Here is a 72,089-nt window from a genome sequence, read left to right on the forward strand (position 1 = left end):
TTGGCAGGAAGAATAGAAACACAGGAGGCAATTCTCCCATGCCGCTGCCCTGATTTTCTCCCACAGCGGGACGGGAGATTTTCATGTTGGCCTATTTGCAGGATTCACGAAAGCGTTCCCGCCCTGATAGCGTCCCCCAACCCAGGTTTTTTGGCACTGATGGAATCGCGCTGAAAATCAACGTAACGCATGCGTTTATATACCTTAGCATCTAATTAGTAGGTCCGCAACAACAATCTCCTCCCTCATTAGCATCTCCTAGCTCTCTGGCGTGATGTCACTCTAGAGCAATTTACACTAGGTATATAAAAGTCAAGAGTCGACGTGGGGGCAGCGTTGGACAGGAGTAAGGAGCTAAGTTTTATGGAGCTGCATCCCCCGGAGTGCTGGGGAGGTTGGAGGCAGGGCCTGGAGATTTTCTGCTTGCTGTGGGAGTTTCCTGGAGATCTACAGGTGCTGTGCCTTGGCCCTGTGGGGTGGAGTGAGGCCCTTAACGGAGTGCCGGCCAGGCTGCTCTCTGCAGCCACTGTGCTGTTTCTTTGTTCTGGCTGTGAGGTGTGGTGAGGGACTGGACTGAGTGCTGGGGTTTCAGGGAGTTTTCTTTGGGGGGTGGGTGCGTGGAGTACGCAATGTGCTGCTTGAGGGCTCATCAGTTCAAACAGCTGGTGCTCCAAGCAAGGGTGCTCAGGTTAACATAGACACTCATACTGCATGTACTCTGCAGTGAATGGGAGCACATATTATGATAATTAGGAGTCTGTCCTGCCCCATGTCCCTGACCTGCAACACACGCCTGGACAGCAATGCTGCAGTTGCACTCATGGCAATGGCTCAAGGGGGCGCAATGGCCATGCCCACACACCAATCTGCATACTCTGAGGCCCATGCTGCCACCCGGTCCGTAGTAGAGCAGGGCATAGCAGGGCGGCACGGTAGCACAGTGGTTAGCACTGCTGCTTCACAGCTCCAGGGTCCCGGGTTCGATTCCCGGCTCGGATCACTGTCTGTGTGGAGTTTGCACATTCTCCTCGTGTCTGCGTGGGTTTCCTCCGGGTGCTCCGGTTTCCTCCCACAGTCCAAAGATGTGCGGGTCAGGTTGATTGGCCAGGTTCAAAATTGTCCCTTAGAGTCCTGAGATGCGTAGGTTAGAGGGATTAGCGGGCAAATATGTGGGGGTAGGGCCTTGGTGGGATTGTGGTCGGTGCAGACTCGATGGGCCAAATGGCCCCCTTCTGCACTGTAGGGTTTCTATGATTTCTATGATTCTATAGGCCTGCTCAGGATGCGGTTCCATGCCTAGACCACTCTGGGGTGCCCTGCAGTATGACCCTATGTGTGCCTCATGCATCCTAATTGTGTGCTGTGTCCTGCACAACATTACACAGCAGTGGGGAGACCAGTTGGAGGAGGAGGAAGAGTGGCAACAGGCTATCCTGCCATATGAGGAGCTGGAGGATGGAGGGCATGTGGTGGCAGGTGTCCGGCAGGGCAGCGAGGGAGACCTTGGTAACAGCCCACTTCACATAGCTGGTGCTGTGCAGTGTGGGGACTGCTCCGAACACATTTCCACCACATCCCAGGAGCCACTGCAGCCATCAAACCCCCCCCAGGACCCACAAGATCCTTCCCCACCCTCTCTCATCCTACCCCGCTCCCCTCCCCTTCCACCCTTCCTCATCCCACCTCTTTGACCCCGAGAAATATCACAACTGGTTAATGGGCCTGGGCTGGCACCGGTAGTGAGTCTTTGGTGAAGACTGGAGGATGATGACGACGCGCTGTAAGGCACTGGAATCCTGCCATTCAAGTTTGACTACCTGTTCTCTGAATGCACAGTGCCACCTTGCCCACGTAGCAGGAAGAGTTGGGAACACAAGCGTGTGGGGCAATGGGTCAGGGGCGCCCTGGGGTGGGGGGGGGGGGGGGGCGTGTGGAGGAGGGGTTGGGTGGCATGACAGAGAGTCCTATTTGACTAAGGGTCCGGTGAATGGTGGGGAAAGTAAGGCAGGCAGTCTATAACATTTGGCCGAGTATCACGCAGCACAGCAGTCTGCGCCTCAATGCATGGGATTGGGGTAACATTCAGCTGTGTGGGGGGAGAATCAGAGACAGATTAGCCACAGCTGTGAGGTGAAAATAATAGTTTATTGTGCTCTTAGCATTTAACAAAACATAACTGTGACTCCTGGTGAACTTCACCTGTGCCCTCTTAGTGAACCTACAACTTTCTAATCTTGTGTGGCCCACTGTTTCGTCTGGGTGCTCCCCCAGGATGCACATCGGAGGTGGAGGTGTCCAGCTGAGATCCATGCTCCGTTGCCGGTGATGCTCTTGGCGGCTGTCCCCTGAGTGGCTGAGACCTGGAGGGCCCCGGCTGACTTGCAGATGACACTGTCTCTGTGCCGCTCTGTTCATCCAACTAGCCCGTGAGATGCCCTGGTGTGAGGAAGGGGGGAATCGGAAGGTCTTGGGATGTCCGGCGTCTCCTGGGTGGAAGGCCCCGGCATGGGCTCCAGCCCTTCCTCCTCCCTCGGGGTGCCCAAAGGCCACGGGGCACTCCATGGGGCGCCAGGGTAGCTGGACTGAGGTCCACAAACTCTGGCGTCACCTGACTCTGCCAGTCCTAGAGGCCCAGATGCATCTGCCACATGGTCTGTGATCCCTCAGTCCTGGCCCTCTGAGACTGGGCCAAGCTCTGGAGCCCCTCTGTTACAGCATTCTGTGAGCAAGCCAGGCTCTGCAGCCCTCAGCATTAGCCTTCTGAGACTGGACTAAATTGTCGAGGCTCACAGCCATGGCCTGCTGTGTCTCCTGAATGCCAGTGAGAGTCCCAGCCATGTCCACCAGTGTCTCCAACATGCCCCTGACACCCATGGCTACGGACTGATGTGCCTCCTGGATACCGGCGACACTCTCAGCCGTGGCCCGCTGTGTCTCTGCCATGCTCCACTGTGTCTCTAGGATAGCCTGGACACTGTCAACCATGAGGCCTCATCCCTGACCCAGACTTTCCATTGCGGATGTCATCCTTGCAGTGTTGGCCTGGTTCCCACGCTGTGCCGGCACCATCCACTGCAACAGCACTCTGTTTGACTCCTCTATACAGCCTAGCAGCATGGTTGCTGACAACCCATCCACAATTCCCCGGGTTTTCTGATGGATCTCTACCAGCTTAAGGATGAACGAACCCTGAGGTTTGGGGCCAGCTGATTCCTCGCCTCCAGCAGACTTCTGTGTGCCCGAGCCCTTGGATGTGCCTGCCTCCACCCGATGTGCATCAATAGCTGTGATGCGTTCACCAGTAAGTGACCCAGAAACCTCAGCGCTAACATAGAGTGGCATGGTGGCACAGTAGTTAGCACTGCGGCCTCACAGCGCCAAGGACCCAAGTTTGATTCCCGGCTTGAGCCACTGTCTGTGCGGAGTCTGCACATTCTCCCCATGTCTGCGTGGGTTTCCTCCGGGTGCTCCAGTTTCCAAAGTTGTGCAGGTTAGGAGGATTGGAAATGCTAAATTGCCCCTTAGTGTCAGAGGGGCTAGCTAGGGTAAATACATAGGGTTCTGGGGATAGGGCCTGGGTGGGATTGTAGTCAGTGCACACTCGATGGGCTGAATGGTCTCCTTTTGCACTGTAGGGATTCTATGATTCTATGACCCACCATCATGATAATCTCTGTGTTGATGGTTTGTGTGCTCGATGCCTGTGCCGAATCGCTCGTGCTGTCCTCGGAGGAATCTTCACGGCCTCCCTCTGAGGTGTTGTACGGGGTGTCCTCGGGAGTTTCTTCATGAACAGCAGGGGGGGTGTCGACACCCAAAGGGCCTGGTTCATCAGGGTCCAGGTCTGTAACAAAAACACACATTAGGGGTAGGAGGGAAGGCGGCACAGCATCGCACTTATTTCAGAGTAGACTTAGGAAGAGGGTTAAGCTGATGCTCACTTGCATGCCAGACGCTGACCTGGCTTTCAGTCACCATTCTGGGTGTTGATTCAGCTCCAGAGCATGCTGCTTGCAGACTAATAGGTGCCGCAGCTCAGGCACACCACCACCAGTCTGTGCCCTCTCTCACCGGTTGTGTGCGTTTTTCTCCTGTGAGGACATAAGGGGGATTGAAAGCATGAATATATTGAAGTGCATGGGGTGCAATGTGTGCCTGAATTTTGGAGCTTATGTTGGCCATTTTGGAGAAAAGAGGGTGCTGATTGGGTTTGGTTTGATTTGATTTGATTTATTATTGTCACATGTATTAGTATACAGAGAAAAGTATTGTTTCTTGCGCGCTATACAGACAGAGCATACCGTTCATAAAGAAGGAAACAAGAGAGTGCAGAATGTAGTGTTACAGTCATAGCTAGGATGCAGAGAAAGATCAACTTAATGCAAGGTAGGTCCATTCAAAAGTCTGGCGGCAGCAGAGAAGAAACTGTTCTTGAGTCGTTTGGTACGTGACCTCATACTTTTGTATCTTTTTACCGGTGGAAGAAGGTGGAAGAGAGAATGTCTAGGGTATGTGGGGTCCTTAGTTATAGTGGCTGCTTTGCCAAGGCAGCAGGAAGTGTAGACAGAGTCAATGGATGAGAGGGTGGTTTGTGTGATGGATTGGGCTACATTCTCGATCTTTTGTAGTTTCTTGCGGTCTTGGGCAGAGCAGGAGCCATACCAAGCTGTGATACAACCAGAAAGAACGCTTTCTATGGTGCATCTGTAAAAGTTGGTGAGAGTCGTAGCTGACATGCCAAATTTCCTTAGTCTTCTGAGAAAGTAGAGGCGTTGGTGGGCTTTCTTAACTATAGTGTTGGCATGAGGGGACCAGGACAGGTTGTTGATGATCTGGACACCTAAAAACATGAAGTTCTCGACCCCTTCTACTTCGTCCCTATTGATGTAGACAAGGGCATGTTCTCCTCTATGCTGCCTGAAGTTGATGATAACCTCCTTCGTTTTGTTGACATTGAGGGAGAGATTATTGTTGCCGCACCAGTTCACCAGATTCTCTATCTCATTCCTGTACTTTGCCTCGTCATTGTTTGAGGTCCGACCCACTACGGTGGTGTCGTCAGCAAACTTGAAAATCGAGTTGGAGGGGAACTTGGCCACACAGTCATAGGTGTGTAAAGAGTATAGTAGGGGGCTGAGAACACAGCCTTGTGGGGCACTGGTGTTGAGGATGATTGTGGAAGAGGTGTTGTTACCTATCCTTACTGATTGTGGTCTGTGAGTTAGGAAGTTCAGGATCCAGTCACAGAGGGAGAAGCCAAGGGAGTTTGGAGATGCGTTTCGTGGGAATAATGGTGTTGAAAGCTGAGCTGTATAAATAGGAGTCTGACATAGATGTCCTTGTTATCTAGGTGTTCCAGGGTTGAGTGCAGGGCCAGGGAGATGGCACCTGCTGGGGACCTGTTGCAGCGGTAGACAAACTATAGTGGATCCAGGCAGTCCAGGAGGCTGGAATTGATTTGAGCCATGACTAGCCTTTCGAAGCACTTCAAAATGATGGATGTCAGAGCCACCGGACGATAGTCATTAAGGCACACTGCTTGGCTTTTCTTAGGTACCGGGATGATGATCATCTTCTTGAAGCAGATAGAGACCTCAGATTGTTGTAAAGAGAGCTTGAAGATGTCTGCGAATACCCCCGCCAGCTGATCCGCGCAGGATTTGAGTGCTCATCCTGGTACCCAATCCGGGCCAGTTGCTTTCCGTGGGTTGACCTTCAAGCTGCTCTGACATCTGCAGTGATGACCCCAGATACAGATTCATTCAGGGTTTCCAGGGTGGAGGACATGCTCTCGCTGACCTCTTGCTCAAAACAGGCACAGAATGCATTGAGCTCATCAGGGAGGGGTGCGTTGGAGCTGGTGATTTTACATGCCTTCATCTTGTAGCCTGTTATGTCTTGCAGACCTTGCCATAGTCAGTGGAGGTCAATGTGGCTAGCCTGGGACTCTAGCTTGGTCTGGTACTGGGTATTGGGGAGGGGGCGGGGGGGGGGGGGGTTGGATGCAGTTTGGTTGGAGGGGGGTGCCGTTGTTGGATGCCCTTCAGGTGTCTGAGCATGATTTGACATTGTAAGCACAGCACATGTGCAGGTTTCAGAATGGGCTGCACACTCACCCTTGCTGCCCGAAGGAGGTCGTTCAGTTTCTTCTGACACGGTTGCCCGGACCGAGGTGTCAAGGTCCTGGCATTAACAGCAGCTGCCACCTTCCCCCACAATGCCTTTGTGGCGTGGCCCCTTGGACAACACCCCTGAGTGGGGAACAGCAGCTGGTGCCTCTCTTCACTGCGTCCATCAGGCAGGCCTGGTCAGCCTGGAAAAACCTCGAGGCAGGTGTCTTTCCAACCATCTTCCTGGCACGATTGGCTGTGTGCTCATTATTGTAGTTTACAGACCAGGTGCAGTCAGTTTGGGCCAGTCATGGGCCATTAGTAAAAATTCCTTGTGAGAAATGTAAAGGGAACCTGGTTTCAATAAAGGGTGAGCCATCTCCCAGAGTGCTGATTGGTTCTCATTCAACAAGGTACTTTGTCTAGGGGATGCAGTGCTCAAGGCTCTCATTCAACAAGGGGGAATGCCCTCAGGCAGGGGGGTGCAAGGCAACGCAGCGCTATTTGTGTGCAAGGCAGCAGTGAGGCTCATATGTGTGAAGTGGCGGGGGAGAGATGGGGAGGCCAGCCATGTCCGGGTCACTGGGAGATGGGGAGACCAGCGATGTCTGGGTCATGAAGGGATGGGGAAGCCAGGAGTCAAGCAATGTCCGGGTCAGTGGGAGATGGGGAAGCCAGCAATGCCCAGGTCACTGGGGGATGGGAGGTCAGGAGGCCAGTGATGTCTGGGTCAGTGGGAGATCACAACACCAGGTTAAAGTCCACCAGGTTTATTTGGTAGCAAAAGCCACTGGCTTTCGGAGCGCTGTCCCTCCGTCAGGTGAGTGGGAGTTCTGTTCACAAACAGGTGTTAACCTGGTGTTGTGAGACTTCTTTACCCCAGTCCAACGCCGGCATCTCCACATCAGTGGGAGATCAGGAGGCCAGTGATGCCCAGGTCAATGGGTGATGGGGAGGCCAGCAATGTCCGGGTCACTAGGGGATGGGGAGGCCAGAAGGCCAGTGATGTCCAGGTCAATGGGGGATGAGGAGACTAGCGACATCTGTGGGGGATGGGGGCAGGGAAGACGCCAGCAATGTCCGTGGGAGATGGGAGCTGTGGGAGTCCAGCGATGTCGGTGGGGGGGCGGGGGCGGTGGGGGTAGTGAGAGGCCAGCAATGCCCTTGGGGGATGGGGGAGGTGAGAGGCCAGTGATGTCCATGGGGGTGTGGGATGCAGGGCCAATGATGTCTGTGAGGGATGGGGGGAGTCGTGAGAGGCCAGCAGTGTCCTTGGGGGATGAAGGGGGGTGGGGGGGGGGGGGGGCGGTGAGAGGCCAGGGATGTCCGTGGCAGATGGGGAGGTGGCGTGAGAAGCCAATGATGTCTGTGGGGAGTGGGGTGAGGGGCCAATGATGTCTGTGGGGAGTGGGGTGAGGGGCCAATGATGTCTGTGGGGGATGGGGGGAATGAGAGGCCAGTGATGTCCATGGGGGTGGTGGGGGGGGGGGGGGGGGTGAGAGGCCAGTGATGTCCATGGGGGATGGGGGGGTGGGGTGAGACACTAGTGATGTCTGTGGAGGATGGAGGGGTGGGGTGAGAAGCCAGGATGTCCGTGGGGGGGGGGGGGGGGGGGGGGGGGGCGGTGGAGGGGAGGCGGGGGGAGGGCAGGGGGGCTGGTGGCGGTGAGAGGCCAGCAATGTCTGTGGGTGGGGGTAGAGGCCAGCGATATGTGTGGGTGGGGGGAGAGGCCAGCGATGTGTGTGGGTGGGGGGAGAGGCCAGCGATGTGTGTGGGTGGGGGGAGAGGCCAGCGATGTGTGTGGGTGGGCAGAGAGGCCAGCGATGTGTGTGGGTGGGGGGAGAGGCCAGCGATGTGTGTGGGTGGGGGGAGAGGCCAGCGATGTGTGTGGGTGGGGGGAGGCGCCAGCGATGTCTGTGGGTCGGGGGTGAGGCCAGCGATGTCTGTGGGTCGGGGGTGAGGCCAGCGATGTCTGTGGGAGGTTAAGGCCAGCGATCTCAATGCTGGAAGGTCTTTTTAGATGTGAGCATGCACAGGGTCCCACTCATCGGGCCGATTTCAGCCTCTTCAGCAGGAATAAGTCCTGCCCCCTGGTTTTTAATAGTAATCATGCTTCTACAGTGCACAGAGTGTGGGAGATTCATTTCAGGAAACTCGCTGTAAAAAAACAGCATGATTTACTCCAGTTTTCACGCGAATTTGACACTTAGAATTCCGGCCACAGTTTCCTGCTGTCAGGGGCCTCCCTTCATTTTTGAATAAGGGTGTTACATTTGCTATTTTATAATCCACTGGGACCTTTCTAGAATCTATGAGGTTTTGAAAGATCATAATCGAAGTATCTACTTACTCTGTGGCCACTATTTAAATGGAGATTAAATTGCAGAACTCACTGGGCAGAGGGATCTGAATGTTCTGGTGTATGAATTTAAAAAGTAAGTATGCAGATACAATAAGTGATTCAGAATGCAAATGGAATATTGTAGGGGAACATTTATTGCAAGTGGAATGGAATATTAAAGTGGGTAAGTTTTACTGTAGCTGTACAGGTTATGTTCAGACCACATCTGGAGTATTGTGTACAGTTTTGGTCTCCATATTTGCAAAAGGACATAATAGCATTCGAAGCAGTTCAGAGAACATTAATTTGACTCATTCCTGGGAGAAAGGGCTTATCTTATGAAAAGCGCAAAATACTGCGGATGCTGGATGATGCACTATCAATTATGATACGAGGACTCCAGCGAGTGAGTGAAATAACAGGCTTTTAATCGCAAAGAACTGGAGCACACCCTTGTAGCTAACCTGGCCCAGACTGAGGCAAAGAGGAGGAACCATCACCTTTATACCTCGCTCAGGTGGAAAGGGAGGAGTCTCAGGTGGAAAGGGAGGAATCTCAGGTGGAAAGGGAGGAGTCTCGGGTCAGGTGCAGCAGGGGTGTGTCCAGGCATACACATGTAATTACAGTGGGTCACCACATTCATCGCCTCTTTAAAAAAAGAGTCCGGCGGGGGTGAGGTGGAGGAACAATATATACAGAGGCATGAAGATATATATACAAGAGTCGCGAAACTGAAGTAAGGCGTCGTCCCCTCACAGGTTCAGCCTGTCGGGCGGCTTGATCAGTCGCTGTGACCGCCGTAGTACCTGTTGAGGTGTTGTTTCTGATGGCAAGGTGGAACCGCTCGAGTCCGCCGTCGTCCCTTCTGGTCGGGTCCTGTGTGGTGACTCCGGGGGCTCAGGCGAGCTGCATACAGGGGACAAAGACGTAAGTGGACCTGGTGCTGCCTGAACAGCCGAGGGGTCTAGGGATGTGGGGTGGGGAGTCATGGTGGGCTCCGGGGCACCTGCAGGTGCCAGGTCCCGGATAGAGACCGTGTCCTCCCACCCATCGTGGTATGCCACGCAGGCATATTTGGGGTTGGCCCCCAATAAAGCCCCTCTAACCTACACTATTCCAATATCATTCATATATGTTTATCCAATAACCATTTGAATTCTCTTAATGTTGACGAGTCCACTACTGCTGCAGGCAGGGCATTCCACGCCCTTACTACTCTCTGAGTAACGAACCTACCTCTAACATCTGTCCTATATCTCTCACCTCTCAATTTAGAGCTATGTCCCCTCGTGCTAGCCATCACCATCCGAGGAAAAAGGCTCTCACTATCCACCCTATCTAATCCTCTGATCATCTTGTATGCCTCTATTAAGTCACCTCTTAACCTTCTTCTCTCTAACGAAAACAACCTCAAGTCCCTCAGCCTTTCCTTATACGATCTTCCCACCATACCAGGCAACATCCTGGTAAATCTCCTCTGCACCCTTTCCAACACTTCCACATCTTTCCTATAATGCAGCGACCAGAACTGTACGCAATACTCCAAATGCGGCCGCACCAGAGTTTTGTACAGCTGCAACATGACCTCCTGGCTCCGAAACTCAATCCCTCTACCAATAAAAGCTAACACACCGTACGCCTTCTTAACAACCCTATCAACCTGGGTGCCAACTTTCAGAGATCTATGCACATGGACACCCAGATCCCTCTGTTCATCCACACTACCAAGTATCTTACCATTAGCCCAGTACTCTGTATTCCTGTTACTCCTTCCAAAGTGAATCACCTCACACTTTTCCGCATTAAACTCCATTTGCCACCTCTCAGCCCGGCTCTGCAGCTTATCTATGTCCCTCTGTAACCTGCCACTTCCCTCCGCACTGTCTACAACTCCACCGACTTTAGTGTCATCCGCAAATTTACTAATCCAACCTTCCACACCCTCATCCAGGTCATTAATAAAAATGACAAACAGCAGTGGTCCCAAAACAGATCCTTGCGGTACACCACTAGTAACTGAACTCCAGGATGAATATTTCCCATCATCGGGGAGGACTTCTTGCCAGCCGGTGACTGGAAGGCCTTTAGACCGTAGCGCTAGTAAAACGGCCTTCCAGACTGTCGCGTTCTCCCTCTCTACCTGCCCGTTACCTCTGGGGTTATAGCTGGTAGTCCTACTCGAGGCTATGCCTTTAGAGAGCAGGTACTGACGCAGCTCATCACTCATGAAGGAGGATCCCCGGTCGCTTCCCCAGACCGCAAAAATAGCACTTCGGACCTGCAACAGCTGCAGCAGTCGAGTCGTTGGTGGGGCGCTGTGTGGCATAAGTCTGTGGCCCTCCTAGGTACTGGGGTGGTAGTGGCCGTGAGGCCCACGATGTCACCGCGTGGTCGGGTGCATACGCCTCAAGGTTACTGGAGGCCACTTCTAGGGATTCAGCGAGTGTCACAGTTTTTGGTAGATCTAGCCCACCTTGCTCTAGCAGTCGCTGCCGAATGTAGTTGGATGTGATGCTCGTAACGTAGGCATCGTGGATTAAGTCCTCCGTGTACTGCGCGGCGGATACAGCCTTGCAGTTACAGGCCCTGCCGAGTACTCGTAGTTTGCGGAGAAACTGTGCGCTTGATTCTCCCGGCCGCTGTCTTCGGGTAGCCAGAAGGTGCCTGGCGTAGACTTCATTTGTCCGTTTACTGTACTGGCTCTTTAGCAGCTCTAGCGCGTCCCTGTACGTCTCTGCGTCACTGATGGTGGCATAAACCACGTCGCTTACCCGGGCGTGGAGCACGTGCAGCTTGTCTGAATCGGACTGGACGGCAGCGGAGGCTTTGAGGAAGGCTTCAAAGCACCTCAGCCAGTGATTGAAGCTGTTGGCAGCTCCCACAGCTTGCGGATCCAAGTTTAATTTATCGGGCTTTAGAAGTTGCTCCATCCTGTTTTTTTTCTTTGCGATTAAAATTGATGCACTATCAATTAGGATACGAGGACTCCAGCGAGTGAGTGAAATAACAGGCTTTTAATTGCAAAGAACTGGAGCACACCCTTGTAGCTAACCTGGCCCAGACTGAGGCAAGGAGGAGGAAGCATCACCTTTATACCTCGCTCAGGTGGAAAGGGAGGAGTCTCAGGTGGAAAGGGAGGAGTCTCGGGCCAGGTGCAGCAGGGGTGTGTCCAGGCATACACATGTAATTACAGTGGGTCACCACACTGGAATCTGAAACAAAAACAAAAGAATTGCTGGAAAATCTCAGCAGGTCTGATAGCTCTGACGAAGGGTCATCGAGACTCGAAACGTTGGCTCTACCTTATCTTACGAAGAAAGGTTGAATGGTTTGGGCCTATACCCATTGGAGTTTAGTAGAATGAGAGGTGATCTTATTGAAACATAAAATCCTGATAGGGTGGATATCGGGAGGGTGGATATCGGGAGGATGTTTTCTTTCGTGGGGAGACGAGAGCTAGGGGACACAGTTTAGGAATAAGATTTCCACCCTTTTAAGGTGGAAATGAGGATATTATTTTTCTCTCAGAGGGTCGTTAGTTTTTAGAACTCTCTTCCCCAGAAGGCAGTGGAGGCTGAGTCATTGAACTTATTCAAGCCTAAGTTAGATAAGTTTTTGATGGACAAGGAGGCAAGGGTTATCAGGGAACAGATAGAAAGCAGACTAGACATCACAAACAGATTAACCATGAGCCGATCAAATGATGGAGCAGGCCCTATGGGCCGAATGACCAACTCATGCTCCTAAGTCCTATGTACCTGTGAACTTTGAGGGAGTGGAAACCTTTTCTGGTTGCGGCATACACCTGAATTTACAAATGGTGCTCGCAACTTGACATATGTGCAGTCAATGGTATCCAATATGGAAGCCTGCTATCCTGGCAAATCCATGTGCTTGATCCACCTGATCTTCTCTGACAAAAGAAAATGTTATACATTCAGACCTCTTTGGATATTGAGCCTCAGTGACACCCTTCATTCAACACCGGATAGCAAACTGACAGATGTTCAAATGTTACCTGCTTCAGTCTGGAAGAAACCCAATGCAAGAAAAAATCTGATCGTCACCTTCATAGCTATTGGCAATTCTGTCCTTTTCCTGCTCTGCAGCTGCAGTTTTGCTTGCAACAGTTAGCAGATTTCTGTGAGCACTGTTGTCAGGGTCGTTAGTAGGTTTCACAAAGAAGTTTAGAAGCTTGCAAGGTTCAACACCATGGAGGATGGATTTTCACCCCAACTTTCCGTGTGCAGGTTTTCCGGAGTGATATCAAAATGTCATGAGAGTTGAAAAGTGCGATTCACACTGGCGTAATCAAGGGGTGTGATTTTCAAGATACTTTGCTAGCAGAGTTGTACAAATCATGTTGAGGAAGGTCGAGAAGCTGATTTTAATACATTTCATTATTAGGCACTCTCACAGGATTTTCACCCGTCCTAGAATATTCACAGGGCACCAGAGTGGCATCATGCTGGCGTTATTTACACAGCTCTATAAAAGTGTGAACCTTGCGCCCTTAGCTCCAAGGGGGATTTTGGAAGTGAGCACTCAGGAGTACATCACCCTACAGGATGCTCAAGGCTGTGGAGGCACCAGAGAGGACGCAGGGGAGGCAGATAAGTGTAAAACGGGGCCAGGGGTGAGGGGTTTAGTCATGCGATCTCGGTGGGAAGGGGTCTCTTGCAACTCTCACCTTCCACTTCCACAAGATGTCCCTGCCTCAAAGGGGTCTGGTGGCTGGCTTGCAGGCTGTGCATCCTATGTCCTCCCTGCTTAGCTGCTTTTCCATTCTACACAGAGTGAGTCCTCTACCTTTGTGTGAGCTTGAGGTTGGGCCACATGAGAGGAATGCAGAAGGTCAGCACTGGTTTCCACTCTTGAGCTTTGGTGTGAAGGCTGTCTCCTAGGGCACAGTGGGAGTCTTAGTTCCTACCACATGAGGCTTGAAGTCCCCCCAACATCAGGGAGGGTGGCTACAGTGTGTTTTGAACCCCACACTCAGTCAAAAGTATGACCCCAAAAGGGCTTAAATGCATGGAACCTCAAATTCACTTCTCAGGGAAGTTTGACTGTCAGGAATAAGTTTTGGTGTGCATGGCCATGGCTGATGGAAGGCAATTCAACTCTACAGCCCTCGTAACCTGGGAGAATAAGGGTGTGACACACTAATTGCTGTCCTTTCAAGTTTCAGCTGTGCTTCGTCAGCCATAAGACAAAGCTAGTTGTCAGAACAATAATCTCACCCTTCCTTGACTTGTTAATCTGACCAATTAAATCTCCAGATCAAAACATCAGTGCCAGTCCCTTAACCCTTAACCCTTTGGAAGCATAGGTCCCAAGCATTGAGGTGCAGAGCCCACATAAGCTTCAATATGAAACAGATTACATTGATGTGAACCCCTATGCAAGGTGTGCTGGTGATGTCTATCACCACTCACCCCATTCAATGTTATGACGTGGGCCATCTTTGAGGTACCCTGTCAGGATGCAGATGCTGGTCTCATGTATCCACCCAAATGCCTTTTTACATAATGCCATGTTTTGAGGGTGGAGTGGAATTTGGCGGTTAGAGGCCACTGAGACTCTGGAGAGTCCATGTGCTTCATCCTGATGGAATTGAGAGGGAGCCATGTGGGAATGTGGCTATAGTCTCAGAGGGGAGGGTGTGAGAGATAGCAGAGAGGCACTCACTAAGTGGGAAGCGCTTGGGTGGAAATCCCAGAGGTATTGAGGGATGAGGGTCAGGGCTCTGTCAGAAATTCTGATAGTTCACTGTGGTGTTCTCTTTTCAGTGCATGATTCTGGAGAATCATGGAGCCAGGTAAGTTGGCATTTCTACTCATCAGGATAGAGCAGCAGCAGAGACATGCCACTGCACGTAGCTGAGACCAACACCCTGCAGAGGCTGAGCCCATAGCTGTAGTGGGAGCAGCACCACAGATGCTAGAGTTTCGTAGCAGACATTATCAGCAAAGGCTCTTCCTCCTCCCCAGCCAGCTCAATTGCTCTCTCCTGAAAGAGTTCTGAGCACTGGCATGACTCTGCAACACTGCGCTTGTTCACACCTGTTACGGTGGAGTTTGTTCTGCAATAACACAGATGGGGAGAGTGTAGGTGGAATTCCTGCCAGTTCAGATAGTGATGAGGTGTGGCATGCCTGGGACTGGAATGGAAGCTGGAGTGTGAGGAGCATAGCAGCTAATAGGGGGGGGGGGGGACATGGGGAATGTGGGGGGTAAATGGGCCTTGTGATAGGTGTTGGCAAACCAGGAGGTCATTAGGTGAAAGATAACTTGGAGGTATGAGGGGGTTATGCAGGTGTCCAGTGGGAGACTGGAGGAGGCACACTTATCCTGGCCATGTGAAGATCATTCATCTTTTTGGGGCACTGCTGCCCTGCCCTTTTCTGTAGTGAGCTGGCACTAAGCTGCCACAGTCTCCCAGGCAAGGCTGGTCATCTTGCTGGAAGAATGTCTCTATGACCATGGATAGAGACCATCCCACCTCTGCTGCGCATTATCCAAATGTTTGGTCAGGGCTCCCTCCGAAAAATGTTGGTGTTGGTTTCCTGGCAGCCATCCCCTCTAATTGATCTGGAACAAGTTCTGGGGAGATATTCATATGGAGTCCCCACTGATTGCAGAGATTAAGTTGATCTGGGATGAGTGATTCAGAGGAAGGCTGCCACAAGCGCGGTGTGAATCATGTCGGAAAAACAATTAGTTAATCAGGTGCAAAATTCCATGAGAAATCCCGCCACACCATTTTCTCACCAGAACCAATGTTGCCAAATTCTTGTAAGATTTCCGCCACTCCCCACCCCCTCCACCACCAAGGGTAGAATACTCCAGCCTTTCCCACCAGTGGGATTGTTCAGATCTCCTGAAGTCGACTCCTGCCATGATAAGCAAAGAATGTAAATCGCCGTCAACTTTGGCAGGACCAGAAGATCCCGCTGGTGGCGAATGGCGAGCTACCTTCACCATGGGAAATCCAGCTCCAGAATTCCACCCTAAGTGTTTATTGGTAATACATAACTGGCACATGTGTACAAAGTATAGCCTAGACTAGGAGCTAACATAATGCTGACTTCTACGAGACTCTTTTCACATCCAGTCCACTATCATGTGACTTTCCACATCATAATGTGTGAGATTATCCAGTCCCACATTAACCCTTAATATGTTGAACATCCTTATTACACCCCCACCCCGCCCCCCCCCCCCCCCCCCACCCAAGCCTTTACCCAAATTTTTTTCTAATACCATCTTTCATGCTACCACTTCTCCCCATTCAGGTGCTCTGGAGGCTTTGCAACTTTTCCATATTTCTCATGTTCGGAGTGGTAGTATCTCAGTTGCTTTGGGAAGACTTTGTTGATTTGGAATTGGAATTATAGTGCTTGATGTTTCAGATACTTTGGCAATTCCATCAGATTCCCTTTTTAATGCCCTTAGTGTTGAATTTATCAACCACCCATCTGCTTTGTTTGGCCACCGTGGATTTGTTTCATTCCTTCCGGAGGGAATGTTCACTCCATTTGTTCATAGGCCGGAATTTTACTACCCTGCCTGCCATGGGAATCAGAGCGTGAGGACCGGACAATGGGATGATCCGTTGACCTTGGGGGGGTTGGGGGGGGGGCGGATTTTACGTTTCTGGCACGCGCAAGGCTGAAAAATCCCACCCATAGAGGACTTGGGTTTCTGCGCCTGCTCTTCTTGAAGTTTGATGGTGGACCTACCCTATGTTTGTATGTTCTTCATGCATGAATTCAACCTGCAGTTTGGCTTCTAATGCTGAACTGTGTTCCTTTCTCTGCTCTTGTGTCTTACTGAGGTGTGCGCTTTGGTGAGTTGGTGGTCATTGCTTTCCAGCTCCAGCATTGACTTGCTCCTGTGCATTACAGCTGGAATCTGCAGCTCCATCGCAGTAGTTTTCCTAAATTTTATGACAACAACCATTGGACTCTGAGGTTGGGACTCATTATCCTGCTGCAGCTGATTTCCCTGTGCACTTTCTGCTCGAAGCATGGTGGTTATCATCTGAAGGTTTGGCTAGTCTCACCAAAGAGGAACTTTAGCCGCTGTCTGCAAAGGAATTAGACTCACCACCTCTGCAAAGAGTGAAGACAATTCAGGGCTGAAGACCTATCAGGCCTCAGCTGCTGCAGCCGGCCTCAAAGAAACGCCCCCACCTGTAATTGTGGAGGCCTGTGGCCCATATTACTCGAAGATATTACCTCCACCACCCAGATCGATCGCACCCATCTCCCCACTGATCATGACGCAGAGTGGCAGTGGGCCCACCCCCTCCATGATCAGGCTGCCTTGGCCAGACCCTGTCGCTATAGTTTTCGCCCCCAGGCCCTGCCCCCGATAGACCCACTCCTTCAAGCCCCACACCCAGGTGCACCCCATAAGCCCCACCACCTCCAGATTCTGCCCCATAGGCTCCACCCCCTTCAGGCCCCACCCCTGACACTGCCCAGTGGGAATTGTCAAGGTGTCAGGCTGGCAATGCCAAGGTGCCAGGCTGGTACTGCCCGAGGGGCACCCCCCTTTGCCCTCGACCTCTCCAGGGTGCCTCAACGGCCTCCGGTTCTACCGACGAGGGCAACACGACTGTTCCCCATTCATGGGGAGCAGGAATTTTCTACGCCGGAGAGTATCTCCCGACGAGGCCACAAAGGCGATTGTGTCCTAGGCTCACTAATGCCATGTAAAGCTTATAAAGAAATTTGAATAAATTATTCAGCCTCTTGCCGGAAATGGGCAAAAGGCTGACTGTGCAGGAAATCTGATGCTGGTAAGATCATGGGAGCTGAGAAATCAGGCGCTATCCTGATTTCTCAGCTCTCACGTGATTTTACCAGATCACTCTGCCCATCGATGTGCAGGAGGGGAAGGGGGTGGGGGGGCAGTAAAATTGCAGCCAGAGTCTTCAACCAATTTGTATAACTCATTTATCATAGAATCCCTACAGTGCAGAAGGAGGCCATTCGGCCCATCGAGTCTGCACCGACCACAATCCCACCCAGGCCCCCATATCCCTACATATTTTACCCACTAATCCCTTTAACCTACGCATCTCAGGACTCTAAGGGGCAATTTTTAGCATGGCCAATCAACCTAACCCACACATCTTTGGACTGTGGGAGGAAACCGGAGCACCCGGAGGAAACCCACACAGATACAAGGAGAATGTGCAAACTCCACACAGACAGTGACCCAAGCCGGGAATCGAACCCAGGTCCCTGGAGCTGTGAAGCAGCAGTGCTAACCACTGTGCTACCGTGCCGCCCCCTGACTTATGACAGAGTCAGGAGGTTTTGTGGAACAGTGGTAACACCCGTACCTTTGGACCGGAAGCTCTGAGTTCAAGTCCAATGCCAGATCTTGTTGGCCACGGGAGGAGCATTCATAACAGACTGATAATCAGCTCAGGAAGCCTTCCACGACTTACCCACTATTTCCCAAAGGGGAAAAAAAGTGTGTGTGAAGATACGAAAAAGACATGGTTGAGTCAATGGATTCTCTGGGCTTTTGGACTCTGGCTGAATTTTTCTTGATCCAAAATGTTATTATTTCTCAGATTAGAATAGGTGTAAAAGGACTTCATGATTTCTTCAAACTTATCTGAAGATTAATTTATTTATTGCGTTGTAATTATGTTGTCAGCAATCAGGCTTGCTAAGTATAGGAGTACATTCACTTTTTTAGCCTATTTTCTCATTCAATCTTAATGCTATCATATGTCTTAAAAATTATTTTTGTCAATGTGCCCAGTTCTGTGCCTGGTCTGGCCCTTGCATCAGCCAAAATTGAAGTGATAGAGTTGACCTACTATCCATGGTTGCTTTTTAAGTACAGCTTCATTTTTTTAAAAAGTGAAACAGGTGGCACGGTAGCACAGTGGTTAGCACTGCTGCTTCACAGCCTCAGGGTCCTGGGTTCGATTCCTGGCTCGGGTCACTGTCTGTGTGGAGTTTGCACATTCTCCTCGTGTTTGCGTGGGTTTCCTCCGGTTTCCTCCCACAGTCCAAAGATGTGCGGGTTAGGTTGATTGGCCAGGTTAAAAATTGCCCCTGAAATGCGTAGGTTAGCGGGTAAATATGTGGGGGTAGGGCCTTGGTGGGATTGTGGTTGGTGCAGACTCGATGGGCCGAATGGCCTCCTTCTGCACTGTAGGGTTTCTATGAAACTGTTTTTTGAAACTTTTTGATTCTGCAGAAATCTGCAGTTTAGGTAATTTATTGGACTTTTCAAGCATAATGAATATAATGAAGGTGAATATTCAGCTTTGGCTACTCTGGGCTTTTGGACTCTCTGGTTGAATTTTTCTTGATCCAAAATGTTATTATTTTTCAAATTAGAATAGGTGCAAAAGGACTTCATGATTTCTTCAAACTTATCTGAAAATTAATTTTTCTTTTTCATTCAAGTTCAGCTGCCATATGGTATGTTGCCAAATCTGGATGTGGAGATGCCGGCGTTGGACTGGGGTAAACACAGTAAGAAGTCTAACAACACCAGGTTAAAGTCCAACAGGTTTATTTGGTAGCAAAAGCCACGAGCTTTCGGAACAGGCTGTCCCTTCGTCAGGTGGGTGGGAATCAGAACTCCCACCCACCTGACAACTCCCACCCACCTGACAACTCCCACCCACATCCTCCCTCTGAGCAGCTTGTTCCTCTCCTCATTCTTTCATCCTGTTGCAGTTCAAGAGAGATAGCAGTGACTGCACCCAAGACTAGGGAGAAGTGTTCTGAAACCGTATGTTACACCAAACATTATAAACTTCTACGTACCACCAAATGCCTCAACTAATTCAGCAGAAGCCAGTAGAAGTCAACCAGCAACAGATCTGAAAGTAGTTGATGATCCCATTAATTAATGCTAGTGGGGGTGTCATTCCTGCTGGTGAGTGCATGCTCAGGGATGCACTTTTAAGAGAGAATGTTAGTTGGAGTGTTGAGATAGAAATGGCACCACAGAGATCAAATCAGCATTACATGCTGACTGACCCACAATTAGCTTGCTCTGCATCCTTCTGGTGCAAGGTTCCAGCATCTTACAATCATAGAATCCCTACAGTGCAGAAGGAGGCCATTCGGCTCATCGAGCCAGCACCAACAACAGTCCCACCTGGACTCTATCCCCAAAACCCCACATATTTACCCTGCTAATCCCCCTGACACGAAGGGATAATTTAGCATGGCCAATCAATCTACCCTGTGCATATTTGGACCTTCTCAAAAGACATCCCAGACCAAGAAGTGTGCGTTGTATAATATTGACTCTATTTTTGCACTGAAACAGCGCCCTTTGTGCCTAAAATATGGGAACAACACAACCCAGTTTTGCAGCGATACTCCCTGGGATCATTTGCTGATGGAAGGACTCTTAACCAGGTTCCATAGAATCATAGAAACCCTACAATACAGAAAGAGGCCATTCGGCCCATCGAGTCTACACCAACCACAATCCCACCCAGGCCCTACCCCCATTTCCCTACATATTTTACCCACTAATCCCTCTAACCTACGCATCTCAAGACACTAAGGGGCAATTTTTTTAGCATGGCCAATCAACCTAACCCGCACATCTTTGGACTGTGGGAGGAAACCGGAACACCTGGAGGAAACCCACGCAGACATGAGGAGAATGTGCAAACTCCACACAGACAGTGACGCAAGCCGGAAATCGAACCCAGGTCCCTGGAGCTGTGAATCAGCAGTGCTAACCACTGTGCTACCGTGCCGCCTGTTTTTAACCAATGAGCTGGAATGTATTGTCAGAACATCCATTTCTCATTTATTTGAAGGGAATCAATCAGAGCCTGGAGGTAATAAGATGGTTAATTGCGATTCTGCTTCTGAAGAATGATGCCAAGTGAAAGATTTGCTGAAAGGGCTTATTGTCACAAGGGAGTTGGCAACTTTAATGTCAAATCTAAAGCATCAGGATTATTGGTAACCAAGATACAGGCTACAGATAAAATTAAACTGACGCTTTGGCAGTAGGTACTAAGCTCTATTGAGAAAGTTTTAAGCCCCTTACACACAAATATGATCTCAGTTAGAACTGTGGGCTTCGTAGCTCCCTGGACTGAGAACATGAGAGTTGAAATGTCTGAATCAGTGTTCACCTTAAACCAATTTCACTGAATTCTACCACTTGATTTACTATGAGAGCAATTGAGCATCATGGGAACAAAAGGTGAAGCATCAGAAATATCATTGAACATGGAGGCATCATACAATACAATATCCAACGTCTGTTGGGGGAGTTTTCTGACACTAGCTTTAGTCTGCTTCTAAATGTCACTAATTCCTGAGTGAATGAAAGTAGCAGTCATCAAATTAAAATATATCTGTGAAGGATGATACATGATTCAGCTATGTCATGAAGAAATAGGTCACTACCTTTCGAACAAAATGTTGGCATTCTGTAAAGGGACTAAAGTCCGTTGCAGTTGGACTCTCCCCACTCGGGGCTCAGAGCCAGTCAAATTCTTCTTGAAACTGGTTAGTGTGGCGTTCGTTCAGTGGGGTTAATCTGCCCTGGGTTGAGGAGAGGTGGCGGGGTGGGGGGGGGGGGGGGGGGGGGGGGGGCGGGGGGAGGAGGTTTGGGAGGGAAAGCCCTTGCAAGAGGCTTCAATTGGGCTATGGGTGGTCAGGTCACTTGCCACCTGCCCCACAACTGGTAAAATACCAGCAGAGGTGGGAAAATGGTGGGCTTCTCTATCACACCCAAATGGATACATCACAGCCTGCTCCAAGGACGTGAAGAAAATTCCAGCCTTGGTGTTTAAAAACATCTATTATCTGGAGCAGTTGGGAACATAGACATTACAATACAATTCACATAACATCAGAGGGCCACGGAACAATGCAGCACAGAAGGAAGCCATTCAGTCCATTGAGCCAAACGAAGCTGAAGTCACTTGTTCTGCCCTGTTCCCTTTTACCAAGCTGATGTCGCCAACTCATTCTGTACTTCCCAATGTGTTCCAGCCTCCCATGATTTCCTGTTTACCAATTGTAATATTTCCTCCTTGTGCAAGTTCAAAGTTTTGATGAATATATTTTCTTTTGCCCACAGCTATTTCACATTATCCTTTAACTTATGTGAATAATTAATATAAGCCCAAAGTCCCTCTGCTTTTCTGACACAAACAATGGGCAGCCATGCATGGAACAGAAGGAGTCGCCTGGCACCATGTTTATATAGTAAGAAGTCTAACAACACCAGGTTAAAGTCCAACAGGTTTATTTGGTAGCAAAAGCAGTGGCTTTTGCTACCAAATAAACCTGTTGGACTTTAACCTGGTGTTGTTAGACTTCTTACTATGTTTACCGCAGTCCAACGCCAGCATCTCCACATCATGATTACCATGTTTATATTACAGCACTTTGCACATGATTTTGGATACTTATCAGCCATTAAGTTAATTTCTCTGAATGCACTTTACTAATCTCCTCATGGATAAAATTTGTATTTATTTTTGTTTCAGTTGCAACTTGAATAGCAACACAAACGATGCTGCCGTAAAACTGCAGAAAAGTAATGAACAATAGGTCCAGTACAAAGGAGGGACTTCAATTGTCTGAAGCCAGCTTATGCGTGCTCTCTGCCCACATAACATAGAAACAGAACAGTACAGCACACGATGTTGTGCCGAGCTTTATCTGAAACCAAGATCAAGCTATCCCACTCCCTATCATCCTGGTGTGCTCCATGTGCCTATCCAATACCCGCTTAAATGTTCCTAAAGTGTCTGACTCCACTATCACTGCAGGCAGTCCATTCCACACCCCAACCACTCTCTGCGTAAAGAACCTACCTCTGATATCCTTCCTATATCTCCCACCACGAACCCTATAGTTATGCCCACTTGTAATAGAACATAGAACATAGATAGCTCCATCCAGCCGAGGAAATAGTCTTTGAACATTCACTCTATCTATCCCCTTCATCATTTTATAAACCTCTATTAAGTCTCCCCTCAGCCTCCTCCGCTCCAGAGAGAACAGCCCTAGCTCCCTCAACCTTTCCTCATAAGACCTACCCTCCAAACCAGGCAGCATCCTGGTAAATCTCCTCTGCACTCTTTCCAGCGCTTCCACATCCTTCTTATAGTGAGGTGACCAGAACTGCACACAATATTCCAAATGTGGTCTCACCAAGGTCCTGTACAGTTGCAGCATAACCCCACGGCTCTTAAACTCCAACCCCCTGTTAATAAAAGCTAACACATTATAGGCCTTCTTCACAGCTCTATCCACTTGAGTGGCAACCTTTAGAGATCTGTGGATATGGACCCCAAGATCTCTCTATTCCTCCACAGTCTTCAGAACCCTACCTTTGACCCTGTAATCCACATTTAAATTAGTCCTACCAAAATGAATCACCTCACATTTATCAGGGTTAAACTCCATTTGCCATTTTTCAGCCCAGCTTTGCATCCTATCTATGTCTCTTTGCAGCCTACAACAGCCCTCCACCTCATCCATTACTCCACCAATCTTGGTGTCATCAGCAAATTTACTGATCCACCCTTCAGCCCCCTCCTCTAAGTCATTCATAAAAATCACAAAGAGCAGAGGACCAATCACTGATCCCTGTGGCACTCCGCTAGCAACCTGCCTCCAATCCGAAAAATTTCCATCCACCACCACCCTCTGTCTTCGATCAGACAGCCAGTTACCTATCCAATCGGCCAACTTTCCCTCTATCCCACACCTCCTCACTTTCATCATAAGCCGACCATGGGGGACCTTATCAAACGCCTTACTAAAATCCATGTATATGACATCAACTGCCCTACCTTCATCAACACACTTAGTTACCTCCTCAAAAAATTCAATCAAATTTGTGAGGCACGACTTGCCCTTCACGAATCCATGCTGACTATCCCGGATTAATCCGCATCTTTCTAAATGGTCGTAAATCCCATCTCTAAGGACCTTTTCCATCAATTTACCAACCACCGAAGTAAGACTAACCGGTCTATAATTACCAGGGTCATTTCTATTCCCTTTCTTAAACAGAGGAACAACATTCGCCACTCTCCAGTCCTCTGGCTCCATCCCCGTGGACAGTGATCAAAGCCAAAGGCTCTGCAATCTCATCCCTTGCCTCCCAAAGAATCCTAGTATATATTTCATCAGGCCCAGGGGACTTATCGACCTTCAGTTTATTCAAAACTGCCAGGACATCCTCCCTCCAAACATCTATTTCCTCCAGCCTATTAGCCTGTAACACCTTCTCTTCCTCAAAAACATGGCCCCTCTCCTTGGTGAACACTGAAGAAAAGTATTCATTCATCACCTCACCTATCTCAAGAGATTCAAGAGAAGTAGAAGTATTCATTGAAGCTCTTCATCAAGAAAAATAACACAGTCTCTCGTCACACACTGCCATACATCACCCCATCCTCCCCCCAGAGGATGATGCGTCACACCCCCTCTCCTCCTCCCACCTCCCCCCCAGAGGATGATGCGTCACACCCCCTCTCCTCCTCCCACCCCCCCCCCCCCCCCGAGAGGATGATCCGTCACACCCCCTCTCCTCCTCCCACCCCCCCCCCCCCCCCCAGTGGATGATCCGTCACACCCCCTCTCCTCCTCCCACCCCCTCCCCAGAGGATGATCCATCACACCTCCTCTCCTCCTTCCCCCCCTCCCCCCAAAATGATCTGGGTCAGAGAGCTGCTCTCTCTGCTTTTTTCTCCCCGCCCGGGCGCGCTGCTTCAGATTTTTTTTCAAACTACGCATGCGCAGTTCAGGGCTCCGATCGGTCCGGCAGCGCTAAGCCCCGCCCACTGCGCGGTTCAGACTAGAGCCGGCAAAAAGTGTATGGGTGCGCTGGAAAGAGGATTCCGGGCTCGTATCTATTTGACGCCCAGATTCGGCACTTTGACTCAAAATGGTAAAATCAGGCCCAAAGTTTAGATTAGTCGTTATCCTGAATACGCAAGTGCTGGTCTTGTTGATAAGTTTTTTCCATTCTCACTGACAGTTGCCTTGTTTCCCCCAATTTTCCACGCCACCATCTACAGTTTTTAACTGCTTTTAACTATAGTTTCACAGCAACCCCATGGTGCTTTAGTTGAAGTGAGCATCCTTAATCATGCAGAACAAACTGAATTAAATATTTGGCCATAGCTGGAATTACAATTTAATTTCCACAACTACCAGCACCAGGGGAAAACTCCCATGTCAGACACACAATTTCCTTGCACCTGTGTCATCCAGTGTTCACGTGACCACCCAGTCTACAAAAAGGGCAAAGAAAAGGAGGAAACAAGGAGAATGATAGTATGCAGATCTTCAGGACCAGACTAGCATGCGCAAACCTGACTGTGGAGTTTGTGTCATGCAGCTCCACTTCAACAGGAAGACAGTCAATGAACAATATCATAAACATTTCAGCAACATTTGGAACCAGTATCAGGTGATGGGTACACCCGTGATAGTGATAGTGAATATTGCTGTAGCTCTATACTTTTATGTCTCTAGGTTATTCTGGACCCCATCCAGGGGCATTAACAACATTAGTCACTTTGCTGCAGATGCCTTCTTCAAGCAAGTAACAAATGCACAATTGGAGAATGGCTGACAACAGGGAAGACTGATGGATTTGCCAAAATTGCTGAATTTTCACAGTTATAGAATAATAGACAGCATTCAACTAGCCCTGCATGCTCATCAGAATTTTCCACAATTTGATGGACTTCCATTCGTTAAATGTTTAACTCACTTGTGACCACAGACAAAGTATAATGCAGGTTTGTGCCAAATTTCCTAACGGTATTGGTGATGCTTTCATCCTGCGGCAACCCTCAATAATTATTCTCTTTTGCCTAGATTACTGGGTCAGAAGTAAGAAGACAGTGTAGTGGCAGCCTTATGCGATACCTTCATAGAAATCATAGAAACCTTACAGTACAGAAACAGGCCATTCGGCCCATCGAGTCTGCACCGACCACAATCCCACCCAGGCCCTACCCCCATATCCCTACACATTTACCCGCTAATCCCTCTAGCCTACGCATCTCAGGACACTAAGGGGCAATTTTAGCATGGCCAATCAACCTAACCCGCACATCTTTGGACTGTGGGAGGAAACCGGAGCACCTGGAGGAAACCCACGCAGACACGAGGAGAATGTGCAAACTCCACACAGACAGTGATCCAAGCCGGGAATCGAACCCAGGACCCTGGAGCTGTGAAGCAGCAGTGCTAACCACTGTGCTACCGTGCTGCCCCAGCTTGATTTATAAGTTAGAATAGAACTGTGGGAGAAGTGTATGGAAGTTGCTGCAATGGGAAACAGAGTTGGGAGATTGGCTCTTTGTTTTCAAACCATAGGTACTGCAGAGTTAAGCACAGGATAATGAGAGATAAAGGCCAGAATTCTACCGTTCCGCCCACCACGGGAATCGGAGCGGGCAAGGGGCAGACAATGGGAAGGTCCGGTGACCTTGGGCAGGATTTTACAGTTTTGAAATGAGCGAGGCCATAACATCCCGCCCACAGGTTGCGTGTCTTGGCTTAGCAGACTTTGTCAGGTTACTGAACTCTGCATTGCAGCCATATCCTGGGTACAGTGGTCCTTACTATGTCAGATACTGATGCCAAGGAGATACTTGGAGTGCCTTCTGCCACTGCCAGAAAAAAGGATTTTTTTATTTTATTTATTTGGGCGGCATGGTAGCACAGTGGTTAGCACTGCTGCTTCACAGCTCCAGGGACCTGGGTTCGATTCCCGGCTTGGGTCACTGTCTGTGTGGAGTTTGCACAGTCTCCTCGTGTCTGTGTGGGTTTCCTCCGGGTGCTCCGGTTTCCTCCCACAGTCCAAAGATGTGCGGGTTAGGTTGATTAGCCATGTTAAAATTGCCCCTTAGTGTCCTGAGATGCGTGGATTAGTGGGTAAAATATGTAGGGATATGGGGGTAGGGCCTGGGTGGGATTGTGGTCGGTGCAGACTCGATGGGCCGAATGGCCTCTTTCTGTACTGTAGGGTTTCTATGATTTCTTTCTATGATTATTCTTTCACGGGATGTGGGTGTCGCAGACTGGGCCAGCCACTATTAACCATCTCTAAATGCCCTTGAGATGGTGAGCAACCTGTTTGCCACTGCAATCCTTGTGGTAAATGATGGACATACATCCTCAAGCTGATCATCTCCAGCACATACAATACTGATGGTCGGATGTGGGGTTGGTGGTTGTTAAGAGGCTGTCTCTGCCTGCCAATTTTAATTAGTGCTTGTAGATGAATGCTGTCAAAGTGCAACTGATCTTTAAGAGGTGCCTTTGAATAGCAGCAAGGATGTCCAATATTTCCACCTCCTTTAGGGGTATGGTCATTGAACAGCATGAATAGTGCTGGCAGTTCTATGATACCAATTTGACAATCCCTGTGATCCAAGCCCTTCCCATACTTGAAAACTGACCTAAAACAATTGTGACTGCTCTGAGATCCTTGAGTGATTAGGTGATATATCCACCATGGCATTAGGGGGCCCGGTCAAACCCAATTGAGTTTTTCTAAAGAGCTTAAAGTCTATTTATTAGTGTCACAAGTAGGCTTACATTAACACTGCAATGAAAATCCCCTAGTCGCCACACTCCGGTGCCTATTCGGGTACACTGAGGGAGAATTTTGCTTGGCCAATGCACCCAACCAGCACGTCTTTCGGACTGTGGAAGGAACCAGAGCATCCAGAAGAAACCCACACAGACACAGGGAGAACATGCAGACTCCACACAGATCCAAGCCGGGAATTAAACCTGAAGGTCACCGAAAGTGGCAACACAGGTGGAGAAAGTGGTCAAGAAAGCATACGGCTTGCTTGCCTTCATCGGCCACAGCATTGAGTTTAAAAATTGACAAGTCATGTTGCAACTTTATAGTACCTTGGTTAGGCCGCACTTGGAATATAGTGTTCAATTCTGGTTGCCGCACTACTAGAAGGATGTGGAGACTTTGGAGAAAAGATTTATCAGGATGTTGCCTGGCATGGAGGGTGTTAGCTATGAGGAGAGGTTTGAGAAACTTGGTCACTGGAACGACGGAAGTTGAGGGGCAACCTGATAGAAGTCTACAAGATTATAAGGGGTATGGACAGAATGGATAGTCAGAAGCTTTTTCCCAGGGTGGAAGAGTCAATTACGACAGGGCATAGGTCCAAGGTGCGAAGGGCAAGGTTTAAAGGAGATGTACGAGGCAAGTTTTTTACACAGAGGGTGGTGGGTTCCTGAAACTCGCTGCCGGGGGAGGTAGTGGAAGCAGATACGATAGTGAATTTTAAGGGATGTCAGGACAAATACATGAATAGGATGGGAATAGAGGGATATGGTTCCCAGAAAGGTAGGGGGCTTTAGTTCAAATGGGCAGCATGGTCAGGTTTGGAGGGCCAAAGTGCCTATTCCTATACTGTGTTTTTCTTTGTTCTTACCCAGGCCCCTGGTGCTGTGAGGCAGCAGTACTAACCACTGTGTCACGGTGCCACCCATAAAAGGGGAAGGGATGATGCGCAGTGAACTTTGTTGACTGATATTTGCAAAAATCTATTGATCAAAGGCTTTTGCAAATGAGTTATATTTAAAAATGAATACATGTCATGCTATAATTGAAGAACTAGCAATGAGGAATGGGTTTTGGTTATAGTCATTGTTCCACTGGAGCAAGCAGAGAGGGAGTGATTGGAGGCAGGAGTGCTGGTGAGAGATTGACTGAATTATTTATTTATTTAATTAGTCAGTTAGTGTGTGTTTTTTTTGGCCTTTACTTTTGTAGTAGTATTTTTCTTAAGTTTAAAGTGAAAACCGGAAGTGGGCTGCTAAGGAGTCTGGGAAGGGTTTTTTAAGCGCGCGAAGTAAAAAAGGTAGACTGCAGTATACAGCGGGCAGCGTCGGGAGCGGGCAGTGGAGTGTGTGGGAAGCAGAGTGTGAGCTATAAGGGCTTTGGCTCACAGAGTGTGTGGGAAGCAGAGTGTGAGCTATAAGGGCTTTGGCTCACAGGGCTTAGGCAGAAAGGGCGGGCAGGGGTGAGTTTAATTCATTTTTGCTGTTTCTACCTGGTACTGGCAAGGTATCTAGAGGGGATGGGTGTGCAGGCAGTGCTATATTCCTCTTGCACTATGTTTGAGGTGAGGGATGACGACAGTGTCCCTGCTGATTACATCTGTGGGAAGTGCACCCATCTGCAGCTCCTCCAAAACCGTGTTAGGGAACTGGAGCTGGAGTTGGATGAATTTAGGATCATTAGGGACGCAGAGGTGGCCATAGACAGAAGCTTTAGGGATACAGTTACTCCGAGGAATGAAAACAGATGGGTGACGGTGAGAGGGGCTGGGAGGAAGCAGTCCGTGCAGGGATCTCCTGTGGTCGTTCCCCTTAGCAACAAGTATTCCGCTTTGGATATGGTTGAGGGGGACGACATGCCAGTGGTGAGCCGCAGTGAGAGGATCTCCAGCACTGTGTCCATCTCTGTGGCTCGGGAGGGTAAGGGGGAGAGCGGGAGGGCAATAGTTATTGGGGACTCGTTAGTTAGAGGGATAGATAGGAAGATCTGTGGCAGCAAAAGAGACTCACGGATGGTATGTTGCCTACCGGATGCCAGGGTCCGTGACGTCGCAGACCATGTTTTCCGGATTCCTAAGGGGGAGGGGAAACAGTCACAAGTCATGGTACACATTGGTACCAACGACATAGGTAAGAGAAGGGACGGGGATTTAAAACAGGAATTTCTGGAGCTGGGCTGGAAGCTGAGAGCCAAGACAAAACATGTGGTCATCTCTGGTACGTTGCCGGTGCCACGTGATAGCGAGTTGAGGAACAGGGAGAGAGTGCAGTAAAACATGTGGTTGCAGGGATGGTGTAGGAGGGAGGGTTTCAGATACGTGGATAATTGGAACACATTCTGGGGAAGGTGGGACCTGTACAAACAGGACGGGATGCACCTGAACCAGAGGGGCACCAATATGCTGGGAGGGAAATTTGATACGGCTCTTCAGGGGGGTTTAAACTAATTTGTCAGGGGAGTGGGAAAAGGAGTTGTAGTCCGGAGGTCAGTGAGGGTGGTGAGGTATTGGGGAAGGTATCAGGGTCAAGGGTGGGTACCGGTAGACAGGAAGGTGGGTCGAAGTGTGTCTACTTTAATGCAAGGAGCATCTGGAACAAGGTAGATGAACTTGGGGCATGGATTGGTACTTGGGACTACAATGTTGTGGCCATTACGGAGACGTGGGTAGAACAAGGACAGGAATGGTTGTTGGACGTTCCGGGGTATAGATGTTTCAGTAAGTGTAGGGAAACTGGTAAAAGAGGTGGAGGAGTAGCATTGTTAATCAAGGATAGTTTAACGGCTGCGGAAAGGCACTTCGAGGGGGATCTGCACACTGAGGTAATATGGGCTGAGGTTAGAAATAGGAAAGGAGCGGTCACGTTGTTAGGAGTTTACTATAGGCCCCCAAATAGTAATAGAGATGTGGAGGAAGAAATTGCTGAGCAGATTATGGATATGTGTGGGGGTCACAGGGTAGTTGTCATGGGAGACTTTAACTTTCCAAATATTGATTGGAACCTTTGTAGGTCAGATAGTTCGGATGGGGCAGTTTTTGTGCAGTGTGTGCAGGAGGCTTTCCTGACACAATATGTGGATAGGCCGACAAGAGGTGAGGCCACATTGGATTTGGTACTGGAAAATGAACCGGGCTAAGTGTTAGATTTGGTTGTGGGAGAGCACTTTGGAGATAGTGACCACAATTCGGTGTCTTTTGTTATTGCACTGGAGAGGGATAGGGCCGTACGGCAGGGCAAGGTTTACAATTGGGGGAGAGGTAATTATGATGCGATTAGGCAAGAATTAGGGGGCATAAATTGGGAGCAGAAACTGTCAGGGAAAGGCACTAATGAAAAGTGGAACTTTTTCAAGGAACAAATACTGGGTGTCCTTGATAGATATGTCCCCGTCAGGCAGGGAGGAAATGGCCGAGTGAGGGAACCATGGTTCACAAAAGAGGTGGAATGTCTTGTGAAAAGGAAGAGGGAAGCTTATGAAGGGATGAGGAAACAAGGTTCAGATGGCTCAATTGAGGGTTACAAGTTAGCAAGGAACGAGCTGAAAAAGGGGCTTAGGAGAGCTAGACAGCCATATGAACGGAGTGGGAATGGAGGGATACAAAAGAATGGCCTAGTTTGGACCAGGGAGCGGCGCTGGCTTGGAGGGCCGAAGGGCCTGTTCCTGTGCTGTATTGTTCTTTGTTCTTTGAGGGGACATGAGAAGTCCTTGGCTGGTCAGATCAAGGAAAACCCCTAGGCTTTTTACTCTTATGTGAGGAATAAAAGAATGACCAGGGTGAGGTTCGGGCCGGTCAAGGATAGTAGTGGGAACTTGTGTATGGAGTCAGTAGAGATAGGCGAGGTGATGAATGAATACTTTTCTTCAGTGTTCACCAAGGAGAGGGGCCATGTTTTTGAGGAAGAGAAGGTGTTACAGGCTAATAGGCTGGAGGAAATAGATGTTCGGAGGGAGGATGTCCTGGCAGTTTTGAATAAACTGAAGGTCGATAAGTCCCCTGGGCCTGATGAAATATATACTAGGATTCTTTGGGAGGTAAGGGATGAGATTGCAGAGCCTTTGGCTTTGATCACTGTCCACGGGGATGGAGCCAGTGGACTGGAGAATGGCGAATGTGTTCCTCTGTTTAAGAAAGGGAATAGAAATGACCCTGGTAATTATAGACCGGTTAGTCTTACTTCGGTGGTTGGTAAATTGATGGAAATGGTCCTTTGGGATGGGATTTACGACCATTTAGAAAGATGCGGATTCATCCGGGATATTCAGCATGGATTCGTGAAGGGCAAGTCGTGCCTCACAAATTTGATTGAATTTTTTGAGGGGGTAACTAAGTGTGTTGATGAAGGTAGGGCAGTTGATGTCATATACATGGATTTTAGTAAGGCGTTTGATAAGGTCCCCCATGGTCGGCATATGATGAAAGTGAGGGGGTGTGGGATAGAGGGAAAGTTGGCCGATTGGATAGGTAACTGGCTGTCTGATCGAAGACAGAGGGTGGTGGTGGATGGAAAATTTTCGGATTGGAGGCAGGTTGCTAGCGGAGTGCCGCAGGGATCAGTGTTTGGTCCTCTGCTCTTTGTGATTTTTATGAATGACTTAGAGGAGGGGGCTGAAGGGTGGATCAGTAAATTTGCTGATGACACCAAGATTGGTGGAGTAATGGATGAGGTGGAGGGCTGTTGTAGGCTGCAAAGAGACATAGATAGGATGCAAAGCTGGGCTGAAAAATGGCAAATGGAGTTTAACCCTGATAAATGTGAGGTGATTCATTTTGGTAGGACTAATTTAAATGTGGATTACAGGGTCAAAGGTAGGGTTCTGAAGACTGTGGAGGAATAGAGAGATCTTGGGGTCCATATCCACAGATCTCTAAAGGTTGCCACTCAAGTGGATAGAGCTGTGAAGAAGGCCTATAGTGTGTTAGCTTTTATTAACAGGGGGTTGGAGTTTAAGAGCCGTGGGGTTATGCTGCAACTGTACAGGACCTTGGTGAGACCACATTTGGAATATTGTGTGCAGTTCTGGTCACCTCACTATAAGAAGGATGTGGAAGCGCTGGAAAGAGTGCAGAGGAGATTTACCAGGATGCTGCCTGGTTTGGAGGGTAGGTCTTATGAGGAAAGGTTGAGGGAGCTAGGGCTGTTCTCTCTGGAGCGGAGGAGGCTGAGGGGAGACTTAATAGAGGTTTATAAAATGATGAAGGGGATAGATAGAGTGAATGTTCAAAGACTATTTCCTCGGCTGGATGGAGCTATTAGGTGTAGGGCGGCACGGTAGCACAGTGGCTAGCACTGCTGCTTCACAGCTCCAGGGACCTGGGTTCGATTCCCAGCTTGGGTCACTGTCTGTGTGGAGTTTGCACATTCTCCTCGTGTCTGCGTGGGTTTCCTCCGGGTGCTCCGGTTTCCTCCCACAGTCCAAAGATGTGCAGGTTAGGTTGATTGGCTATGCTAAAATTGCCCTTAGTGTCCTGGGATGCGTAGGTTAGAGGGATTAGTGGGATAATATGTGGGGATATGGGGGTAGGGCCTAGGTGGGATTGTGGTCGGTGCAGACTCGTTGGGCCGAATGGCCTCTTTCTGTGCTGTAGGGTTTCTAAGAGTCTAAGATTCTAAGATATTACAAGGGGGCATAACTATAGGGTTCGTGGTGGGAGATATAGGAAGGATATCAGAGGTAGGTTCTTTACGCAGAGAGTGGTTGGGCTGCCTGCAGTGATAGTGGAGTCAGACACTTTAGGAACATTTAAGCGGGTATTGGATAGGCACATGGAGCACACCAGGATGATAGGGAGTGGGATAGCTTGATCTTGGTTTCAGATAAAGCTCGGCACAACATCGTGGGCCGAAGGGCCTGTTCTGTGCTGTACTGTTCTATGTTCTCACGAACCCTTTTGAGGTCCTCTGCTAGTTGAACTCGCCTTCCTGTCAACAGTTGAATTTTTTTGGCATTGTCATCAGCAAAACCCTCCAACACTTCTTTCACATTCTTTTCGAGGCGTCTCACTTCAGTATTTGTCAGCTGTTGTTGGAGTGTGCTTGCTGTAATAGCTAGCATTCGCTGAATGCGCCAGAACAGGATAACGTTATTGCATTCAAGCTCAGAATCTACAAAATGCCTTTGGTAATAGTGGAAACCTCTTCTGCAAAGATTACAATCATTCAGCGATTCCATTAGGAAGTGTTTTCGGTAAACTTGGTGCCAAGTATCTTTAATCAGAATGGTGTCCACATCTACATTTTTGGCCTCCAGGTTTTTACAAACTGCTGTAACTTCATTAAGCTGTATGTTCCTCAGTGATTTTTAGCAGCCGTTCCAGTTCGGTTTTGGTTTCATTTCGAACATGCTGTTCTGGAGACCGTGATTTCCAGTAGAACCACCTTTCTTGCCAATCTGGCCCCACCATATCACGAATTACAGATTCAGTATCTCGAAGACGGGTTTGCAAGGTTTTTTCCGGGAAATGGATAGTTGCATCCCACTGCTGTTTGTCAGATATGGAACGATCTTCTAAAGCATTGTGCTGGATGACTCGCAGACTGTCTTCAGCCTACTCATCCCATCTGTGACGTTTTATACTTTCATCTTGAACAGCATGTTTTAGTTTGTCAAAGATATCATCATGGTCCTTCCCTTTGTGCTCTGACATAAATCGAGCAAGTTCAATCCCCAAGGTCCCCCAAGCAACCTCTACTGCTTTGTGAGGCAACTGTTTGTCAGTCCACTGCTTGAGCTTGATGCATACAGCATCTACTGAACCATCTTGGATACAAAGGATAATGAATGGTACTCACGGTCTCTAGAAGCATGTTCGAAGTGAAACCAAAACCGAACTGGAACGGCTGCTAAACATCACTGAGGAACATACCGCTTATCTTGCTAACGGAAGGATGGTGGAGGGAGACCAGCGATTGAGGTAGGTTGGGGGGGTGCTCTGCCGAGGGGGGCCTGCCTCCCAGGGGTGTCCGATCCCGGGGGGGGGGGGGAGGGGGGGGGCGGCGGGGGGTCTGTCGGGGGGGGGCCTGCCTCCCAGGGGGTCTGATCTGGCGGGGGGGGGTCTGCCGGGGTGGTTAGCGGGGGGGGTCCGCGAAGGATGTTCGAGGAGATGAGCTTCGGAGGTTCCCCTGCAGAATCGAAATCCGCTTCGGACTTTTATTCTGCAGGTCGCTAAAAGCACAGATCCGGAACGGGCCAGAAGACAGTAAAGTTGGATTTGGCGGTAGGGTTGGGCGTGCGGTTCATTAAGTCAATTTAAATGAAATGCTGATGCATTTAAATCGTCGGGCCGCTGATTTGGGCGCGGACCGGACCCGCACCCGAATCGGGTGTCGGTAAAGCCGCGATCTGCTCAGAATCGGGTGCAGATCACGGTATAGGCCCGACACCCAACTTTACCGTGATTTCGCGCCCGTTTTCGGGTGCGAAGTTTTGGTAAAATCGGGTCCTTTGTGTCAGTTTCACAAACATTGTGTTCTCAGCCTTGGTCACAGGATGAAAATAAGACCTTTTCAATAACAACATTTCAAAGAGTAAGATACAGTGAACTATAACTGCTACATAATCTGTATGAATCAACTGAACATCATAGTGAAATTCACTGTGTCTTCTTCTGGCTGGCAAGTAATAAAAGCTTAGAAGATTTGAGTACTCACCATGCATTGTCTGGTTAATCCTCAATACAGACACAGAGCAATTAAGAGCTGCTCAATACTAGTAATAAACTCTCATTTTTGTTCGTCTTTTGTCACCAGTTATTGCAACCCAATACTTCGACATGGTGTGAGGAGTTGGCAGAATGATAAAGGGACTTTGCTGCATTGACTCGCTCATGTTTGATGAAAACGTCAGCAACAACTGGATAAAATTTGAATAGAAATACTGCATCTACTGTGGTGCTGGCCTATTAGACAAATCAAAGAATGTACAGGTGTACACTCTCTTAAACTTATGGGCCTTGAGGCAGTTGAAAAATCTGAATTTTTTTTTCAAATGAAGGAAGAGAAGGAGGACCCTGAGATATTGCTAAAAATGTTCGAGCACATCTGCATGCCAGGAAAGAACATTTTATTAGATAGGCATACATTCAATAGCATCAACCAAAAACTTAATTAATCTATTGAATTGAGCACCGCAACTCTAAAGATCCTAGCAAAAAGTTGTGAGTTTGACACCCTTGCTGATGAACTTCTGAGAGGTCGCTTCATGTGTGGGATCTGTAGAAGTGCTGGGCTCCAATGACTGGCAACCAAGGACTTAGAACAATAAAGATTTATTGAATATTCTGAGCAGATCTTACATGCTGTGTGTCTGCCTGCACTGCCAGGAGAACTCTTGAAATAGGGACATGTGACCTCTTATGTACCCGCATCATCCCAGCATCCACGTGATGTTCCGATATACTGGATCCATATTGATGTTGTCCACAAGCAGCTTCTTTGCAAGAAAAATCTAATGCTGGAATCTTCCATTAGCATCTGCATGCTAAATGAGCAGTCAGAGGGAAGCAGCAAAGAGTTGAGGCAGAAAACTGAAGTTTTTGCAGTACAAGAACATGCCGAAACTGTGGCTGCCATCACTGAGAACAGAAATGCATGCTGTGATTTTCATAAATGCTGTAACAATGCAGCACATAGAACCATTTTGTAAATGCTGCAGATCCAAGCCACAGCAGTCTGCTGAGGCCACCAGCCACATCGCAGCTGGTTACTCCTACAGGGTAGGAGTAACCAGAACACGATAAGAGTAAATGAGTTGAAGCTCAATCAGAGTAACCAAAGCACTGACCCTCCAAATACATTCTACTGTGAGGGTGTCACACCATTACGGAGAACAGTGAGATTTTCACCACGCTAAACATTGCCTGCAGCAATGCAAAACTAAAGGTAAAGATCGACTCTGAAGCAAAGTGCAAATCCCTACCCAGGAAATTGATCCATATGCTGCACCAGATCGTAACATTCAGGTGAACCTCATGGCATATAGAAACATAGAAACAAAGAAAACTACAGCACAAAACAGGCCCTTCAGCCCCACAAGTTGTGCCGAACATATCCCTACCTTTTAGGCCTACCTATAACCCTCCATCCTATTAAGTCCCATGTACTCATCCAGGAGTCTCTTAAAAGACCCTATTGAGTTTACCTCCACCACCACTGACGGCAGCCAATTCCACTCATCCACCTGTGTGAAAAACTTCCCCCTAACATTTCCCCTGTACCTACACCCCAGCACCTTAAACCTGTGTCTTCTCGTAGCAGCCATTTCCACCCTGGGAAAAAGCCTCTGAGAGTCCACCCAATCTATGCCTCTCAACATCTTATATACCTCTATTAGGTCTCCTCTCATCCTGTGTCTCTCCAAGCAGAAAAGACCGAGCTCCCTCAGCCTATCCTCATAAGGCATGCCACTCAATCCAGGCAACATCCTTGTAAATCGCCTCTGCACCCTTTCAATCTTTTCCACATCCTTCCTGTAATGAGGCGACCAGAACTGAGCACAGTACTCCAAGTGGGGTCTGACGAGGGTCTTATATAGCTGCATCATTATCCCCGGACTCCTAAACTCAATCCCTCAATTGATAAAGGCCAGCACACCATACGCCTTCTTAACCACCTCCTCCACCTGCGGGGCCAATTTTAGAGTCCTATGGACCCGGACCCCAAGGTCCTTCTGATCCTCCACAGTACTAAGAGTCTTTCCCTTTATATTGTACTCCTTCATCCCATTTGACCTACCAAAATGGACCACGACGCATTTATCTGGGTTGAAGTCCATCTGCCACTTCTCCGCCCAGTCTTGCATCCTATCTATGTCCCTCTGTAACTTCTGACATCCCTCCAGACTATCCACAACCCCACCAACCTTCGTGTCGTCGGCAAACTTACCAACCCATCCCTCCACTTCCTCATTCAGGTCATTTATGAAAATGACAAACAGCAAGGGTCCCAGAACAGATCCCTGGGGCAAACCACTGGTGACCGGACAAATATGGCGGACAAACTATCTGCACGCAAGGTTTCATGTTGTTGACTAAAACGTAAAGCCACCGTTGGATCTTCAGGACAGCATCACATTGTGGCTAATTCATCTTGGTCCAGATATATACACTCTGCAGCACCAAGCCCCAGAAATAATAGATTATGAAGACCTATTCAACTGCGATGTCATTATGAAGCTACCTGTAATATATTATATGAGCCTAGATAACTCGTACCATCTGTAGTCTGTGCTCTAAGAAGAGCACCACTGGCAACGAAGCAGAAAGTAGTTGAAAGCTGGAAGAGATGTCAAGACTGTGTGTCATAGTTCCCATAGGTGAGGCCACAGAATGGGTTTCAGCAACGGTGGCTGCAGTAAAGAAAGGCCAGGATCTGCACCAACCCAATTCATCTAAACAAGGCACTGTTAAGACCTCATCATCCTATCAAGATGGTTGAACAGGTTATATTTGATGTCCAATGCCGAGATTTTCAGCATCTTATTTGTGAAGTGAGGATTTTGGCAAATCCCGCTGGTTGAAGAATCCTCAAAACTCAGTATGTTCATGTCTCCCGTGGGCAGAGACCATATCCTCCACATGCCATATGGGATCTCCACTGGTAGTGACGTCTTCCAATGGTGCATGGAGCAACCCTTTGCAGGACAATCCTGTGAAATCATCATAGACAACCCAATCTGGGATCATACAGTGCAAGAACATGATGCACATCTTTGTTTAGTCCTCAGCAGAATCAGGACCGCATAATTAAAGCTCAACTGCTAAATGCAATTTCAGGGTCAACTAGCTTCCTTACGTGGATCACTTGCTCATAGCCGATGATGTGAAGCCAGATTTAGACAAGACAATGGCTATAGAACTTCCTAGGTATGATAAATTATCTTTCCAAGTTCATTCCTTGCTACAGTGAGATCACTGGCCCCTTCATCAGCTCCTCTACCAAGTTGTTGAATGGTATTGGCAGGAGCACCATACTGTTACGTTCAACAAACTCAAGCAGGCACTCTCAGCCACTCCAGTGCTACAATACTTCGAAGCTTGAGTATCAGCAGATGCTGCCGAGCATGGACCTGGAGCAGTCTGGATCCAGAATGGCAGACCAGTAGCCTTCGCATCAAGGCATCCCTCAGATGATAATGATGGACAATGCTCTCCTGTTAGTCTCCAGGGAGTTCGAGGACTTTGCACATATATGGGACTTTGAGCGCATTAGGAATAACCTCCACAGTCCAATGGACTGGCAGAATGGGCTTAGCAAAGCACCAGCTTGAGAAGTGTATCCAAGACCACACAGATTTCTATGCTGCACACCTCAGCCTGCGAAATGTACCAAGACAGCGCCTGCCCACATCAGAAAGTGAATTTTCTCCAGGCACAGGACCACAATCCCCATTGCCATGTGCCTTTAGCAACTGAAAGTGGAAACCAATGTGAGTGGCACCCTCAAAAAGTGGCGATGAAGTGAAAATAACCTAATGGTGTGATGATGTGTGGTGGGTTGGAATGAGTGCCATTGCATGCAGAATCGGTGGGTGCGGTTGTTGGCGTGAGGCTGGTACTCAAACTTCTTCCTCTCACTGTCTACCATGATGCTGTCTGTATCCAACACGGGGCTGTGTGATTTCAATGGACTCAGCTCCTGAGCCGCAGGTAGCAAACTTAGGAAGGTATATCACAAGTTGGGTAAAGAATATTTCTGAGGTAAAAATCCAAAGTCTCGAGACAAGTTTAAAAAATAAGCTTTGCATATGAAGTTTTATCAAATCTAAAAAAACGGACAAACATGACCACATCAAAACTGGTCCACATGACAAGGCTGCATCAGAGAAGAGATTATGGTGCAGTCAAAAAAAAAGATGAAAACAAACTGGATCTGGGAGTGGAGATAAGGGAAAAATAAGGTTGTTGCTACTGCTTCAGTTATTTAAAAGGAACTGATTGACCAGCACTGGCCATACAGTGCACAGGTTTGTCACCAAAGGTTCAGATGAAGGTAGCACTGGTAGATCCACACCACCTAGACAGTCACAAGCAGAACTGAGGAGGTTCTGGTAAAAGTGTGCCATTTGGCCAAGATCATGGCTATCGAACTCAGATTGATTGCTGTCAGATGAATCAGGAACTAAATCCTCAAAGAAAGGGAGTTGGAATTCTATCTGAAGAAGTTCAGAGCTTTAAAGTACTTTGTGATTGACATTATAGCCATATAGATTGTCCATTAAATTTGAGATCTCCCTTTGTTGCATATGCTTTTTAATGTGTAATTTATAGTTCATATTGATGGTAATTTACATGTTAAATCATGTTTAATTTATGTTGCTAATAGTTTGATTTTTTCAAGTTAAAGTTATTAAAAGGTGAAATTGTGTCCACTGTTTTTTGTTGGATCATGAAGTAAATCTGATTCTTTGAGTTTGTTGATCGCCATGGGGATCAAAACAATGTTATCTCAGCTGTTGGAACAAAGCAGCTTCCTTTTGATCTGCTTTGAACCATTTGCAAATTGAATACGTCCAACATTTATGCACTGCTGCTTCACAGCGCCAGGGACCTGGGTTCAATTCCGGCCTCGGGTCACTGTCTGTGTGGAGTTTGAACATTCTCCCTGTGTCTGCGTGGGTACCCTCCGAGTGCTCTGGTTTTCTCCCACAGTCCAAAGATGTGTGCGTTAGGTTGATTGGCCATGCTAAATTGACCATAGTTTCAGGGGAATTAGCAGGGTTACAGAAATAGAGCTTAATGGGATTGTGGGTGGTGCAGACTCAATGGACCAAATGGCCTCCTTCTGTACTTTAGGGATTCTATGATCTCCCACTTTCTATGCCTTTTATCTTTGACAAAGAGTCATCTGGATCTAAACGTCAGCTCTTTTCTTACAGATGCTGCCAGACCTGCTGGGATTTTCCAGCATTTTCTCCTTTGGCCCTATTGACTACTGTATGGCTCTCCTAATCTTCTAACTACCCAGTACCCTCCCCGACTATTCTCAACTATCTACCACCCCACACCTCCCAACACCTTGACTGCCCTCACAGCGTCCAAATTATACCCCACTCCTGACTACCCCACCGACTACCCCCCACCTCTCTGATTACCCACCTAGCCCCCCCCCCCCAGCATCCCACCTCCATGACTAGATCCAGATCCCCGCGACTGCCACACAACCAACTGACACTTCCTCACCCTCTTGACTAATTGTAAGTTGGACTACATCCCCACCTGTCAACCACTTGTCCCAATCTCCTGACTGCCCACCCAAATGCCTAACTAGCACCCCACAACCATGACTACCTCCTCCCAGCCCCCAACTGTTTTCCACCCCCAAAGTTATCTCCCAAGACCCTGAGTTCCTCCAAACCTTGACTACCACTCCAAATCCTCCTGACACTCAGACTGCATCCCAACATACCTATTACCCTCCAACCCCCACAACTGGACTCCCACCACCGACTATCCTCATCTCCTGACAACAACTCCTATCCCCGACCATTCCCCCAGCCGCCATGATCTCAACCACACCTCAACTATCACCTCAAACCCCCAACTACCCTCCTAACTCCCAACTATCCTGCCAACATCCAACTGTCCCCCAGCCCCAACTATCCCAAACACACCCTGACTAGCACGCCAACTCTCCTTCCACCCTTCCAACTACTCCCAACAGCCCTTCGACTCACCAATCAGTAAGGATAAGCAACAACAACTCCCCCATGATCATCCTCAACACTAGTGCCCACAAGGCTGTGTTCTCAGCCTTATACATCTATGATTGTGTGGACAAATTCCCCTCCAATTCAATTTTCAAGTTTGCTGACAACACCAGCTTAGTGGCGCAGATCTCAAACAATGACGAGACAGAATATAGGAATGAGATAGAGAATCTGGTGAACTGGTGCGGTGACAATAATCTCTCCCTCAATGTCAACAAAATGAAGGAAATTGTCATCAACTTCAGAATGCGTAGAGGAGAACATGCCCCTGTCTACATCAACGGGGATGAAATAGAAAGGATCGAGAGCTTCAAGTTTTTAAGAGTCCAGATCACCAACAAACTATCCTGGTCCCCCCATGCCGACACTATAGTTAAGAAAGCCCACCAACGCCTCTACTTTCTCAGAAGACGAAGGAAATTTGGCTTGTCAGTTACAATCTCACCAACATTTACAGATGCACCATAGAAAGCATTCTTTCTGGTTGTATCACAGCTTGGTATGGCTCCTGCTCTGCCCAAGACCGCAAGAAACTACAAAAGGTCGTGAATGTAGCCCAATCCATCACGCAAACCAACTTCCCATCCATTGACTCTGTCTACAGTTCCTGCTGCCTCGGCAAAGCAGCCAGCATAATTAAGGACCCCACGCACTCCGGAAGTTCTCTCTTTCATCTTCTTCCGTCGAGAAAAAGATACAAAAGTCTGAGGTCATGTACCAACCGACTCAAGAACAGCTTCTTCCCTGCTGCCGTCAGACTTATGAATGGACCTACCTTGCATTAAGTTGATCTTTCTTTACATCCTAGCTATGACTGTAACACTACATTCTGCACTCTTTCGTTTCCTTCTCTATGAACGGTATGTTTTGTCTGTATAGCGCGCAAGAAACAATACTTTTCACTGTATGCTAATACATGTGACAATAATAAATCAAATCAAATCAAAAAGCCAGTGTTAGAGGATTGGCCAGAAATGTGCAGTTACCGACCTGGGTCAGTCAAAAGGAGCGGAGTGGCATCACTCCATGGGAGTTATGGACCATTGTCTCAAGATCTGCAGGACTGACAGAGGGATTTGACAGACTGGCTGATTTAGTTAATGACTCGCAACTTGTCTCCTGACCTCCAGTCCACATTGTGTTGCTTAACACCGTACCTGTATTTCTTGTTTCTCTACTTGATAATAAATGTAATTATTTTGTAAGCTTGTTAAAACAAAAATCTTCTGCATCTGATATAATCAATTTTCTGAGGTGTTGCTATGGTATCCTAAGTGCCATTCAATAATAATGGTGAGAATTGTCTGTGTGGAGTTTGCACATTCTCCTCATGTCTGCGTGGGTTTCCTCCGGGTGCTCTGGTTTCCTCCCACACTCCAAAGATGTGCGGGTTAGGTTGATTGGCCATGCTAAAATTGCCCTTAGTGTCCTGAGATGCGTAGGTTAGAGGGATTAGTGGGTAAATATATAAGGATATGGAGGTAGGGCCTGGGTGGGATTGTGATCGGTGCAGACTCGATGGGCCGAATGGCCTCCTTCTGCACTGTAGGATTCTATGATTCTATGAATTTTCACTTGGGTGAGTTTGGGTGTGGGTCGAGGGTGGGAGTGAAGAGATTTAAGCCCTGGAAAAATGCAAGTGCGCATTAAGCCAGCTCCAACCCACTAATTTCTGCATTTAACACCAAAGTGTATATGATTGTGTCAGTGAAAACCCCTTGGGAGAAGTGTTTTGTAAATTTTAACATCTCACTCATTCAGTTACAGCAATACTGACATGGCTTTTGCAATTTAACTGTGAGCCTGAGTTTCCCTAGCTTACTGGAACTCATGATGTGGAGATGCTGGCGTTGGACTGGGGTAAACACAGTAAGAGGTTTAACAATACCAGGTTAAAGTCCAACAGGTTTATTTGGTAGCAAAAGCCACACAAGCTTTCGGAGCCCCAAGCCCCTTCTTCAGGTGAGTGGGAATTCTGTTCACAAACACGGCATATAAAGACACAAACTCAATTTACATGAATAATGGTTGGAATGCGAATACTTACAACTAATCAAGTCTTTAAGATACAAACAATGTGAGTGGAGAGAGCATCAAGACAGGCTAAAGAGATGTGTATTGTCTCCAGACAGGACAGCCAGTGAAACTCTGCAGGTCCAGGCAGGCTGTGGGGATTACAAATAGTGTGACATGAACCCAATATCCTGGTTGAGGCCATCCTCATGTGTGCGGAACTTGGCTATCAGTTTCTGCTCAGCGACTCTGCGCCGTCGTGTGTCGTGAAGGCTGCCTTGGAGAACGCTTACCCGAATATCAGAGGCCGAATGCCTGTGACCGCTGAAGTGCTCCCCAACAGGAAGAGAACAGTCTTGCCTGGTGATGCCTGGTATTGTTTCTTGCGCGCTATACAGACAAAACATACCGTTCTCCAGTGGTGTTATTAAACTTCTTACTGTGTTTACTGGAACTCACCAGTGAACACAGGAAGAGAACACAGTGGCAACTGAGTTTAAAGTTTATTAATTAGTGTTGCAAGTAGGCTTACATTAACACTGCAATGAAGTTACTGTGAAAATCTCCTTATCACCACACTTCGGTGCCTGTTTGGGTACACTAAGAGAGAATTTAGCATGGCCAATGTACCTAACCAGCACGTCTATCAGACTTAGAAATCTTAGAAATCTTAGAAACCCTACAGCACAGAAAGAGGCCATTCGGCCCATCGAGTCTGCACCGGCCACAATCCCAGTCAGACCCTACCCCCATCCCTACATATTTTACCCACTAATACCCTCTAACCTATGCATCCCAGGACACTAAGGGCAATTTTAGCATGGCCAATCAACCTAACCCGCATATCTTTTGGACTGTGGGAGGAAACCGGAGCACCCGGAGGAAACCCACGCAGACACGAGGAGAATGTGCAAACTCCACACAGACAGTGAACCAAGCTGGGAATTGAACCCAGGTCCCTGGAGCTGTGAAGCAGCAGTGCTAACCACTGTGCTACAATGCCGCCCTCTGGGAAGAAACTGGAGCACCCACACAGACATGGGGAGAATGTGCAGACTCCGCATAGACAGTGACCCAAACTGGGAATTGAACCTGGTCACTGGCACTGTGAGGCAGCAGTGCTAACTGAGGGTGCCGAAGACATGACAGGAAACTGTGACAATAATTGGAGACAATCAATTAGTCGGGTGTTAAATGAGTCTTTCACATCTGTCTTCACCCATGAGAATGAAGAGATAGTTATGGAACTCAGGGAGAGACTGAGGCTCTAGAGAAAATTATCTTAGGGAATGACAAAGTATTGGAAGTATTGGTGGGCTTATAAGTGGACAAATCTCCAGGTCTGATTAATTGTGTCCCAAGCTGTTGTGGGAGGCAAGGGAGGAAATTGCAGGGGCTCTGACCCCAATTTTTAATTCCTTCCTGGCCACTGGGATTGTCATGATGTGGAGATGCCGGCGTTGGACTGGGGTAAACAGTTGTTGCTAAAACTCTCACCGGGATTGTGCCAGAGGATGTGAGAGCAGCTAGTGTGGCCCCACTATTTAGAGACAAGCCAGAGAACTACAGACCGATGAGTCTCACATCTTTGTTTGGGAAACTACTGGGAGAAGATTCTGAAGGAGAGAATCTGGGGCGATTCTCCCAAAAAGATTCTAAGTGCTGAATTGGTAGGAAAAATGGTGTAATTCACAACTTCAGACTCTGTGCACTGCAGAGATCACAATTGCAAATATCATTCCCACAGGGGAGGGTGGGGCCTATTCATGCCAAAGAGGCTGGGATGAGTGGGAACCCGCACATGCGCACATGCATCGGTGAAAAGACTTCCCAGCATCACTGCCCTCCAATCCCCACAGACATTGAGAGCCCCCCACCTCCCCATACAGACTTCACTGGCTTCATCGCTGGCCTCCCCCCATAAAGACATTGCTGAGCACCCCCCCAACTTACAGACACCGCTGCCACATCGCTGGCCCCCCCATACAGACATGGCTGCCCGCTCACCTCATGCCCCACACACCCGGATAATGCAGGTGCCCCATCCCTCCATCCCTTGAAGATGCTGACCTCACTGCTGCCCTGCAGAGAGCTTGCACTGTGCTGCCATGCATACCCCCAGCTTGTGAGCGTTCCCTTTATTGAATGGGAGCCCTGAGTATTGCACCCCCTCCCCACCTCGGACACAGCAGCTTATTGATTAGGAGCCCTGAGTATTGCAACCCCCGTGGAGACAGCAGCTTGTTGAATGACAGCCAATCAACACCCCGAGGGATGCATGACTAAATTGATATCAGCTTCCAAAAGTTCTCACAAGGAATTGTTGCCATCTGGCCCATGACTGGCCAAAGTCACCACACCTGCACTCCCCTAATAATGATGTGGAGATGCCGGTGTTATGACAGACACACAGACACCTCCAGACACTGAAAGATGCCCTCATAAGAACAGGATATGGCGCTCGACTCATCGATCGACAGTTCCGACGCGCCACAGCAAAAAACCGCACCGACCTCCTCAGGAGACAAACACGGGACACAGCAGACAGAGTACCCTTCGTCGTCCAGTACTTCCCCAGAGCGGAGAAGCTACAACATCTTCTCTGGAGCCTTCAACATGTCATTGATGAAGATGAACATCTCGCCAAGGCCATCCCCACACCGTCACTTCTTGCCTCCAAACAACCGCACAACCTCAAACAGACTATTGTCCGCAGCAAACTACCCCGCCTTCAGGAGAACAGTGACCAAGACACCACACAACCTTGCCATAGCAACCTCTGAAAGACGTGCCGGATCATCGACACGGATGCCATCATCTCACGTGAGAACACCATCCACCAGGTACACGGTACATACACTTGCAACTCGGCCAACGTTGTCTACCTGATTCGCTGCAGGAAAGGATGTCCCGAGGCATGGTACATTGGGGAGACCATGCAGACGCTACGACAACGGATGAATGAACACCACTTGACAATCACCAGGCAAGAGTGTTCTCTTCCTGTTGGGGAACACTTCAGCGGTCACGGGCATTCGGCCTCTGATCTTCGGGTAAGCGTTTTCCAAGGCGGCCTTCATGATACACGACAACGCAGAGTCGCTGAGCAGAGACTGATAGCCAAGTTCCGCACACATGAGGATGGCCTCAACCAGGATCTTGGGTTCATGTCACACTATTTGTAACCCCCACGACTTGCCTGGGCTTGCAAAATCTCACTAACTGGAGACAATACACATCACTTTAACCTGTGCTTAACCCTCTCTCCACTCACATTGTCTGTACCTTTAAGACTTGATTACCTGTAAAGACTCGCATTCCAACCATTATTTGGTAAATTGAATTTGTGTCTTTATATGCCCTGTTTGTGAACAGAACTCCCACTCACCTGATGAAGGGGCAGCCGAAAGCTAGTGGCTTGTGCTACCAAATAAACCTGTTGGACTTTAACCTGGTGTTGTGTGACTTCTTACTGTGTTCTCCCCTAATAAGCCAGAGCCGTACATAAGCTTCAAGAATGGACACACAGCTAGTCACGCCACGAAGATGTCTTCGAAGAAAGCAGCCACAAGATTCGCCGAGGCTGACCAGGACTGCCTGCTTGATGCTGTGGAGGAGAGGCGCCAGCGGATCGTCCCCAATCAGGGCCCTCACCCAAGGTTGCAGCTACCAAGGCATTGTGGGAGGAGGTGGCAGATGCACTAAATGCCAGGAGCCTGACACCGTGGTCTGGCTAGCAGTGCAAAAAGAAACTACAATCTTCTTTGAGCAGCAAGGGTGAGTGAGCATCCCACTTGGAAACCCACACATGGCTGACACAGATCTCAAACCATGCCTAGACACCTGAAGGGCATGTAACAAGGCCCCCATCCCCCAAGAACAGCACCTAACCCCTTCCCCTCACCCCTCAACGAGCATCCTTCAGTGCTGACCCTTTTCCCCAAAACTGCCAGCACAACGTCCGAGACACAGGCACACATTTCACACCATGCACTGCAATATGTTAATGCTTGCTATCCACCTTATGTTCCCACATGAGAAAAGCATGCATAACCACTGCAAGAGGGCACAGACTGGTTGTGGTGTGCCTGACCTGCGGCAGCTGATCAGCTTCAAACAGCGTGCCATGGAGCTGGCAGGGGGTGATGGGTCATCCAGAATGGTGATGGACAGCCAGGTTGGCGTCCAGCATGCGAGTGAGCATCAGTGTAGCCCTCAACCTAGGTCCTCCTCAAAGTAAGTGCAATGCTGCGTCAAATGATTTACCTCCCTCCCCCGAATGTGTGTTCTTTATTGCAGCCCTGGACCCAGACAAACCTGGCCCTTCGGTTATTGACGCCCCTCCTGATGACGTTCAGCAAACTCCCCATGACCCCCTGGATGACACCTCGGAGAGAGGCTCTGAAGAATCCTCCGAGGACAGCACCAGTGAAGCGGCACCGGCATCTACCACACAACCGCACAACCCACCAACACAGATGGGACTTTTAGTGTTGAGGCTTCTGGTTAACTTACTGGTGAGCACATCCTAGACAACTGATGCACATCGTGTGGAGGCGGGCACATCCGAAGGCTCGGGCACACAGTGGTCTGCCGGAGATGAGAATTCAGCTGTCCCCAAGCCAGGTGCTGGGCCTCGGGATTCATTCATCCCAAGGCTGGTGTTGATGGAAGGGCTGTCAGCAGCCATGATGCGACTGCAAGGCTGTTGAGGGGAGTCAAACAGAGTGCTGTTGCAGGAGGTGGTGCCGACACAGTGTGCGAACCAGGCCAATACTGTGGAACCGCAGTGGAAAGTCTGGCTCAGGGATCTGTCCTCATGGGTGACAGGGTCCAGGCCATCCTGGAGACATAGCGGGCCACAGGTGAGAGTGTTGCTGGCATCCAGGAGGCACATCGTTCAATGGCCATGGGTGTCAGAGGCATGTGGGAGACACTGCTGGCCATGGGTGGGGCTCTTGCTGGCATTCTGGAGACACAGCAGGCCTTGGCTGTGAGCCTCGACAACTTAGCCCAATCTCAGAGGGTGAATGCTGAGGGACTCCAGAGCCTGGCACGCTCACAGAATGCTGTAGCGGAGGGGCTTCAGAGCTTGGGCCAGTCTCAGACGGCCAGGACTGAGGGATCACAGACCATGGGGCAGACGCATCTGGGCCTCCAGGACTGGCAGAGCCAGGTGATGCTGGAGCTACCTTGGCATCCCATGGGGGAGTGTCCCCAGGGCCTCTAGGCACCCCAAGGGAGGAGGAACGGCAAGAGCCCATGCCAGGGCCTTCCAGCCAGGAAATACCGGACGTCCCTAAACCTTCCAATTCCCCCCTTCCTCACACTGGGGCATCTCAGAGCCAGCGAGATGTACAGAGTGGCACAGAAACAGTGTCATCCGCCAGTCAGCCGGGGACCTCCAGGTCCCGCCTACCAGGGACGTCTGCCAAGGGCATCACAGGCAACAGGGCATGCATCGCCGCTGGAACCTCACCTCCGATGTGCATCCTGGAGCAGCACCTAGAAGAAACAGTAGGCCACACAAAGTTAGAAAGTTGTAGATTTATTAAGAGGGCACAGGTGAAGGTCACCATTAGTCAGGGTTTATGTTAAGAGCACAATAAACTTTTATTTGCACCTCACAGCTGTGACTAATGCATCTCTGATTCTCTCCCCCCGCACCCCCCTCTCCTCCCCCGCCCCCCCTCCCCCCCCCCCCCCCCCCCCCCCCACCCCCCCCCACTCCACAGAGCTGAGTGGTCCCCATTCCCATGCATAGAGGCGCTGACTATTATGCCTTGAGAGACTCAGGCATATGTTACAGAGTGCCTGCCTTACCTTCCCCGACATCCACTAGACCCTTGATGCAAATGCCCCCCCATCCCACTGATTACCCCACAATCATGTGTCCCCATGGGCAAGAGTGGCAGCGTGCATTCAGAGTACAGGTAGGAGTCAGATTTGAGTTGCACCAGGGGCAGGATCCCAGTGTGCACAACAGCAAGTCATCATCATCCTCCAGCCTTCAACCAAGACTCGCAACCATTGCCAGCCCAGGCACATTAACAGGTTTGGATGTTTCTGGGGGATAGGGTGGTGGGACGACAGAGACTGGGGAAGGGTGGTTTGAGGGCCCAGTTCAATTTGAAGGGGGAATGGCGGCTGCACTTGCTCCTGCGGTGCCGTGGATGTGTGTTGGTTGCAGTCCCCTTACTGCACAGCACCAGGTGAAGCGATTAAGGCGTCTCTTACTGCCCTTCCCTGCTGGACACCTGCCATTGCCGCCTGCCCTCTTTCCTCTGGATCCTCGTACAGCAGGACGTCCACCTTGCCACCTCGCCGCTCCTCCTCCTCCTGCTCCAGCTGGTCTCCCCACTGCTGGGCGGTGTTGTGCAGAACGCAACAAACTATGATTATGCGTGAAGCACGCACAGGGTCATACTGGAGGGCGCCCCAGAGCGGTCCAAGCAGCGGAACTGCATTTTAAGCAGGCCGATGCACCATTCTATATGGACCGGGTGGCTGGTATGTGCCTCGTTATAGAATCATAGAGGTTTACAGCATGGAAACAGGTCCTTTGGCCCAACTTGCCCATGCCGCCCTTTTTGTAAAACTCCTAAGTTAATCTCAATTGCTTGCATTTGGTCCATATCCCTCCATACCCATCTTACCCATGTAACTGTCTAAATGCTTTTTAAAAGATAAAATTGTACCCGGCTCTACTACTACCTCTGGCAGCTTGTTCCAGACACTCACCACCCTCTGTGTGAAACAATTGCCCCTCTGGACACTTTTGTGTCTCTCCCCTCTCACCTTAAACCTATGCCCTCTAGATTTAGAATCCCCTACCTTTGGGAAAAGATATCGACTGTCTAGCTGATCTATGCCCCTCATTATTTTATAGACCTCTATAAGATCACCCCTCAGCCTTCTACGCTCCAGAGAAAAAAGTTCCAGTCTATCCAGCCTCTCCCTGTAACTCAAACCATCAAGTCCCAGTAGCATCCTAGTAAATCTTTTCTGCACTCTTTCTAGTTTAATATAATTTCTATAATACGGTGACCAGAACTATACACAATATTCCAAGTGTGGCCTTACCAATATTTTGTACAACTTCAACAATACGTCCCAACTCCTGTATTCAGTGTTCTGACCAATGAAACCAAGTATGCTGAATGCCTTCTTCACCACTCTGTCCACCTGTGACTCCACTTTCAAGGAGCTATGAACATGTACCCCTAGATCTCTTTGTTCTGTAACTCTCCCCAACGCCCTACCATTAACTGAGTAAGTCCTGCCCTGGTTCAATCTACCAAAATGCATCACCTCGCATTTATCTAAATTAAACTCCATCTGCCATTCGTCAGCCCACTGGCCCAATTGATCAAGATCCTGTTGCAATCGGAGATAGCTTTCTTCACTGTCCACTATGCCACCAATCTTGGTGTCACCTGCACACTTACCAACCCTGCCTCCTATATTCTCATCCAAATCATTCATATAAATGACAAATAACAGTGGACTCAATACTGATCCCTGTGGCCTCCAGTTTGAAAAACAACCGTCGACAACCACCCTCTGGCTTCTGTCAAGGAGCCAATTTTGTATCCATTTAGATACCTCACCCTGGATCCCGTGAGATTTAACCTTATGAAACAACCTACCATGCGGTACCTTGTCAAAGGCCTTGCTAAAGTCCATGTAGACAACATTAACTGCACTGCCCTCATCTACCTTCTTGGTCACCCCTTCAAAAAATTCAAATCAAATTTGTGAGACATGATTTTCCACTCACAAAGCCATGCTAACTGTTCCTAATCAGTCCTTGCGTCTCCAAATGCCTGTAGATCCTGTCTCTCAAAATACCTTCCAACAACTTACCCATCACAGATGCGAGGCTCACTGGCCTGTAGTTCCCAGGCTTTTCCCTGCAGCCCTTTTTTAAAAAAGCACAACATTTGTCACCCTCCAATCTTCAGGCACCTCACCTGTGACTATCGTAGCGGGTCTCCGCCTCGGTCTCAGACCTCTGCACAGGTGTCATCAGACATGATCTTAGCGGGTAACCTTTGTCACCCAGTTGCCATTCCAGCAGCCTGTGCTTGTTTTCAAGGAAACCAGGGATGTCCGACTGCCTGAGGACAAAGCTGTCATGGACATTTCCTGGATGGCGTGCATCGACTTGCATGAGATGGTCACACACAATCTGCACATTCAGGGAGTGGAACCCTTTTCTGTTGACAAATGGCTGTGGTGCTTCATGTGGGGCCCACAAAGCGATGTGTGTCCTGTCCACTGCTCCCTGTACATTTGGCATCCCTGCAATGGCTGCAAAATCTACAGCCTGGGCCTCCTGCTGTGCATGCCCCACATCAAAATTGATGTACTGTCCTGCCCAGGCATACAGGGCATCTGTGACCTGCCACATACAACTGTGCACAGAGACCTAGGAGATCCCAGTGAGGTCGCCAATGACCCAGATGCAAAAACGTTCAGGGCAGCCGTCATCTTAATGTACACAGGGAGCGGGTGGCCGCCTCTCTCGGCACCCTCCGCCTTCTGTGCACCCTTTCGGGAGACTGGTCACCCATCTCCTGGCCCTCAGTGGCAGCCCCCTGCCCTCCTTCCTGAGGGGTTGGTTTTGGCTGCTCCTGTGGTGGTCTCCCCACGCCCTCCATCTCCTGAACCGCCTCCACCTCCTCATGCGCCACTATAACAGCCAGCTCCAAATCTATCAGTCCAAGGTCCATCTGCACAGTGGGGTTTGGAAAGAACAAAGAATGACAGTTTACTGTCCTTGGCTGCATAGACACAGCACCACCCCAATCTCTCACTTGGGCCAGTACCACCACTTGTGGATGCTGGCAACACTACACAATCCATTGTGTCATGGGTGATCTGATTAGATTGTGTGAAATTTCCATCATGACAAATGCTGGCACAGATTATGCAAGTCAGTGTGTAGCCAGGGACACTGGCACCCTTGAGCCATTGCCATGTGTGCAACTGCAGCATCCGTTACAGGCATGTGTTGCTGGTCAGTGTCATGGGGCAGGGATAGACTGCAAATCATCACCAGATGAGTGCCCAGTGACAGCAGATTTAATGCAGTCTATGTCTGAACCTTGACACCCTGGCCTGGAGCACCAGCTGCTTCATCTGGTTAGGCCTCAGTCAGCACTCAATGTAGTCCCTGACCACATCATTCAGCAAGACACTGCACAGTGCTGTCAAGGGGAAGGCCGAGCAGGACACTTTCAGGACCCCTCCCCCACAGAGCTACAGCAGTGCCTTCAAGGGGGAAGCTGAACTGGACTCTTTCAGGGATCCTCCCCACAGAGCTCCTCCCCCAACCCCAGATATCACTGGTCCATGGGCCAGCACCTGAAGACAGCCAGGAGGAGGCCCACCAAGCATCTTCAGGGCCTGCCTGCAACATCCCCCGCACTCCACTAGCTTCAGGTCCACAGCACTTACCCCCTCACACCAGTTCAACACTGCCACGCCAGGTTGAGACTTTTATAAACTTCCTCTGATTCGTGTCAAAGTGACATTAGGCCAAAGAGATGGGAGACGCTAACGTGGGTGGAGAATGCCGTGTCAATTGATAATAGCATGCTAAAGTATGGTAAGTGATGCAAATCAGCGGTAGGCCTGTTTTCAGCACGGTCCCAACAGCGCCATTTCTTCCGGTTGGGAGATGCATGTGGGTTGTAAATGCTCGTGGGGATCCCGTGAAATGGCTGACACATGCATCTCCCAACCTGACACGCCAAAAAATTAGCTCGTCATGATGGGAGAATCGTCCCCTCTACCTCCATTTGTGGAGCAGCTGTTCTCCTTAATTGAAGGGTCAGTTACCAGGGGGCACAAGTTAAAAGTGAGGGGTGGGAGGTTAGGGGGGATTTGAGGAAAAACGTCTTTACCCCGAGGATGGTGGCGGTCTGGAATGCGCTGCCTGGGAGGGTGGTGGAGGTGATGCTTTCAAAAGTACCTGGATGAGTTCTTGGCACGCCATAACATTCAAAGCTATGAGCCAAGTGCTGGCAAGTGGGATTGGGTAGGCAAGTCAGGGCCTCTCATGGATCAGTGAAAACTTGATGGACCTCTTCTGCACTGTAGGATTCTGTGAACAGCACAGTTCTATTCTGCTTACATGTGTGAAAGGCGTTGTTCACAGTAATTGTTCTTTGAAATTACTTTTACAATTTTGGAGGTGTGATCTACACTTTGGGGGTTTGTACATCTGCATTTTGAAGATCTATCAAATCAGCATGGGTGCCACTAGTGCTGTGTTACTTCAGTGCTCATGTGAGAACTAAAATGTTAAGCTCCGCTAGAGCACCAGGAGGAACAGCAGTTTGCTGCGGCCTGCAGCTCCACAGGAGAGAGAGGACCAGCAGAAAGGTGCAGTTCATGGAAGGTCATGCACAGAACACAGGCTCTACAAGCACAGGACATTTCAGAACACACCGGTGTCTGAGGAGACATAGGGTATCATGTCAGGCGGGCGCAAACATTTGGAGCCTTCTGAAACGAGGTCTAATGCCACTGGCCCTGGTGGACACCTTTACCAGTGGTTGTTAAAGTGAACAAAACCATCAACTTTTCTTCCCCTGAATCCTTCCAAGGCTCTGCCAAAGACATTTACAGGATCTGGTAATCAACTGCACAATCATGCACAGGACAGGTGACTTATTGTTTCTTTCGCTGGGCCAGCAATTATGTGAACTTTGCCTGCAATGATGCCAGTCACAATGAACAGGCCCTTGAGTTTGCAGTTTCGATTGGAATTCTGCTGGTACAGAGCATCATTGACTGTAGGCATGTGGCAATTAAGTCACTACCAGATCACCCAGGTGTATTTCCCATTATCACAGGCTTCCACTCCATCAATGTGCAGCAGGTGTGCAACCAATAAAGATGTCATGATGTTTTCGCTGTGCAATAGTTAAGGGTACCCATTCAAAATGTGGCTGATGACACACATGAGGAAAAGAAGTGTTACAACGAAAGCCATATGGCAACAAAATGCATCAGTGAGCAAATCACCAGCATGCTTAAGATGTGTTTCTGGTGTCTGGCCAGATCTTGAGGCGTCCTTCAGTGCACACCAGTGAGGATCTTGAGAATGTTTGTGATGCATTGTGATCCAATTGGTGATGCATTTTGGTAGATTGAACCAGGGCAGAACTTACTCAGTTAATGGTAGGGTGTTAGGGAGAGTTACAGAACAAAGAGATCAAGGGGTACATGTTCATAGCTTCTTGAAAGTGGAGTCACAGGTGGACAGAGTGGTGAAGAAGGCATTCAGCATGCTTGGTTTCATCGGTCAGAACATTGAATACAGAAGTTGGGACGTCTTGTTGAAGCTGTACAAGACATTGGTAAGGCCACACTTGGAATACTGTCTGCAATTCTGGTCACCCTATTATAGAAAGGATATTATTACACTAGAAAGAGTGTAGAAAAGATTTACGAGGATGCTACAGGGACTTGATGGATTGAGTTATAAGGAGAGGCTGGATAGACTGGAACTTTTTTTTCTGGAGCATAGGAGGCTGAGGAGTGATCTTATAGAGGTCTATAAAATAATGAGGGGCAGAGATCAGCTAGATAGTCAATATCTTTTCCCAAAGATAGGGCAGTCTAAAACTAGAGGGCATAGGTTTAAGGTGAGAGGGGAGTGATACAAAAGTGTCCAGAGGGGCAATTTTTTCACACAGAGGGTGGTGAGTGTCTGGAACAAGCTGCCAGAAGTAGTAGTAGAGGCGGGTACAATTTTATCTTTTAAAAAGCATTTAGATAGTTACATGGGTATGATGGATATAGAGGGATATGGGCCAAGTGCGGGCAATTAGGATTAGTTTAGGGGTTTTAAAAAAGAAAGCGCGACATGGACAAGTTGGGGCGAAGGGCCTATTTCCATGCTGTAAACCTCTATGACTCTATGACTCTATGTGTTAAGCTCTGCACAATATTGTAGAGCAGTGAGGTTTGGAATTGTAGGAGGAACAAGATGCAGAGATTAAAGACTCTCCAGATTATTGTCGGAAGATGAGGAGGTGGAATGTGATGCAGAAAATCACCAACAATGACATTACTGTTTTTCCAATTTTCCACCATTGTAGATGTCAGAGCAGCCTGCTCGAAGGTCAACCCACGGAAAACGACTGGCCCGAATGGAATACCCGGACGAGCACTCAGATCCTGCGCAGATCAGCTGGTGGTGGTATTCACAGACATCTTTAACCTCTCTTTACAACAATCTGAGGTCCCTATCTGCTTCAAGAAGACGACCATCATCCCGGTACCTAAGAAAAATCAAGCAGCGTGCCTTAATGACTACCAGCCGGTGGCTCTGACATCTATCATTATGAAGTGCTTCGAAAGGCTAGTCATTCCAGCCTCCCAGACCACTTGGATCCACTACAGTTTGCCTACCACTGCAACAGGTCCACAGCAGATGCCATCTCCCTGGCCCTGCACTCAATCCTGGGAACACCTAGATAACAAGGACACCAATGTCAGGCTCCTATTTATTGACTACAGCTCAGTCTGCAACACTATTATTCCCATGAAACTCATCTCCAAACTCCGTGGCCTGGGCCTCGGCACCTCCCTCTGTGACTGGATCCTGAACTTCCTAACTCACAGACCACAATCAGTAAGGATAGGCAACAATACCTCCTCCACAATCATCCTCAGCACCGGTGCCCCACAAGGCTCTGTTCTCAGCCCCCTACTATACTCCTTATACACCTATGATTATGTGGCCAAATTCCCCTCCAATTCGATTTTCAAGTTTGCTGACGACACCACCATAGTGGGTCGGATCTCAAACAATGATGAGACAGAGTACAGGAATGAGATTGAGAATCTGGTGAACTGGTGCAGTGACAATAATCTCTCCCTCAATGTCAACAAAATGAAGGAAATTGTCATCGACTTCAAGGAGCGTAGAGGAGAACATGCCCCTGTCTACATCATCTACGGGGACGAAGTAGAAAGGGTCGCAAGTCTCAAGTTTTTAGGTGTCCAGATCACCAACAATCTGTCCTGGTCCCCCCCATGCCGACACTATAGTTAAGAATGCCCACCAATGCCTTTACTTTCTCTGAAGACTAAGGAAATTTCGCATGTCAGGTATGACTCTCACCAATTTTTACAGATGCAACATGGAAAGCATTCTTTCTGGTTGTATCACAGCTTGGTATGGCTCCTGCTCTGCCCAAGACCGCAAGGCACTACAAAAGGTTGTGAATGTAACCCAATCCATCATGCAAACCAGCCTCCTATCCATTGACTCTGTCTACACTTCCCACTGCCTTGGCAAAGCAGCCAGCATAATTAAGGACCCCACGCACCCCGGACATTCTCTCTTCCACCTCCTTCCATCGGGAAAAAGATACAAAGGTCGGAGGTCACGTACGAACTGACTCAAGAACAGCTTCTTCCCTGCTGCTGTCAGACCTTTGAATGGACTTACCTTGCATTAAGTTGATCTTTCTCTACACCCTAGCTATGACTGTAACACTACATTCTGCACTCTCTCATTTCCTTCTCTATGAACAGTATGTTTTGTCCCTATAGTGTTCAAGAAACAATACTTTTCACTGTATGTTAATACATGTGACAATAATAAGTCAAATCAAATCAAATTTTCAAGGATGTCATCATTATTGCGAGGTTCATCTAATTTCCACTGATCCATCCATCTGACTGTAAAGACCATAAGATCATAAGATAAAAGAGCAGAATTAGGTCATTTGGACCATCGCGTCGGCTGCACCATTTTTCTCAACCCCATTCTCCCGCCTTTTCCCCGTAACTTTTTATCTCCTTACCAATCAAGAACCTATCTATCTCTGTCTTAAATACAGTCGATGACCTGGCTTCCACAGCCTTCTGTGTCAATGAATTCCAAAGATTCACCATCCTCTGGCTGAAGAAATTCCTCTCATCTCGGTTCTAAAGGGTCGTCCCTTTACTCTGAGGCTGTGCCCTCAAATCCTAGTCTATCCTACTAATTGAAACACCTTCCAGACGTCCATTCTATCAAGGCCTTTCAGTATTCTGTAAGTTTCAATGCGATCCCCCCTATCCTTCTAAGCTCCATCAAGTACAGACCAGCATCCTCAAACGCTCCTCATAAGTCAAGCTTTTCATTCCCAGGATCATTCTGGTGAACTTCCTCTGCATCCTCTCCAGGGCCAGCACAACTTTCCTTAGATACAGGGTCCAAAATGCTCACAATATTCCAAATGTGGTCTGACCAGAGCCTTATAAAGCCTCAGCTATACACCTGTTTTTGTATTCTAGTCCTCTCAAAATGAATGCTAACATTGCATTTGCCTTCCGAACTACCAATTCAATCTGCAAGTTAACCTTAAGAGGATCCTGAAGTAGGGCTCCCAAGTCCCTTTGGGCTTCTGATTTCTGAATTCTCTCCCCATTTAGAGAATAGTCTATGCCTCTATTCTTCCTACCAGGGTTTATAACCTCACACTTTCCCATATTGTATTCCATTTGCCACTTTTTTGCCCACTCTCCTAACCTGTCCAAGTCCTTCTGCAGCCTTCCTGCCTCCTCAATACTACCTGTCCCTCCACCTATCTTTGTATCATCTGCAAACTTAGTCGCAACGCCCTCAGTTCCTTCATCTAGATCATTGATATATAAAGTGAAAAGTTGTGGTCCCAACACTGACCCCTGCGGAACTCTCTAGTCACCAACTGTCATCCTGAAAAGGACCCTTTTATCCCCACTCTCTGCCTTCTACCACTCAGCCAATCTTCTATCCATGCTAGTATCTTGCCTCTAACGCCATGGACTCGTATCTTTTTCAGCAGCCTCCTGTGCAGCACCTTGTTAAAGGCCTTCTGGAAATCCAAGTAGATAACATCCACTGGTGTTGAAGTGGAAACTTCCCTGCTTCTTGACTGTGATAAAAAGACTCAACAAAATTTGTTTCATCAATATAACAAGCATTTATTTACGAATAACTGCATTCAGTATATGGCTGAAACTTGGGGTCAGAGAGCAATTGGTGTAACTGCTGATTCTTCCTCAAGTCCACAATTACACAGAGAAACAGTTCAGTATTTATACATAATCATTATCAGTTTTTGTGACCAGAGCATATTCAGGAATTCGATTAGTAATAGAATCGTGAGCAATATCATTAATCAGGTTTTAACTTGCTGACCTCCCAGAACTTGTCCCATTATTCATACCCTTATCTTGTCCTTTGATGGAACAAATGAAGGTCGGTGACTCCTTCCTCCCTGACCTTATCTTGTTTTATTTATTCATACAGCCTTATTAACTCTTACAGGGGTCTGGCATTTTGAAATAGCTTTGGTCAGCCATTCTTTATATTGTAACAAATAGTTGACCAATTTTCGCATCATGCCCTTACTTAGTTCGTACAACTTCACATTCCCTCCTTTTGTCATATCATGACAACTAATTAAATAGGTATATCCATGACCCGATTAACGATGCATTTACACAAGCAACCAAGCAATCCTATCCCCAGTCGCAGTAGTAGTAGTAGCATGAAGGCCTTAAAGATCCAATCAAATAATCCGTGATCCAGCCATCCTAACCAACCCGGTGGGTCATAATCATGAAATTCAGGGCCAATCTCTTGAATTTGATCAGCCTGTCTCTTAATATGGTCGGCCAGGTTGGTGATATTTTCAGAGGCATCTGGGATATAAGTACAGCATTCCTGACCTACAATGGCTCTCCTTTGTCTAACCTGCTCGAAACCTTCTCAAAGAATTCTAACAGATTTGTCTGGCATAACTTCCCCTTGATGAAACCATGCTGACTTTGCCCTATTTTACCATGCACTTCCAAGTACCCCAAAGTCTCATCCTTAATAATGGACTCTAAAATCTTACCAACAACTGAGGTCGGGCTAACCGGCCTGTAATTTCCCATCTTTTGCCTCCTTCCCTTCTTAAACAGGAGTTTACATTAGTGATTATCCAGTCCTCGCGGACCCTCCCTAACTCCAGTGATTTCTGAAAGATCACCACTAATGCCTCTGCTATCTCTTCAGCTATCTCCTTCAGCTACTATTCCCTCAGTGACACTACCAAAAACAACCTTACAAACAACCAAGCATTCCTTTCATAGTCCACCGTTGCTCGGTGCCATTTCACATCTTACTATTCATCACAAATGAGGAGGCCACATGCTAGGCAGCAATCAAAAATGGGCAAGACAGGAAAGTGGTGGAAACAAATAGTGTTGATGCGGCACAAAATGAAACAGAAACTCAACAATTTAACATTGTGAAACACATCCATGTTCATACTTGTGTGCATCTACGCACCTTTATTCTTTCTTTTCCTAGCGCTTCCATGTGGTGCAACCCATGTGGCTTCAGCAGATTGCTGACATGCTCTTGGCTGACATCCTTGGATTTTGGAGGGTCTTGTCAAAGACTGCTCTAACCGTACTTATGCAGCAGCAGACTTTGCCACAAAGCTGCACAAAGCATGTTGATAGAGGGGATGGGCTGAGCACAGAGGTGTTTGAGCAGAGTTCCTACGTCCATGTTCCTTTCACCATCATCCCTCTCAAAGCTCGGCTGCACCCCATGCAACCAATCTGGTGCACTGTGGGGATTCTATGAAATTTCCATGATCAAGAATGAAGAAGTCTGAGGTTGAGCCCTGAATTTTAATGAATAGCAGAACTAATTGAACCCTTTGCAGCAGATCAGTGGGGTGATGAATGGCCAAGGCTAGAAAAACATTCACAGTAGATACCATTCATAGTATATAGGCTATTGGTGAAGGTTGCATCAATTGCTCTCTCAATTGCTGTGTTTAATGCTCCATATAGGAGATAAAAATCATGTATTTGTGTTGTCAAATGAAGAATGTTTTATTTACACATGATCATAATTCATTCGCAGCTATCAGCAAGTCATTATGAATGAGTATTGTACGCCGTGTGGCTGTCTGATTTTAGTACTATCATCAGGAAGCTAAGAGCCCACTTCACCCCATCTCTAACAGGCAGGCATGCCAAAGGTCCACTGATTCCCAGCACCTCTTCTTCTGTACTGTGCACTCTATGCTATCCAAACGGCCACCTCTGGTTCTCTGCCTTCCCTGAAGGGAGATTATGAAGAGTGTCAATGGTGGATGGAAATGTGGAGATGTGAGGAAGTGCAAAGAGAGGGAGGGATGGGTGTACCCACAGGTAGGTTAGTGTGAGGAGTGATGTGCTGGAATAGGATTGAGAATGAAGAATGCTAGACATTTCAAGTTGAATGTAACATTATTACCTTTTCCCACATATATCCTGGGAACCCGGGTTTGAATCCTGCCACAGCATATGGGTGGCATTGTGACAGAGTGGTTAGCTTTGCTGCCTCAGTGCCAGAGACCCCGGTTCAATACAGGCCTTGAGTGACTCTGTGGAGTTTGCACGTTCTCCCTGTGTCTATGTGGGTTTCCCCCGGGTGCTCCGGTTTCCTCCCACCATCCAAAGATGTGCGGGTTAGGTTGATTGGCCATGTTAAAATTGCCCCTTAGTGTCCTGGGATGCGTAGATTAGAGGGATTAGCGGATAGAATATGTAGGGATGTGGGGGTAGGGCCTGGGTGGGATTGTGGTCGGTGCAGACTCGATGGGCCGAATTGCCTCTTTCTGTACTGTAGGGTTTCTATGATTCTATGCATTAAATTCGCTGGAATGCTCTAACAGGCATGTGACTCACCCAAACTGCCTGCAGCTGATCTACCTTAACAAGGGCGACGCCCATAAAAACCCCAAGGATGAACAGATAGGCACAGAAAGAAATGGCCTCCAGGAAGGCAGCCCTCCTATTTTCAATTGGTGATCTGGCCAGGTTGCTGGAGGTGCTGGAGACTAGGCGGGACATTCTCTTCTCCCCAACAGGATGCCACCCCAGGGGAGGGGATGGAAATGCAGCCTGGGAGAATGTGGCAGCATGCGTTAGTGCCAGGGCACTGTCTGGGGGGATCAAAAAGCAGTGCCGCAAGAAATTGAATGACTTCATCCAGGCAGCAAGGGTGAGTGTTTAACCTCATCTTGCATCTTCCCCCTAAATGACCCCCAAATCCCCGCACTCCCCTGCACCCTGCATTTTTCCAACCCCTGACCCCCAAGCACCTTCCCCCTCAAGAGTATCACAACACTTGCCCTCTGTATACCATCCCCTGATACCTTCTAGGACCTGTGCCATCAGATTTTACATGGCTCCACAGGACAAGAATGCCCAAATTTGTTGAGAGAGGGTGAAGACAGGGGGTGGTGTGCCTGAAATCCGGGTCCTCAACCCCGGGCACTGGAGCTTGCAGGAGAGGAGGGGATGCGGACCATTAGCGACAGCATCGTTGGCTGGAGCATAGAAGTGAGCACTTGCCAATCCTCCACTCATTGGAGATATCTTCACAGTATTAGTCTAGTAATCTAGTAATCTTTCTCTGAAATGTATTTGCATCTTTCCTTAAATAAGGAGACGAATGCTTTACAAAATTACTCCAGATGTGTTCTCACCAGTGTCCTATTCAACTGAAGCATTACCTTCATCCTTTTGAAAACAATTCCCCTTGCAATAAACAATAACATTCAATTAGTTTTCCTAATTAGTTGCTGTACCTGTATATGAGGCTTTTGTGATTCATGCACTAGGCCACCTCTGAATCTCAGAGCTCTGCAATTTCTCACCATTTAGATAATATGCTTATTTGCTATTCTTCCCACCAAAATGGACAATTTCACATTTACACACATTATATTCAATTTTCTAGATCTTTGCTCTTTTATTTAAGCTAGCCATGTAACTTAGTAGGCTTCATACATCTTCTTTACAATTTACTTTAGTGCCTATCTTCGAGTCATCTGCAAAGTTAGCAACCATTATCTGTCCCTTCATCTAAGTCATTTATATAAATTGTAAAGAGTGTAAGATGCTATCATCAAGAAATGTTAAAATGCAATAAATTGGGATTGAAGTGCAAAAAATCATAATCAGATTCAATAACACAAAATTAAGAGATTGTACATCACAATGATGTCACAAAAGTGTTTTTTAACTGCAGTATGCTTTCTTGTGTTTAACTTCCCACAGGAATGCAAAGTATCTCATTATTTGACCTCACGGTTGTTGCAAAGCTGTAATTATGAACTGTAAACCAACATTTAACCTCATCTTCTCAACTGAGTGATGCTCTGTGTTTAGGCAACTTCTGGGTAATCTGGGATTTGTGGCATCTCCTAGTGCCAAACCCTGGTAACAGGTTCTTCTTATTAAATTCAAACGTTTCTTTACACAATCTTTTTCTCAAAATCCTTAATTTGAAAATCCTGTTACATTCACCTCAAGCACATGGCTCACAGATGCCACTTGTTGCTCATCAGATAATGTTTTGACAACTCATGATTATAGATAAGATCCTAAAGTTCAATCTTTTGTAACATTTAAGATCAATATTAAGTAATGAGAATATGGCATAATGGCTTTTAGGATCGATTTCAGTCAGGTTGTATTCTGGTTTCAAATCCAACTCCAAAAACATCTGTCCACAAGTTCATCCAATGTAGGCGACATTAGGAAGACAGGAATTTCTGGACAAATATAGACAGCAATGCGCCTATCATAATTGCATGACATGATAATGGAATGATTGACTAATCTTAACAATTAATTTCTGATCAAATAACGTACAACATACATGATATGAAGCAGACAGCTGTGGCGGAAATCTTGTCTCTAGCAAAAGGCAATGAGCTGAAGTTGTCTCTGTATATAGAAAGCCTCTGTGACATTTTTTATGCAGCAGCATACTGCAAACTGAGAGATGTTATTCAAATCTCCCACAGCAGCCTGGAAGAAACAAAATGCTTGAAAGGTTAAGAGTCAGTCACCTTGACAACCATAATCAATGCTGTCCATGCCCCATTTTGAGTCTGCAGCAGTTGGCAATATGATGTTAGTGTACCTTTAAGAAAGTTTAAAAAGAAATGATGTCTGTAACCCACAGCTTCAGTGATGTCATTGACTGGATTGACCTTTTATTGCTACTTAAGTGGTTTAAATGGGATTGTTTGTGTTTAATCAGGGATTATTTTTATGATCCTGCATTGTTAGGAGGATGGTCATGTGTTTTTGACAGTTTTTTTCATTTTCAGTTTGAAGCTGCTGCAGGTTTGAGTTTTTAGTTTTGGAAGGGACAGCAAGCTAAAAAGTGTTTTCCCTCTCTCCCTTTGTTTTTCTGAAGGGTAAAAGTCTGCTGTTGTGAGCTGAACCAGAGACTCTCTGGTGTTTTGGGAAGCTGCCTTGTCTTCAAACTGTTCGGAGCGAATCCAGAGAACTGCAGACTTCAACCAAAGGTCTCAATTTCCATTATCACGTAAGCAGTCGACTTTGCTGTATTGAACCTGTTTTGTCTATGGCAAGGGTTTTGGTTTGATTGGAGCAGATTAGATATCTCTGTTAAGGGTTATACATTATAGTGGTTGTTTTGTTTCTTGTTTGTAATTGATATAAGTTATTGCTGGTTTTCTTTCTATGCATGTTAGCTACATTCTTAAATAAACTTGGTTTGATAATAGCTCCCCAGTGGGTCATTTGAATCATACTTGAAGTGAAACATATCATGCTTATCCTAGCCAAATTCAAGATGCAAAACTTATGATACAGGCAGCCCCCATAAAACACTTTGGAGTTTCTAACCTGAACCATAACAGCAGTTATCAGTCATGGCCTCTTTTGTGAAGATAAAACATCTCATGCATTGTTTCTCAATAAAGCTGATTACAATCCCTATAGATCTTCTGTGCAACATGAAAACTAGAAGCAAGGTTAGGCCATTTGGCCCTTCTAGCCTGTTCCGCCATTCATTTTGATCATGGCTGATCATCGAATTCAATATCCTGATCCTCCCTTGCTCCCCATATCCCTTGATCCCTTTAGTCCATAGAGCTACATCTAATTTTGTCAGACAATGTTTTGACCTCAACTACCTTCTGTGGTAGTGAACTCCACACATTCACCACCCTCTGGTGAAGAAATTTCTCCTCACCTCAGTCCTAAAAGGTTTACCCCTTATCCTCAAACTATGACCCCTATATCTGGACTCCCCCACCATTGAAATCATTGCTTCTCAATCTACCCTGTCTAACCCTTTTAGAATTTTATAAGTTTCAATGAGATCCCCTCTCACTCTTCTAAACCCCAGTGAATATAATCTTAACTGACTTAGTCTGTCCTCATATGACAGACCTGCCATCCCAGGAATCAGCCTGGTAAACCTTCACTGTACTCTCTCTATACCAGGGGTCTCCAAACTTTTCAGTATGAGGGCCACATCGTATATTTTACACATTTTCGGGGGCCAAAGAAAAAAATTAGTTTTATAAATGAACTGGCGATGATTAAGCCTGTGAGATCGAATGAAATTCACTGTTGAAACAACAGGTTTCAGAATGCAAGACATATCCACATATTTTCCGCACAATGCTTGTTGATGGATAATGCAATGCAGAAACATGGGCTTTGAGAATCCACCAACCTCACAAGCTTTTGTGATTTGTCCAACCAAACCTTTCTTCACCCCAGTCATGTTCTTTCCTCCGTCAATTGTCACGCATTGCAGTTTATTCCGCTCCAGGTTATATTCTAACACAGTTTTTTGCAATTCTTTGAAGATGTCTTCTCCAGTTACTGTGCTGTGCATGCTATGCACTGATGCTAATTCTTGTCACATTAAATTCACTGTCGACGCCACGGATGAATACTAGGAGTTGTGATGTGTCAGGTCATGCTCTGCATGTCAGGTCACATCAGTGTAGGAAGAAACAGTGTTAATGGGCTGAATTTTAACCTGTCAGGGAGCCGTCAGGTATCTATCAACTCCCACATTTAATTTGAGTACATTCATTAGCACTTGGGAACCCCCCTCAATGGGACAGTCTGACATTTACATATACTTAAATAGAGTTGTACATCTGGTTCTGTCTTTCATGTAGAGTGTATGGATTTCTCAGGTTTTCTGGAACTCAGCAGGTTAAATAAGATGAAAGGACAGTGAGGCTTACAAAGAACAGCACAGGAACAGACCCTTTGGCCCATCAAGTCTGTGCCGACAAAGTTTGAGGGAGCTGAGCAATTGACAACTAGAAATCTTTAAATACTGAGATATAATGATTGTTTCTTTGTCTAAGTAAAAGGATTTACTCACAGGACTTGTCCAGAGAGTGTGCTTTCATTGTTTCAGTAATGATTTTAAATGCTTTGGAGGTCATTTCTGCTACATTGGAAATGTTTGCCATTTCACCTGCACATCCCAAAATCAGCCTTACTGCTGCATGCTAGCTCTACCTTGAACCACTGAGGAGGAACAGGAGAACAGCACCAGTAATACCAATAGCAGCGGGAGTAACACCAATAGGAGCAGGAGCAATCTTTCCTTCATCGACCGACTGTTCCACAGGACAGAGAAGAATGAGAACAGAGCTCAAGTTCACATGAGGTGAGACACCCGACACGGCATAAAGGTAGAGGATTAGCTTTCTGGACTTTCTGAACAGACTCAGACTTTTTCGTCAATTGACTGCTGACATTTGCAGCTTGGTAAAAAAAATCTTCTTTTAAATGGACCAGTAGGGCATTGCTTTTGGTTGCAGCCAAGGTCACCAAAGCACATATTTTCTTTCTTCCGGCTCCTTCTGCTATACCAGCGTAACATCACTTGAAGGGAATTGTGTCATGTGATCCAGGCACACACAGCTTTCATATCTTCAAGCCTTATGTCTATGTTTAACTGTTCTCATGTGCCTGGTCTTAATAGATTAACTAACATGTTTACCCAATCCTTTATGAGTGATTGGTGCCTTATGTCATTGTAAAAACGCAACATGCTGATTAACGGTGATCAGACAGCTGGCTACAAGGTTTAAATACGGGTACAAAATGTAATGCTACTTGGCATGAGACAACCCGCAACATTTTGGTCAAACCACAACAAAGTTGCAGCATCAGAGAGTATTGAAAACACAGAGTACTGATTACAAAGAAAAGTTTTGGAGACACAGCTAGTGCTCAAGTAGAGAGCTGGTAAGTAGACGGATCCTTCATGGTGTGATTGCAGAGCATAGTTCGTCAGTTCTGTGAGCGGGACAGCTTGTTGAGAGAACGAGCACCGGGTTAGCACAGACGGGAAAGACTAGTTCCCATGGTATGGGCTGGACTGATAGCAAGCTATAGCAGAGAGTCAAACAAAAAAAAAACAAACATTTTCATAAATGACCTGGATGAGGAAGTGGAGGGATGGGTTGGTAAGTTTGCTGACGACACCAAGGTAGGTGGTGTTGTGGATAGTTTGGAGGGATGTCAGAAGTTGCAGCGAGACATAGATAGAATGCAAGACTGGGCGGAGAAGTGGCAGATGGACTTCAACCCGGATAAGTGTGTGGTGATCCATTTTGGCAGATCCAATGGGATGGAGCAGCAGTATAAAATGAAGGGTACCATTCTTAGCAGTGTAGAGGATCAGAAGGACCTTGGGGTCCGGGTCCATAGGACTCTTAAATCGGCCTCGCAGGTGGAGGATGCGGTCAAGAAGGCGTATGGCGTACTGGCCTTCATTAATCGAGGGATTGAGTTTAGGAGTCGGGAGATAATGCTGCAGCTTTATAGGACCCTGGTTAGACCCCACTTGGAGTACTGCGCGCAGTTCTGGTCACCTCATTACAGGAAAGATGTTGAAGCCATTGAAAGGGTGCAGAGGAGATTTACAAGGATGTTGCCTGGATTGGGGGGCATGCCTTATGAGGATAGGTTGAGGGAGCTTGGTCTCTTCTCCCTGGAGAGACGAAGGATGAGAGGTGACCTGATAGAGGTTTACAAGATGTTGAGGGGTCTGGATAGGGTGGACTCTCAGAGGCTATTTCCAAGGGCTGAAATGGTTGCTACGAGAGGACACAGGTTTAAGGTGCTGGGGGGTAGGTACAGGGGGGATGTCAGGGGTAAGTTTTTCACTCAGAGGGTGGTGGGTGAGTGGAATCGGCTGACGTCGGTGGTGGTGGAGGCAAACTCGTTGGGGTCTTTTAAGAGACTTCTGGATGAGTACATGGGATTTAATGGGATTGAGGGCTATAGATAGGCCTAGAGGTGGGGATGTGATCGGCGCAACTTGTGGGCCGAAGGGCCTGTTTGTGCTGTGGCTTTCTATGTTCTATGTTCTAGACCATCATAAAGTCATGGGTAAGTTGGTTAAGATGCTCTTTTAGAGAGTTGGTGCAGAATCAATGGTCCGAATGGCCTCCTTCTGCACTGTAGAGATTCTATGGATAAAGGATCCTGAAACGATATGATGTACCAGTTCAGGGTCAGATTAAACTTCTGTGTTCAATCGGCTGGAGTTCATTTTGACAACAGCATGTAGAATCCATAGACCAGTTCATCAGATTCAGAGAAATGGACACGTACTTTCTTCAAACACAGAGTTAGCAGACAGAACTGTTGAATTAGTGATCACATCCACTCCCTTGGAAGCTTTCCAGATCGATCTGCTAGGCAAGCACAAAATGTATAGTATTGAAAAGCTACTCAAGGATGGACGTAGGTATGAAGCAATCCTTGCAGGTTGACAACACTTTCAGGTCCTAAGTGTTACATGGTCCCTGAAATGGCGAGGAGAAGTCTACATGGGTCACCTGGTCTCAGATTTTGCTGGGGTGGCTATCTTGTTGGCCCCACATTTTTAGCCAGACATCTTGGGGGGGGGGGGCGCGGGGGGTGTTCAAAGAGCTTGTGCCAGGCTGATTGCTGCAGCCCCCCCCAGACAGACATTAAGGTGCAGCAATCAGCCTGGCACAGTGTTTGCCGGGGGGGCTGCAGCAACCAAGCTTCTTTGAAGAAATGTCCACTCATCTCAGTTCCATCACTGCAAGTGAATGTGTTGTCCTTGGAAGATTTTGATTGTACCCTTAGGGCCAGGGACCATAGGGAAGTTGAGCAACCTGATTGAGTCCTTAAACTTGGTGGATATTTGACAATATCTCCATCCTGACTCCAGAGTTTTCACTTCTATGTTGCCTGGAGTTGAATCATCTTTATATTTGTAAGGTGTTCATGTCCTGCGTTCCAGCAGCTTCTGTGCAGCAGGTGCCATGCTAAGACCACTATCTGGTGTGGTGGAACTCTTTCCATTCTGCGCTCAGATGGGGGTCTGCATACTAGCACTTTAACAAACTGCTGCTGAAAGACAAGAGGTTTCTGGAGTTGTTCCATCACTTCTGGGCTGGCAGGAAAAGGAAGCAGGGAGTCTCTCCCTTCTCATGGCTGTGGTGGTATGTGGGAAAGTCTAAGTCTTTGGTCAAGAGTACAGGACAGGATGACAAAGAGGCAGAAATCCAGGATCAAGGAGTTGGAGAAAGATGCCCTTGACTGAGAGTCACATCTCGGTCAGCCTGATGAGGACCCAGCCCTGCAGTTGGCGTACCATGTGTGCTGAGGTACCTGCAACTAGTGGGGTCCCAAAGTTCATGCATGAGGTCATGGATTCGGTTCATCAAGGACCTGGACCATGGCTCTCCATTCTTTTACTCGCTGGAAAAAAGACATGGAGCCTGTCAGCAGCTACAGTGGCACACAAGGTCTCAAGGTGCTCAGGCGTGCAGTGGACTCTTGTCTCAGCATACCCCTGCTTGGACAAGATTTCACATCAGCCCCAGGCCTTAAGCCCTGCCTCAGGCATTGGTGCACCACAATCTGTTGTCTTGCAGAAATACTTACATACCCTTCAACACAGCACGGAGGAGCTTCCTGCATGGCAGCTGCTGCACACCGTTCACCTCCTTGCAAGGGCATTGCCATCCAGCGGCAGATGCCCCCGGTGGAGGGCTCCCTATGTGGGTGTAAGAGGAATTTTCTGAGGTTTTCCCCTGGGGTGCCCTGTATTTGTTGAACCTCACTCAACCAATACATAGACTGTGAAAGACAGTATATAGTTAAAGAATGAAAAGGAATTTATTTGCTAATGTATGCATCAGGAGAGAAACACAGTCATTGAGGGTTGAACTCTGAACTAATATTGCAAGGTAAAGATTAGGGCGGCATGGTAGCACAGTGGTTAGCACTGCTGCTTCACAGCTCCAGGGACCTGGATTCAATTCCCGGCTTGGGTCACTGTGTGGAGTTTGAGCATTCTCCTCATGTCTGCGTGGGTTTCCTCCGGGTGCTCCGGTTTCCTCCCACAGTCCAAAGATGTGCGGGTTAGGTTGATTGGCCATGCTAAAATTGCCCCTTAGTGTTCTGAGATGCGTAGGTTAGAGGGATTAGTGGGTAAGTGTGTAGGGATATGGGGTAGGTCCTGGGTGGGATTGTGGTCGGTGCAGACTCGATGGGCCAGATGGCCTCTTTCTGCACTGAGGGTTTCTACGATTCTATGATAAAATTATTATATTATTCTGAACATTTCACTATTCCACCTAGTCTTGTCAATCATGCTGGAGGGTCCAATCACAATATTCAATATTATTACCTTAGCCAATAACGTTCCACCTGTCAACAGGAATAGGAGATTATTAGCTTATTGCCTATGTAGGTGCCTTCCCCTTTACCTAGGAAACCAAACCCATGTACCGGGCGGCACGGTAGCACAGTGGTTAGCACTGCTGCTTCACAGCTCCAGGGACCTGGGTTCGGTTCCCGGCTTGTGTCACTGTCTGTGTGGAGTTTGCACATTCTCCTTGTGTCTGCGTGGGTTTCCTCCGGGTGCTCCGGTTTCCTCCCACCGTCCAAAGATGTGCGGGTTAGGTTGATTGGCCATGCTAAAATTGCCCCTTAGTGTCCTGAGATGCGTAGGTTAGAGGGATTAGCGGGTAAATATGTAGGGAGATGAGGGTAGGGCCTGGGTGGGATTGTGGTCGGTGCAGACTCGATGGGCCGAATGGCCTCTTTCTGCACTGTAGGGTTTCTATGGTTCTATGTCATTACCAGTGTCCAAGGCCATTGTTAACATCTTTGATTATAAACATCTTTGATTATAAATTGGTGAAACCGGGACTCCTTTATCAGCTCGAAAGATTGCTCCAGCCTTGGTACCCATGAATGAATTTACTCCCTTTAATAGCAGACCTATTAAACTTGCCTTTCGCACATCCAAAAACAGATAACAGAAGCTGCCTTTCTGTGCTGCATTGTATTAAAAGAATTCGGCCTGTCTACATGCTGCAGTGTTTCCATGCTGCATTCAAAACGAAGTTGGCCAAGGTGTCCAATACATATATATTGAAAATATAATTTAAGCTTATAGGGACGGCACGGTAGCACAGTGGTTAGCACTGCTGCTTCACAACTCCAGGGACCTGGGTTCGATTCCTGGCTTGGGTCATTGTCTGTGTGGAGTTTGCACATTCTCCTCGTGTCAGCGTGGGTTTCCTCCGGGTGCTCCGGTTTCCTCCCACAGTCCAAAGGTGTGTGGGTTAGGTTGATTGGCCATGCTAAAATTGTCCCTTAGTGTCCTGAGATGCGTAGGTTAGAGGGATTAGTGGGTAAATATGTAGGGATATGGGAGTAGGGCCTGGGTGGGATTGTGGTCGGTGCAGACTCGAAGGGCCAAATGGCCTCTTTCTGCACTGTAGGGTTTCTATGATTTCTAATATTTGGTTAATTTGGTTATACAGTTTATAATACCTTTGCAGTTTATAATACCTTTGCATATTTTGTTCCAGGCACATTGTGAATTCTCACTATAGATATATATATATATATAAGGCACTTTATAATTACCTTAACCTAGTCTACTTATTATAGTAAAACTGAAATGAAGGACCTCATACTAAGAATTCTATACTACCCTCCATCAGGGGTGTCCTCTCTTGCCACTGGGGACCTGGGGTGGAGAGTGTTGCATGCAGAAGTCCATAAAACAACCGAAGGTTGCATCCGTTCACAAAATGTAAGTTGTCTTAAGCTGCACTCTATGGGTTTTTGAAAAAATTGCTACTTTCTTTTTGGTAGCACTTGAGCCCCAGGCTCCTAATCTTCAGGTATCTGCAAGAGATTAAGAAAGGGATCACTTTGAGCAGAATTTCCACTATCTTGTTGGACAAGAGCTGGTGAACATTTTGCTGCACTCCAGAGAGACACAGAGCAGCTAAAATGAGGTTTTCCTTTATCCTACCTAAAATGGCAGAATGAGTGTACAGGCCCTTAGAGAGGATCGACATGGACATCAGTTGCTCAATGCGGGTGGTTGCTCTTTCCATGAAGGTGGGTATCAGCATGAATTCTGAGTCATCATTGCAGACATGCATACCCAAGCATGCTCAGTGTGGCTGGAATGGTTGACATAACCTCACACACAAACAGAATAGTTCTCTTCATCAACAACCAAAGACCCCTCGCAAGTTTTTTTATTGTGCATGGCCTGTTCATTTGAATGTGTTATACCTTTAATTTTCTCTTGTAAGTATCTGTGCATGGATAGCTTCTAGGTTGCACACTTGCAATTTACAAGGAACATTGTCAACAACCCCAAATACTCAGCAACTGTGCCAGCTGAGGAGACTGTGGAGACTTCCGCCCTCACTGATAGGAATTCTCTGCTGCAGTTCCTGTTTCCACATCATGCTGTTGTTTATTGTGACATGTGCTTCACCCTGTGATAACCCAAATCTCTATCTTGGCAGGCCCACTGAGGACTGTGTTTTTGATCCTTGTGAAGGGTGGCCATGAGCCATGTGATGTTGCATCTTCAGAATGCATGATCTCCTCTGAGGCGTCTTCTCCTTTTTCCAACACCAACTTCTGAGAGATGCTTTCAGGACCTGTGGGAGATGAAAGACATGAATTAATACTGACGAGGTGAGAGGGTTCTAAATCTTTATTGTGCAGATCACTGCAGTTCAGCGACTGGTGACATCAAGAAGTTTGACTGAATATTAACTGGCATGTGGCTGTGTGCTATTTAATGATGTCACCTGGTAGCTGGGAGAACTCTATTGCCAACAGCCGGGCACCCCAAGACCCAACCTACTTCCAAGGCTTCCTCCACTGCAGTTGTGTCAGCTCGGGATCTCTGCCTCTCCCTGCTGTTCTGTGCTTTCTTTTCCTTCAAGGAAAGAAGTGAGAAGAGTTTGAGAAGTATAAAGTATTGAGGGGATGGAAGGTCAACATATTTGAAACCTCACTATGAGGGAAGGCTGTGACATTGTAATAAGATGAATTGAGTGTCAGTGCTGGATGATCAAATAGTGTTGCCAAGAAATTCCGTAAGAGAAAGGGATGAGTGTACCAGCAAGTTTTGTTGAGCTGTGTTCTGCTGGAGGATAAAGGCTG

The 72,089-nt window shown here is 47.8% G+C and overlaps 1 long non-coding RNA gene and 1 pseudogene across 1 annotated transcript in view; one reads left to right on the forward strand and one right to left on the reverse strand.

Annotated features, from left to right (window-relative positions):
• Positions 1–16,527: 16,527 nt before the first annotated feature.
• On the reverse strand, positions 16,528–33,708 carry LOC144494649 (dynamin-like GTPase OPA1, mitochondrial pseudogene; annotated as a pseudogene).
• Positions 33,709–65,679: 31,971 nt separating this feature from the next.
• Positions 65,680–72,089, forward strand: part of LOC144495279 (uncharacterized) — a 10,896-nt gene continuing 4,486 nt past the window's right edge. The window contains exons 1-2 of the long non-coding RNA XR_013498223.1: positions 65,680–65,858; positions 71,441–72,089. The exon at positions 71,441–72,089 is cut by the window's right edge and continues 4,486 nt beyond it. This is a non-coding gene — a long non-coding RNA (uncharacterized LOC144495279). The remainder of the gene's footprint in view (positions 65,859–71,440) is intronic.

Source organism: Mustelus asterias, chromosome 6 (assembly GCF_964213995.1).
Source record: "Mustelus asterias chromosome 6, sMusAst1.hap1.1, whole genome shotgun sequence".
NCBI classification, from domain to species: domain Eukaryota; kingdom Metazoa; phylum Chordata; class Chondrichthyes; order Carcharhiniformes; family Triakidae; genus Mustelus; species Mustelus asterias.